Genomic DNA, 72,089 nt, shown 5'->3' on the forward strand with positions numbered 1-72,089 from the left:
AGCACTCTAGTCGGAAAGGCGATTCCATCACACTGACACACTCTTCTGACCTCATTAGGGGCGTGGCTTAGTTAATGTGCCAGAACATTAGACAGCCAAAATCACAATCCTATCTTAACAAAAATAGTTTCCTAGTTCTTCATATTGTATTAGCATCATACTGGATGGAAACTTTGGAGCTAGAATGTATTTCCTTAATGACATCACAAAATGAAAAGCAATATGGCAGCATTATTCTTTAGATCCCCACAGACCATTCTTAACATTCCTATCTTATAAATATTGTTCCCATATTCACTTTTTGGACAAAAAGTTTTTGGGAGGCAAAATGTCTCTGTAACAAAACCATTCCAATCTTGCTACTAGAGAGCCAGAGGGAGAGTTCTCTCTCCCTTCATTTATGACAGGGTGGGATAGTGTCATAAAACTGGCCAAGACCCACCCCCCCCCTTCTCCTCTCCTGTGGGAGAGAAAGGGTTCTGTCAGCCATTTGCCAAGCTGATCTGAAGCCTTGGATCCTCACCCAGGAGAGTCATGACAAAGCCAGCCCGACAACAACAGTGCAGCCAGACCAGTGACTGCCAGTGCTCAAGTCTGTCCAGGAACAGCTACCAAGTCCCAAGCCATTCCAGCAGCCAGCAGAGCTCCACTCCACACCCCGCGAGCAGCACTTGAGCCAGACAAACCGTTGCCAACAGACAAGCCTGCCCTGCGACCAACAGAGCTACGGCAGGCCGAGACGTCAACAGAGCAGCAGCCACACCAGCAACAGCCAGCATTCCATGCTCAGCCTGCAGACGGCCAGCCAAGCCTGCAGCCACAGCAGGTGCCTGAGCTGGCTACCTAACCGACGCAGCCTGTGTCTCTCCTTGTTGACATGTTGTCTCCAGACTTGTCCACCTTCCTGGTCCCAGTGTCCACTGCCGTCCTCGAGAACCAGTCCAGCACTGACCTGGGTCCATCTCCAGACCCAGCACCAGCTCTGGGCTGGTGCTTACCATCTGCTCAAGAAAAGAAATTGTCTGAATCTAGTTGATGATCCCTGCTGTATAACATATGGTTGAAAAATGGCTGAAACATTTCATTTTGAAACTCATTCTCTTGAAATGTGTTTTTAAGAATGAAAGTAGTACTAACATTTTGTGGGTTGTGTCATGACGTTGCCCTCTTTGGGTTTTCTATGCACCATCCCCCTACCTCCCCCTACCCAGGCTCTGTGAGAGTGGTCGTAAATTCCTACAAGAATGTCCTACCTCATGGCCACAGTTTTGAGACAGCGTGGGTTTCATAGAAAGAACCCAGGAATTCTTCCACCTCACAGGACTGGAGAACCGAACGACATTTATGTTCTGGAGAAGGTATAAAAGACCGGTGAAGAATCCAGCTACGAACTGGTGCGTTTGGTACAATTTTGTGAAACTCATGAGAGACAATACGGCCACATTACCATGGCGCTGTTTATATAATAGCCTCAGTTGTGAGACTTACATCTAATGGTTGTATACAATGAATGAATAAGGATAAAGCTATTTGGAATATATTGGGATGCTTGTAAGATGTTAATGTGAGAGAATTGTATTTCTGTTTAAAGTTTCACCAAGTCATCGGCACGCCCCCCATGAACAGACGGGACCTGGCGTCATGAGACAGCCTTTTCTATGTTCCGAATATAACCCCCACCCAGATTTTCTATCACGAGACCGAGCTGACCTCCATTACGAGTTGGCTGAAGGTTTGACCATGCATTCCTCGTTCTGAACTTTAACCAAACCACGTGGTTAAACTCTTAGACTATTGATACCGACAGAATAATAACAAGTCTTTGATATTAATTACTAGTCTGCAGCTAGGAATTCGGTATCATTGAACGCGAAGACCGACGTAACATCTGTCCTATAACGACATTAATGAATGTCACTTTGAATTATCCATTCTAACCGAGAGAGCGAGAGAGAGAGAGAGAGAGAGAGAGAGAGAGAACGCGAGGACAACCTCTCCAACAAAACAAACTTTTCAACAAAGATTCCGACGACACACTGAGCGTAAATATATATGTTGATTGCAATTGTTCCCGAATGAGTGAGCGTTCATGTGCAAAGGTTTAGCATATCAATTGTTGTAATTATCAACTCTTTTGTCTAACAAGCCGCCATGCCTGTTTAGCCCACTAAGGCACATTCTCCTATCATTTCCTTGTAACCATATCTGTTTGTTATGCATTTCTGTGAATTACTTAGTTAGTAAATAAATGATTTTAAGACAATTGATGTATGGATGACTCATAGTGAAGACTGGGTTCGTGCAGATAACCAACAATTTACGACGTTTGGAATGAGACTGACGAGGTAAAGAATACATCGTTAATCCGAAGACTAATAGATCAGATATTATGATATCTGAAAGTTATATTAGGAAAATTATAACTTTGTCATCTGAATATTTTCCTTGGTGCCCCGACCTCCTAGTTAATTACAGTTACACAATTAATCAGTTTAATCGCGTAATAATAATTACAGAGAGTTATTTGATAAACATGTCTTCCGTTTTAATGATGCCAAAACACAACAGTTGTCTGTAATTCACTACCCATGCTATTAAGTATTAGAAGAATACATTTTACCAGAATGCATTACATCAAGCATTCCAGAGTTGAAGGGAACAGACTATAATCCCACATTTTCTAAACCCAGAGGCACAACATTGCGGGACTTCCGGGCACGCTTGTGAAACAGAACATACAGACCAGGCCAGGGTTTGGAGATTGAGAAGTCAATGAAAGAAGTGAGCTCCGGCAGGCCGAGGAAAATTCTTCCTCAGTTGTTAATTTTCTCTAAATCTAAAAGCACAACCTCGAGCCAATGCCTTAAGTAGTTGAACATGTTATTACTCCAACCTCATGAAAGTGACAAACTGACATGTTTCTGTTTTCATAAAAAACAACATTATATCAAAGGAGTGCCTTTGATTTGATGGCCTGCACATGCACAGCTCGACTCAAGATGACCGTTAGACCTGGTGACGTGTTTTCTACACCTGAGCTTTGCTAGCCAACGTCAAATCAAATCAAATTTATTTATAAAGCCCTTCTTACATCAGCTGATATCTCAAAGTGCTGGACAGAAACCCAGCCTAAAACCCCAAACAGCAAGCAATGCAGGTGTAGAAGCATAGTGGCTAGGACAAACTCCCTAGAAAGGCCAGAACATAGGAAGAAACCTAGAGAGGAACCAGGCTATGAGAGGTGGCCAGTCCTCTTCTGGCTGTGCCGGGTGGAGATTATAACAGAACATGGCCAAGATGTTCAAATGTTCATAGGTGACCAGCAGGGTCAAATAATAATAAACACAGTGGATGTTGAGGGTGCAACAGGTCAGCACCCCAGGAGTAAATATCAGTTGGCTTTTCATAGCCGATCATTCAGAGTATCTCTACCGCTCCTGTTGTCTCTAGAGAGTTGAAAACAGCAGGTCTGGGACAGGTAGCACGTCCAGTGAACAGGTCAGGATTCCATAGCCGCAGGCAGAACAGTTGAAACTGGAGCAGCAGCACGGCCAGGTGGACTGGGGACAGCAAAGAGTCATCAGGCCAGGTTGTCCTGAGGCATGGTCCTATCGCCATGACATCGCCTACAAGTGCAATTGGGGATTTCTATTGGAGAAGCAGTTTTTGCCTATCTTCATACTTTCTGGCTTTGCTATAATATCGTTGGAACAACCTACCATCTCATTGCATGTTTGCAGTGAGAAATGGAAGATGGTTCTGGTAAATAAAGTGCCTTTGGAAAGTATTCAGACCCCTTGACTTTAAAAAAATAAAAATACGATACAGCCTTATTCTAAAACGGATTAAATTTAAAAAAAATCTGTAATCTACACACAATACCCCATAATGACAAAGTGAAAACCGGTTTGTAGAAATCTTTGCAAAACAAAATGAACATAAAAAATAAATACCTTATTTACATAAGTATTCAGAGCCCTTGTTTTGAGACTCAAAATTGAGCTCAGGTGCATCCTCTTTCCATTGATCATCCATGAGATGTTTCTACAACTTGATTGGAGTCCACTTGTGGTAAATTCAATTGATTGGACATGATTTGGAAAGGCACACCCCTGTCTATATATGGCCCCACAGTTAACAGTGCATGAAAGAGTAAAAACCAAGCCATGAGGTCAAAGGAATTTCCCGTACAGCTCCAAGACAAGATTGTGTCAAGGCACAGATCTGGGGATGGGTACCAAAACTTTTCTGCAGCATTGAAGGTCCCCAAGAACACAGTAGCCTCCATCATTCATAATATATCTACCATAAGCTGCCTCCAAAGTCGATTTAGAGAATTCGGCAGTACGTCCAACTAGCCACACAACCACAGATCACGTGTTATGGTATTTTATTGATGGCAATTTTAATGAACATTAATACCGCAACAAGATCCTAAGGCCCATTGTCTGGCCATTCATCAGCCGCCATCGCCTCATGTTTCAGCATGACAATGCTCGGCACCATGTCGCAAGGATCTGTACATAATTCCTGGAAGCAGAAAATGTCCCAGTTCTTCCACGTCCTGCATCCTCACCAGACATGTCACCCACTGAGCATGTTTGGGATGCTCTGGATCGACATGTACAACAGCGTGTTCCAGTTCCTGCCAATATCCAGAAACTTCGCACAGCCATTGAACAACATTCCACAGGCCACAATCAACAGACTGATCAACTCTATGCAAAGGAGATGAGCTGCATGAGGCAAATTATGGTCACACCAGATACTGACTGCTTTTTTGATCCACTTCCCTACCTTTTTTTTAAAGGCATCATATCTGTATGACAGGAAGTAGAATTTAATTAACAAACCAATCCAACGATTTTCAACTGAGACATAAAATATGAACTTCTCATTACTTTGGCACATACGGTACAGTGCCTTCGAAAAATATTCAGACCCCTTGACTTTTTCCACATTTTGTTAGCTTACAGACTTATTCTAAAATTGATTAAATAGTTTTTTCCCCTCATCAATCTACACACAATACCGCATAACGACAAAGCAAAAACTGGTTTTTAGACATTTTTGCAAATGTATTAAAAATAAAAAACTGAAATATCACATTTACATATGTATTCAGACCCTTTACTCAGTACTTTGGTGAAGAACCTTTGGCAGCGATTACAGCCTCGAGTCTTCTTGGGTGTGACACCACAAGCTTGGCACACCTGTATTTGGGGAGTTTCTCCCATTCTTCTCTGTAGATCCTCTTAAGCTCTGTCAGGTTGGATTGGGAGCGTTGCTGCACAGCTATTTTCAGGTCTCTCCAGAGATGTTCGATCGGGTTCAAGTCCAGGCTCTGGCTGGGCTACTCAAGGACATTCAGAAACTTGTTCCAAAGTCACTCCTGCGTTGTCTTGGCTGTGTGCTTGGGGTCGTTGTCCTGTTGGAAGGTAAAACTTGTGCTCTGATGCAGGTTTTCAATGAGGATCTCTCTGTACTTTGCGCCTTCATCTTTCCATCGATCCTGAAGGTTAGTGTCTTTTCTGTAGGGAAGCTAATTATCCGTCATTTATGACATTCCTGGGAGTGTGTAAACTAATTTTTTATTACCATATAATTTTTGTATGTTCTCTATAGTTATGTACTTGAAAATGTATCAATTGACCAATTCAGCACATTTGGGCAGACTTGATACAACATTTTGAACAGTAATGCAATGGTTCCTTGGATCAGTCTAAAACTTTGCTGCCATCTAGTGGCTAAAATCTAAATTGCGCCTAGAGTCCTAAGTCATATAATGGTCTTTCTCTTGCATTTCAAAGATGATGGAGAGAAAAAAAATTAAAACCCATGTTTTTGTCTGTATTATCTTTTACCAGATCTAATGTGTTATATTCTCCTACATTAATTTCACATTTCCACAAACTTTAAAGTGTTTCCTTTCAAATGGTATCAAGAATAGGCTACCTGGGGCAGCAGGTACCCTAGTGGTTAGAGCACTGGACTAGTAACCGAAAGGTTGCAAGATGAAATCCCTGAGCTGACAAGGTAAAAATATATTATTCTGCCCCTGAACAAGGCAGTTAACCCACTGTTCCTAGGCCATCATTGACAATAAGAATTTGTTCTTAACTGACTTGCCTAGTTAAATAAAGGAAAATTGTAAAAAATATCCTTGCTTCAGGTCCTGAGCTACAGGCAGTTAGATTTGGGTAGGTCATTTTAGGTGAAAATTGAAAAAAGGGTCAGATCCTTAACATTCAATTATCTGGCAACAGCTCTGGTGGACATTTCTGCAGTCATCATGCCAATTGCACACTCCATCAAAACGTGAGACATCTGTGGTATTGTGTTGTGTGACAAAACGGCTAATTTTAGAGTGGCCTGTTATTGTCCCCAGCACAAGGTGCACCTATATAATGAACATACTGTTTAATCAGCTTCCTGATATGCCACACCTCTCCTTAACAAAGGAGAAATGACACCAAGGATGTAAACAAATGTGTGCACAAAATTTGAGAGAAATACGTTTTTTTTGTGAGTATTTCAGCTCATGAAACGTGGGACCAGCACTTTACATGTTGCTTTTATATTTTTGTTGAGCATAAATTCAGAAATTGTAAATTGAGCACAACCCTGGGGAAAGGCCAGGGTCTTAGTTGAAGATCACATTTGTTAATGAATCTCCATTAAGAGAATCAAACCAACCTACCCACTGGGCACAGACGTCAACGTCTATTCTATGTTGTTCAACGTAATTTCATTGAACTGACGTGGAAACAACGTTGATTCAATCAGTGCATATGCCCTTTCAAAACAAAGGAATGTTGATGCATGGGGGGGTGTTCATGAGAGAATAGAACAAGCCTGCCATCCAACTGTCTGCTATGGTTCAACCCCAGATACTCATTAGCTCATTGACCTGTGCTGAAGATCTCTAATTTAATAAGTGAGATGAATTGATACAGGAAAGAGAGAGTGAGAGAGAGAGAGAGAGAGAGAGAGAGGAAGAAAGAGTGACTGAGAGAAGGAAAGAAGTTTGAGAAAGCGAGAGAGGGAAAGAGGTAGAGAGACAGAGAGAGACAGAGAGAGAGTGAGAGTTAGAGACTAGATAGTGTGTTACAGAAATTGAGATGAAAAAGAGATGCATCTGTGACTGATCCCCTGTGAGATGACTTCTGCTGCTGTAGTCTCTAATAACCATTCAGTATAACATCATTACCTAGTCCTAGACCAACAGGCATCCATCCACCCAACACAGATAGCATCATAATGCCAATATCTATCATTTATCATCATTGAGGAAGACCAATCCTAACATGCAGGCCTGTCGGAAACTTGTCCTCACTTCAACTTTGTGGCCGTGGATAGAAATAATTACTGTGCTCCTCTGCAAACCTTTTCTTCTCAACCTCTGATTTCCAGGGAAAGAAATTTGAGGTGATTAACACACGCCTCATTTTAAATTCCACCTGTCACAGGATAGGACAGATAGACAGCAGTTTATTGGATTTATTCAGATGATGAACACCAACAGAGAGAGGACAGTGAGTGTATATGCATTTAGATGTATCTCTCTCTCTGTGTCATAACAGCCTTTGAACATCCAAGGCTGTGGTTTAATCAGTCTGCCTCGCAGGGTGGTCGTTTTCCGAAAAACAATCTGTTGCTCCTCTGAGTGTCCCAGTCCTACCTTTGTCCCAAATGACACCCTATTCCCTACATAGTGCACTACATTGACCAGAGCAGTGCACTATGTAGAGGACAGGGTTTCATTTGGGATGCATCCCTTGTGTCTGAGCACTAGATAGCCCCCTGTTGGACTGAAAGGCCAATCCAGCGGTCTTGTTTCTTATAATATATAACAATATTCCATTTAGCAGATGCTTTTAACCAACGTGACTGACAGTCATGTGTGCATTCATCTTATCACTCTCACTCACATCATCTGTACTCAACCTCAAAGGAACACACACACAAAACAACTCTCTGTCCACGTGTCCATACTAACTTTAAAGGCAGATCTGTAGGGAACGTAGTAGCAGATGGCCCTCATAGCCGAAAGCTGTGTGATGGCCCTCATAGTCAAATGCTGTGTGATGGCCCTCATAGCCGAAAGATGTGTGATGGCCCTCATAGCCGAAAGCTGTGTGATGGCCCTCATAGCCGAAAGCTGTGTGATGGCCCTCATAGCCGAATGCTGTGTGATGGCCCTCATAGCCGAATGCTGTGCGATGGCCCTCATAGCCAAATGCTGTGTGATGGCCCTCATAGCCAAATGCCCTCATAGCCAAATGCTGTGTGATGGCCCTCATAGCCGAAAGCTGTGTGATGGCCCTCATAGCCGAATGCTGTGTGATGGCCCTCATAGCCGAATGCTGTGCTATGGCCCTCATAGCCAAATGCTGTGTGATGGCCCTCATAGCCAAATGCCCTCATAGCCGAATGCTGTGTGATGGCCCTCATAGCCGAAAGCTGTGTGATGGCCCTCATAGCCGAATGCTGTGTGATGGCCCTCATAGCTGAATGCTGTGTGATGGCCCTCATAGCCGAATGCTGTGTGATGGCCCTCATAGCCAAATGCTGTGTGATGGCCCTCATAGCCAAATGCTGTGTGATGGCCCTCAGCCAAATGCTGTGTGATGGCCCTCATAGCCAAATGCTGTGTGATGGCCCTCATAGCCAAATGCGGTGTGACTTTTTAGTGGTAACTTCTATACGACACAAACACATGACCAGCAAAGGAATAACACCCATTTAGAGACACACGACATCTGATTGCATAAGGAACGTGTGGGGATGTATGGTCAGTTATACGCAGAGCTTGACATTAAGGTGTGAAAGGCCAGGAGTATGTCATGAATGCCCGAAGATTATAGACACTTGTGAAAAAAGCTGTTTACACACAAACGTCATAACTTGTTTAAGTGAAAGACTGACACTTGGGAGGAACCAGAAAGATCAGGCTACAGGCTGTGGTTGGTTGTTTTCAGTGAAAAATGTCACCTGCCTAATGGGACAACCACAGATCAGCCTGAACTTGCCCAGTTCACTTGCCCAGGGCAATAAAGTAACCCCTACTAAGTATTTGGTGCATAACAAGTTCTCTCATTATATTCCATGCCAACCTCTAAAATCAGTTGAATATGCTGAATACAGTACTTGCTGAGAACTATAATGTCCTTGTTAAGTTTACATAGAACAGACAGTGAGGCAGGATGTTAGTGAGAGCTCTTTATTTGGACTAATACAATAAATACAACTAGAGGAGCACACCGTCAATTTCCTCCTCCTTTTTACTGCAGCCAATCACAGGGCTCAACACAGTCACCTGACTCTTCATAGACCTGATTAGAAGTCTCAGAAGTCAGGTCAGTGTGTTGCATTCTGGGATTGGACCCAAGATCTTAGAGGACCTTTAGGGGACAGCAAAGATCATGGGAGTCAAAAACAGATAGAGGTATAAAGTTGCCTGGTAACCACAGATCTACAATAGGATCAGATTACCCTCCCAACAGTCCTAACGGGAGGACAGTAAAATATCTGTTTCTGGACTAGTGGTTAGGGGTCAATTCTACCTACTCCTCAACAAGGCCCGTTCTTCAGATCAATGATTCCACATTACAAACAAAATGGAAGCTTGGACAAACTACTACTCTTTCAGTGAGACAGTCAAATCTGGTCATGTTCAGTGGGCACCAAACATGAACGCTCATCTTCAGTTGCAAAGCATTTTGCTACGTTGTGCCCTAGTGAACACGACCACAGGTTTAGCAGGACATCACTTGTATGGCACTACCCAAATACTGGACTATTGCTCAATTTCCTTTCAAATAAGTGACAAAGAGTTTTGAAGCATTGCATGTTGACAGCAGCAATATTCAAATATTTAAAATGAGTCGTGTAACAATATTTCAGGAATGTTGGAAAATGTCTTCCCATTTAAGGAAAAGACAACAATGATAATTTAGTAACCCATTGTGGTCACATAGAACATCATACATTTTTAAACAGCAGCAACTTAAATGACTTTTTTTCTTTAAAAAAAACCCAACATCATAGAAACGTGAACTGTAGATATCTAATCAGTCCTCTTAAAAAGGTGTACTCACACAGAAAAGACAACACACACAGATCTCAACCCAGAAGAATACTGTTGTTTTCAAAAGGTTCAGTTCTTAACTGGAAAGACATGGAGTCTAGGAAACAGCTAGGTAATAAAGTCATTAACTTGATCAAATATGGCATCAGTCAAACACTTTATCCATTTCCTTGTAGCGACAGTAACACCTTTAGTTCTCAAGTTGAGGAGTCTTATGCATGTCACTGTGTGAACCTACCTTAAGTAGACCAGTGTAACAATACTACAACAGTCACCATCTCTGCAAGGCAACAAAACACATCAAAATCTACTAAAATAGGGATCATAAAAGGGTCCACCCACACAGCTTTATCATCAAGGTAACAACACACCGTTTAGCAGTTTCATAACACATCAGCTAGGTAGGTTATCTAGTCACTAGTCAGTTGGCAACACAGCCAGGCTCACACGCTAGGCTAGCAATTGGGTTGAGCCAGCGTGTTTCCAGTTGTAGCAGGATTATCAGTATGGACATTTATTCTACCATTCCAAACATGATAAAGAGACAGGATAAAAAAAGAGAGGACCTTATTGGTAGCATAACATACAGCACGTTTTGTTCCCATGGGAACATACCCTGTGGCAGCGAGACAAGCTTTAATTGGTGGGGGATTGCGTCCATTATATGTAATGATCAATGGGGTTTAGATTTGATGATAGGAGAAGTTGATGCTATTGGGGGAGAGGGCTGGAAATGGGCGGGACTGGTCTAACCCTCTCGGGCACTGATGCGTGGCTCGGCCAATGAGCTGTGGATGATGCTGCTGATAGACTCAACCCCCTCTCCTTCCAGGAAGCTGCGGTGGTCTCCCTCGATGACGTGAACCGACACCTTACCATCACACACCTGGGGAGAAACAAAACCAGTTATTATAGTAGTGTGTGTGTGTGTGTGTGTGTGTGTGTGTGTGTGTGTGTGCAATCACCTCATTCAGTTTGTAGTCGGCCCCCAGGTTGTCTCCGTAGTCGCTGCTGGCCTTGGCGCGGAGCAGGGTGACGTTGCCATGGTATTTGGTTGCCGGGACGTAACTGTCGGCAGCCTTGAGTTTGTAGTAGAATGTGGCGGCGGCGAATCGCAGGGAGTCTTTACTGACGTTCTTATGGCTGGAGGTGATGAGGTCCACCGCCATGTTGACACGGGCCTTCAGATCAGACAGAGGGAGGAGGGTCTCCAACAACTGGACAGAGAGATTTATCATTAACAGCAGACTTGTACATTTACTCAGTGAAAACAATGTACTGAGCAAATATCAAATTGGCTTTTTACCAAATTACTGGACGACAGACCACGTATTCACCATGCACACCCTAAGTGACAAACAAACAACCCGAAACAAAGGCTTTGTTGATTTAAAAAAAAACTTGACTCAATTTGGCACGAGGGTCTGGTATACAAATTGATGGAAAGTGGTGTTAGATTTTATAATGTTGTATGTTTTTCATCCATGTAAACAAACAACAAGTGTGGGGTTAAAATTGTCAAAAAAACACATTTCCACAGGGCCATGGGGTGAGACAGGGATGCAGCTTAAGCCCTGCCCTCTTAAACATATATATCAACGAATTGGCGACGACACTAGAACAGTCTGCAGCACCCGGCCTCACCCTACTAGAATCTGAAGTCAAATGTCTAAAGTTTGGGCCGATAACCAGCTAATCAAAATCCAGAAAAGAGACGTTAAATTCTACAACCACCTGAAAGGAAGTGAATCCCAAACCTTCCATAACAAAGCCATCACCTACAGAGAGATGAACCTGGAGAAGAGTCCCCTAAGCAAGCTGGTCCTGGGGCTCTGTTCACAAACACAAACAGACCCCACAGCTCCAGCACAGCAACACAATTAGACCCAACCAAATCATGAGAATACAAAAAGATAATTACTTGATACATTAGAAAGTAGTAACAAAGAAACAGAGCAAACTAGAATGATCTTTGGCCCTAAACAGATAGTACACAGTGGCAGAATATGACTGACCAAAAATTAAGAAAATCTTTGACTATGTACAGACTCAGTGATTATAGCCTTGCTATTGAGAAAGGCCGCCGTAGGCAGAACTGGCTCTCAAGAGAAGACAGGCTATGTGCACACTGCCCACAAAATGAGGTGGAAACTGAGCTGCACTTCCTAACCTCCTGCCAAATGTATGACAATATTAGAGACACATATTTCCCTCAGATTACACAGATCCACAAAGAATTTGAAAACAAATCCAATTTTGATGAATCTATTGGGTGAAATACCACAGTGTGCAATCACAACAGCAAGATGTGTGACCTGTTGCCACAAGAAAAGGGCAACAAGTGAAGAACAAACACCATTGTAAATACAACCCATATTTATGTAAATGTATTTTCCCTTTTGTTCTTGAACTATTTGCACATATTGACAATTGAAATGTCTTTATTCTTTTGGAACATGTGAATGTAATGTTTATTGTTAATTTTATATTATTTATTTAACTTTTGCTTATTATCCATTTCACTTGCTTTGGCAATGTAAACATATGTTTCACAAGGGGGAGACAGAGAGAGACAGAGAGGGAGGTACACAGAGAGAGAGAGAGAGAGCGGGGTACAGAGAGAGGTACACAGAGAGAGAAAGAGGTACAGAGAGAGGGGGGGAGAGAGAGGGGGGGTGCAGTGTACCTTGCTGTACTCGATGCCAGTAAACTGCTGGATGAAGGCACACATAGCTTCAGTCTCTGCCTCTGACTCTTTACCAGGGGTCAGCTTGGATTTGTAGCTCTGAAAGGAAAATAACTTAATGTTGGTATTCCAACTCCACATAACACTACACTGTGGTCCATGTTGGTATTCTAACTCTACACTACACTGTGGTCCATGTTGGTATTCTAACTCTACACTACACTGTGGTCAATGTTGGTATTCTAACTCTACACTACACTGTGGTCCATGTTGGTATTCTAACTCTACACTACACTGTGGTCCATGTTGGTATTCTAACTCTACACTACACTGTGGTCCATGTTGGTATTCTAACTCTACACTACACTGTGGTCCATGTTGGTATTCTAACTCTACACTACACTGTGGTCCATGTTGGTATTCTAACTCTACACTACACTGTGGTCCATGTTGGTATTCTAACTCTACACTACACTGTGGTCCATGTTGGTATTCTAACTCTACACTACACTGTGGTCCATGTTGGTATTCTAACTCTACACTACACTGTGGTCCATGTTGGTATTCTAACTCTACACTACACTGTGGTCCATGTTGGTATTCTAACTCTACACTACACTGTGGTCCATGTTGGTATTCTAACTCTACACTACACTGTGGTTCATGTTGGTATTCTAACTCTACACTACACTGTGGTCCATGTTGGTATTCTAACTCTACACTACACTGTGGTAATGTTGGTATTCTAACTCTACACTACACTGTGGTCCATGTTGGTATTCTAACTCTACACTACACTGTGGTCCATGTTGGTATTCTAACTCTACACTACACTGTGGTTCATGTTGGTATTCTAACTCTACACTACACTGTGGTCCATGTTGGTATTCTAACTCTACACTACACTGTGGTCCATGTTGGTATTCTAACTCTACACTACACTGTGGTTCATGTTGGTATTCTAACTCTACACTACACTGTGGTTCATGTTGGTATTCTAACTCTACACTACACTGTGGTCAATGTTGGTATTCTAACTCTACACTACACTGTGGTTCATGTTGGTATTCTAACTCTACACTACACTGTGGTTCATGTTGGTATTCTAACGTCACATAACACTACACTGTGGTCCATGTTGGTATTCTAACTCTACACTACACTGTGGTCCATGTTGGTATTCTAACTCTACACTACACTGTGGTCAATGTTGGTATTCTAACTCTACACTACACTGTGGTTCATGTTGGTATTCTAACTCTACACTACACTGTGGTTCATGTTGGTATTCTAACTCTACACTACACTGTGGTCCATGTTGGTATTCTAACTCTACACTACACTGTGGTCCATGTTGGTATTCTAACTCTACACTACACTGTGGTTCATGTTGGTATTCTAACTCTACACTACACTGTGGTTCATAACTCTACACTACACTGTGGTCCATGTTGGTATTCTAACTCTACACTGTGGTTAATCATGAGGTTAGGAGTGTTGCAGTAGAGTTCACTTTGAGGTAACTGAGTATGAATGTGCCTGAGGGCCTCTGTGTACATGTGCATCCTGTTAACATGTCATCTGTGTGTCAGTATGTAGACACATGTATCACCGATGTGTCTGTGTATCCATGTGGTCCGTGTGTGTACCCATGTGTCTGTGTGTGTCTGTGTGTGTGTGTCTGTATCCGTGTGTATATCCATGCGTCTGTCTGTATGCATGTGTGTGTGTGTGTATCCGCGTCCGTGTGTGTATCCGTGTCCGTCTGTTATCCGCGTGTGTATCCGCGTCCGTCTGTGTCTGCCCGTGTCCGTCCGTGTCCGTCCGTCCGTGTCCGTCCGTCCGTGTCCGTCCGTGTATCCACGTGTCCGTAAGCGCTCACCTGTGTGTAAGCGGCGACGTAGGAGTGTGATCCGTCGAAGAGGAAGAGGTACTCTACGGTTCTACCCTGTGCCTGCAGCTGAGAACACATCTCAAACGCCACACAGGCTCCAAAGGAGTATCCGGCGATTCGGTACGGACCCTCTGATTGCACCTTTACACAAAAAAATCAGAGACAGTTATTTATAAATCACAAATTATCTATAATTTATCTAAATGTACATTACAAAGTTGTGGTTAGTATATTACGTACCTGACATATACACTCCACATAGTATGCAGCCAGCGACTGGATACTGTCCAAAGGAGCAGCTAGAGAGATGGATGGTCATTTAGATCAAGGTTAAATCAAACTTTAGTTGTCCCATGCGCCGAAAACAACAGTGAAATGCTTACTTACAAGCCCTTAACCAACAATACTGTTCAAAAAATAGAGTTAAGAATTGTTTTACTTTTAGTTTATTCAGTAAATATTAACACAATAAAATAACAATAACGAAACTATATACAGGGGATACCAGTACCGAGTCAGTGTGCAGGGGTACAGGTTAGTCAAGATCATTTGTAATGTAGGTAGTGGTGAAGTCATGATGCATAGATAATAAACAGTGAGTAGCAGCAGCTTAAAAAGAAAGGGGGGGGGGGCAATGTAAATAGTCCAGGTGGCGACTTGATTAATTGTTTACAACTTTAGAGCGAGAGTGTGTGGCGTAACTGTATCAGTATGAGAATGAGAGAGAGAGAGGAGGGAGTTTGTGTGACTATGAATAAAGTGGTTTGCGAAAGTATTCAACCCCCCTTGGCATTGTTCCTATTTTGTTGCCTTACAACCAGGAATTAAAATAGATTTTTGGGAGGGGGGGTTGTATCATTTGATTTACACAACATGCCTACCACTTTGAAGATGCAAAATATTTCTTCTTGTGAAATAAGAAATAAGACAAAAAAAACTGAACTTGAGCGTGCATAACTAACTATTCAACCCCCCAAAGTCCATACTTTGTAGAGCCACCTTTTGTAGCAATTACAGCTGCAAGTCTCTTGGGGTATGTCTCTATAAGCTTGGCACATCTAGCCACTGGAATTTTTGCCCATTCTTCAAGGCAAAACTGCTCCAGCTCCTTCAAGTTGGATGGGTTCCACTGGTGTACAGCAATCTTTAAGTCATACCATATATTATCAATTGGATTGAGGTCTGGGCTTTGACTAGGCCATTCTAAGACATTTACATGTTTTCCCTTAAACCACTTGAGTGTTGCTTTAGCAGTATGCTTAGGGTCATTGTCCTGCTGGAAGGTGAACCTCTGTCCCAGTGTCAAATCTCTGGAAGACTGAAACAGGATCCCCTCAAGAATTTCCCTGTATTTAGCGCCATCCATTATTCCTTCAATTCTGACCAGTGTCCCAGTCCCTGCCGATGAAAAACATCCCCACAGCATGATGCTGCCACCACCATGCTTCACTGTGGGGATGGTGTTCTCGGGTGATGAGAGGTGTTGGGATTGCACCAGACATAGCGTTTTTCTTGATGGCCAAAAAGCTCAATTTTAGTCTCATCTGACCAGAGTACCTTCTTCCATATGTTTGGGGAGTCTCCCACAAGCCTTTTGGTGAACACCAACCATGTTTGCTTATTTTCTTCTGGACACTCTTCCGTAAAGCCCAGCTCTGTGGAGTGTACGGCTTAAAGCGGTCGCCTGAACAGATACTCCAATCTCCGCTGTGGATTTTTGTAGCTCCTTCAGGGTTATCTTTGGTCTCTTTGTTGCCTCTCTGATTAATGCCCTCCTTGCATGGTCCGTGAGTTTTGGTGGGTGGCCCTCTCTCGGCAGGTTTATTGTGGTGCTATATTCTTTACATTTTTTAATAATGGATTTAAAAAGGGTCCTCTGTGGGATGTTCAAAGTTTTGGATATTTTTTTTTATAACCCAACCCTGTTCTGTACTTCTCCACAACTTTGTCCCTGACCTGTTTGGAGAGCTCCTTGGTCTTCATGGTGCCACTTGCTTGGTGGTGCCCCTTGCTTAGTGGTGTTGCAGGATCTGGGGCCTTTCAGAACAGGTGTATATATACTGAGATCATATGCCACTTAAATAAAGTCCACCTGTGTGCAATCTAACTAATTATGTGACTTCTGAAGGTAACTGGTTGCACCAGATCTTATTTTTGGAGCGTCATAGCAAAGGGGGTGAATACATATGCACACACCACTTTTCCGTTTAGAATTTTTTTAAACAAGTTATTTTTTTCATTTCACTTCACCAATTTGGACTATTTTGTGTATGTCCATTACATGAAACACAAATAAAAATCCATTTAAATTACAGGTTGTAATGCAACAAAATAGGAAACACGCCAAGGGGATGAATACTTTTGCAAGGCACTGTACTTGTGCGTACATGTGTGTGTATGTCTTCATGTGTACCTTTGGTGCACTGCAGGCCGTAGCAGGGAACACTGAGCTTGGCGGTGAGCGTGCGGAAGGCAGCGATGGAGCCCTCTATAGGGTGGACCAGGAACAGCGGGCGCTCAACACTCTGCACCTCGTTGAGACGTGAGACCGTGGGGCTGTCTGGGTTGACCAGCATCAAACTGAGGTCCGACTCCAACAGAGAACGCACTCCTCCCTTCTTCACTGGAGACTGACGGGACTCTAGAGTGAGAGTGAGAAAGAGAGCGAGAGACATGAGCCCAAGAAACACACACACAACACACACAACACCCACACACCTGTCGTTCCTGCCGGTTGGCTGGACAGCTCTCTGAGCTTGTTGATGGTGAGCTGTCGGATCTCCCTCATCGCCATGACAATGTCGTAGTCGCGCTCCAGTGTCTGACGCACTTCCACGCCCATCAGAGAGTCCAGACCCAGATCAGCCAATGAGGCGTCAGCGTTCAGGCTGCTGACATCACGTACACCTGAGAGAGGGAGGGAGGGTGAGAAGTTACACATCATGAATACATACCAAATTAGGGATGCAAAATACTGGCCACTTTCCCAAAATTCTCAGAAATCCCAGTTGGAAGATTCCCAAAATCAGATGGCAATAAGCATGACTTCTGGAATACCAGAATGGAACCTCTCTTACCCAGTATATGAGCAACAGCATCCACCAGGTCTCTCTGTCCTGTTCCTTCGCTCTTCACCACGCTCCTCTCTGCCAGCACGAAGCTCGACATCACCGGACGACGCTCGCACAGGAAGCGGTCCAGCACCTCCAAACAGGAAGTGATGCGCTGCGGGAGAGTCCCACCCACCACCACGTCATTACCGCCCATGGTCTCCAGGACAACGCCCACGTCACCAATGGCGCCCCACTGGACAGCCAATCCAGGCAGGCCGTCGTGAAGCCGCTGCTCACACACGCGCTCCATGGCAGAGTTGGCGTAACCATAGTTACTTTGGCCGGCGTTGCCGCGGCCGCAGCTCACAGAGGAGAAGGCTACGAAGTAACTGAGGTCTGGACACATCATTCTGGTCATACTGAGGACAAAAAATAAGCATATGAGACATTCATTTTGTCTCCAAAATTTGATAATGTGGGTTTCAAATGTGAGTCTCAAATATTTGTTGCTCTAAAATCTATACTATTTTTGTTTTTCAACCATTGTCTTGGATTTCACCTTAAATTCAAACCAAACTAATTTGACTTTCTTCCGAGGCAAGCGAGGCAGAGCCAAGGTTGAGGATAACACTATATTAGGCTGGAGAATGTCATCTCACTTGTCTAGGTGGAGGGTGCCGTTGTATTTGGGTTTGTTGACATCCAGGAACAGCTGAGGAGTCAGATTCTCTAGCATACCATCCTTCAGCACCTGGTACACACAGACAGGAGAGAGACAGACAGGTTAGAGAGAGAGATGTTAAGACAGGTGAAACAGGGACAGGTGAAGGAGACAGGTGAAACAGGGACAGGTGAAGGAGACAGGTGAAGGAGACAGGTTAAGACAGGTGAAGGAGACAGGTGAAGGAGACAGGTGAAGACAGGTGAAGGAGACAGGTGAAGACAGGTGAAGGAGACAGGTGAAGGAGACAGGTGAAGACAGGTGAAGGAGACAGGTGAAGGAGACAGGTGAAACAGGGACAGGTGAAGACAGGTGAAACAGGGACAGGTGAAGACAGGTGAAACAGGGACAGGTGAAGACAGGTGAAGGAGACAGGTTAAGACAGGTGAAGGAGACAGGTTAAGACAGGTGAAGGAGACAGGTTAAGACAGGTGAAACAGGGACAGGTGAAGGAGACAGGTTAAGACAGGTGAAACAGGGACAGGTGAAGGAGACAGGTTAAGACAGGTGAAGGAGACAGGTTAAGACAGGTGAAACAGGGACAGGTGAAGGAGACAGGTTAAGACAGGTGAAGGAGACAGGTGAAACAGGGACAGGTGAAGGAGACAGGTTAAGACAGGTGAAGGAGACAGGTGAAACAGGGACAGGTGAAGACAGGTGAAGGAGACAGGTTAAGACAGGTGAAACAGGGACAGGTGAAGGAGACAGGTGAAGACAGGTGAAGGAGACAGGTTAAGACAGGTGAAACAGGGACAGGTGAAGGAGACAGGTTAAGACAGGTGAAGAAGACAGTGAAAAGGACAGGGACAGGTGAAGGAGACAGGTTAAGACAGGTGAAACAGGGACAGGTGAAGGAGACAGGTGAAGACAGGTGAAGGAGACAGGTTAAGACAGGTGAAACAGGGACAGGTGAAGGAGACAGGTTAAGACAGGTGAAGGAGACAGGTTAAGACAGGTGAAGGAGACAGGTTAAGACAGGTGAAACAGGGACAGGTAAAGGAGACAGGTTACGACAGGTGAGAGAGACAGGTGAGAACAGTGTACATGTAGGAGGGGGTCGTTACCATGGCAAGGTGAAAGACTCCTCCCACAGGCCCCAACCTGCAGGCCTCATTAATGAGTTGCTCCGCCCCCTCCTGGGTGCTGACGTCACTGGTCGACACCAGCACCTGCACGCCCATCCCCTGCCACTCACGCACGCGCTTCGCCTGGTAACCTAGCAACATGAACCGACAATGACAAAGGTGACTGAACTGTCACTAACAAATCAGCAGTGTGTAGCTAATGGGTGGCAGTTAGCCTAGTGGTTAGAGCATTGGACCAGTAACCAAAAGGTTGCTAGGTTGAATCCCCGAGCTGACAAGGTAAAAATCTGTTGTTCTGCCCCTGAACAAGGCAGCTAACCCACTGTTCTCTGGTAGGCTGTCATTGTAAAATAAGAATTTGTTCTTAACTGACTTGCCTAGCACAATGGCTTGGCTTTACAGAACAACACACATGTAAAAATGGAAGAGTACTAACCTAGTTAGTGGTAAAAGTTATTGTCTCTCTCTTACCGTTGCGGATGCCCGATCTGGAGGTGAGCACCAGTTTGCGGGCGCCCCTCTCCGTCAGCCAATGGGCGAGTTCCAGCCCGAAGCCACCCAGTCCCCCGGTGATGATGTAAGAGTGGGAGGCGGGGCAGAAGGTACGGCAGATGGCAGGGAGGGGTGAGCCCACCGCCTGGATACCATTACCCATCTCCTCAGAACGCACCTAGAGAAAGACATCAGATACAACACAGATATCTGACTAGAATTCAAAAGTGATGTGATTAGTAGGAATAACTGTTACAACAGCATCATAAAAGTGTAATATGTCTGTGTTGAGAGGAAAAAGAAGGCGAAAAGGGAAAAAAACAAGTGATGGAAAGGTTTAAAAAGCAAAGTGAGGAAATGGAAACATCATTTTTTGTGAGGGAGAAAAAGCAGCTAAGGAAAGAGTACAAATGGTTCAGTCACTGACCTGCAGCTGTACTTTGCCGATGTGTTTTCCCTGGGCCATGTATCTGAAGGCCTCCTCCACCTGGTCTCTCTCAAACACTGTAGTCCTCAGGGGCTTGACTACACCTCCCACAATGCCCTCCTTCAGCAGCTGGGACACCTCCTCCCACTCCCTGTTCCCCTCCTCAAACAGGGCGTCCAGTAGGATTCCGTGGAACGCCACATTCTTCAGGAAGAGAGCCATTCCTGAGGGAAATAGGAACGCAGGTCAGAAAGCTCAGCTGCAGTGGCACAGCGAGTCGGGGACAAAATGGCTGCCATGGAGAGAGCAGTTGCAGTGCACTGACCCAGAGGGGAGTTGTTGGACAGGTCGTATTTGCCGATCTCCAGGAAGCGTCCGTGTCGGGCCAGACAGCGAAGACTGGCCTGTAGTTTCTCCTCAGCCAGGGAGTTCAACACCATGTTCACTCCTAAACACAGAGACATCCAGGATACACAATACCATGTTCACTAAACACAGAGACATCCAGGATACACAACACCATGTTCACTCCTAAACACAGAGACATCCAGGATACACAATACCATGTTCACTAAACACAGAGACATCCAGGATACACAACACCATGTTCACTCCTAAACACAGAGACATCCAGGATACACAACACCATGTTCACTCCTAAACACAGAGACATCCAGGATACACAACACCATGTTCACTCCTAAACACAGAGACATCCAGGATACACAACACCATGTTCACTCCTAAACACAGAGACATCCAGGATACACAACACCATGTTCACTCCTAAACACAGAGACATCCAGGATACACAACACCATGTTCACTCCTAAACACTGAGACATCCAGGATACACAACACCATGTTCACTCCTAAACACTGAGACATCCAGGATACACAACACCATGTTCACTCCTAAACACAGAGACATCCAGGATACACAACACCATGTTCACTCCTAAACACAGAGACATCCAGGATACACAACACCATGTTCACTCCTAAACACAGAGACATCCAGGATACACAACACCATGTTCACTCCTAAACACAGAGACATCCAGGATACACAACACCATGTTCACTCCTAAACACAGAGGCATCCAGGATACACAACACCATGTTCACTAAACATAGAGACATCCAGGATACACAACACCATGTTCACTCCTAAACACAGAGGCATCCAGGATACACAACACCATGTTCACTAAACATAGAGACATCCAGGATACACAACACCATGTTCACTCCTAAACACAGAGACATCCAGGATACACAACACCATGTTCACTCCTAAACACAGAGGCATCCAGGATACACAACACCATGTTCACTCCTAAACATAGAGACATCCAGGATACACAACACCATGTTCACTAAACATAGAGACATCCAGGATACACAACACCATGTTCACTAAACATAGAGACATCCAGGATACACAACACCATGTTCACTCCTAAACATAGAGACATCCAGGATACACAATACCATGTTCACTAAACAGAGACATTCAGGATAAATAAGACCACATTTAAGTGGTCCTTTGTGGCTCAGTTGGTAGAGCATGGAGCTTGCAACGCCAAGGGACATGGGTTCAATTCCCACTGGGGCCACCAATATGTAAAACGTATGCACGCATGACTAAGTCACTTTGGATAAAAGCATTTGCTAAATGGCACATGAGTGGTTGTGAGGAAGGGAGGCTGGATTTGATGGCTTAACATAGGGTACGTGTGCAAGGTATGACTGCATATTTTGATAGTTCAGTGACATGTTGGGTGTGTATAGTTTTGTGTGAGGCAAGTTTGGATAGGAGCGGATACTTAAAGTGTGTCTGACCTTTTCCCTGTGTGTGTAGCAGGACGTGCTGTTCGAAGGTGGCGTCTCTAGAGTTGCCGAAGGACTCAGCGGTGAGCTGGGGGAAACGCTCCTGTAGGTAGGCACGCTTCTCTGCTGAACCTGAGACAGAACAAACACAGGTTACAGACACACATCTGTGGCTAAATGCACTGACAATCCTGACACTAACAGGCTGAGGGTGTGGTCTCTGGTACTCACCAACAGTAGTGAAAACCCTACAGCGCTGACTGAGTGCGATGGCGATGGCAGCCTGGCCGACGCCCCCTGACCCTGAGTGGATGAGAACACTCTCGCCTGGGCGGAGCCTGCCTCGCACCACCAGCGAGTAGTAGGCTGTAGCATAGACCACTGGAACCGACGCAGCCTGCTCCAGGGTCCTAGAGAGAGAAACCTTAAGTTACTAACCATAACTTAGTCATTAGGCTAGACATCACCAGTAAATAGGTAGTCCATTCCCAGAACATCAGATTTTCTGTATTCCCAAATTATAGGAGTGCTGATCTAGGATTAGTTTCCCACTCTTAGTTATTATGATTTAAAATAGTCCTTTTTTTAACTAGGCAAGAAACAGTGGGTTAACTGCCTTGTTCAGGGGCAGAATGACAGATTTTTACCTTGTCAGCTCGGGGATTCGATCTTGCAACCTTTCGTTTACTAGTCCAACGCTCTAACCACTAGGCTACGCTGCCTCCCCCATCCAAGATCAGCACTCCTACTCAAGTGCACTGCATAGGGAATAGGGTGTCATTTGGTATCATCCCAGTGCCTCACCAGCTGTCTGGGACGTCCCAGAGGAAGCGTGTGTCAGCGTCGACGCAGGTGGCCAGGCCTTTAGCAGGTAACAGCCCCATCACACGCCTACCGCTGGGGTCACGACCTGAGAACTCCATACCCAACATGCACTGCTGCAGGGCCAGGTCACCTACAGAGAGAGAGAGGGGAGGGTAGTCAGGTTGTTGTGTGTGTATGTGTGAGTAAATCTGGCTGTGCGGGAGTTTCCCTGTGCGTTTGTCTCCAAAGTGATGTGTGTACCTGGGATGGCGTCCGGTGGCAGTTTCCCGGTAGCCAGCATGATGTCTCTGAAGTTCAGGGAGCTGTAGTAGACGCGACACAGCTGCACGTGGGGGCTGCTCGCAACAAAATGGCGGAGGGGCGAGGCGATCCAACGCAGGGAGGAGAGGTCACCGCGGGTCAACACGTTAACGTACGCTTGCTCTGTCAACTCCTCACTCAGATCTGAGATGAAAGATGTTCAGCTTGGTATTCTTGAGCCTAGGGCTAGTCTGACATCAACTGTTCTAGTATTTATCATTAGGGAAGAATTATATCATCAAGCTCCTATGCAATGACTGAATGTGTGAATTCTCTCTCTCGATATCTCAGCGGTGCAACCTTTGAGATCTTGCTAGAGCAAGAGAGAAGGCAGATGGCAGCGTGGTTGTCGTACCCTGAGAGATGAGCTGGTGTCTGAACATTCCCCAGTGTCCATCCCTGAACACGTTCATACACAAGTCTCCCTCCAGCACAGACCTCATGGAACTATGGGTAGGCTGCAGGGTGGGCGCCATAGTGGACTCACACAGGTTGGACACAAATGCACACCTGTGGGGAGAGAGAGAGCGAGAGGAGAGGTACAGCTTTAGTCTGTGATAAACAGCCAAGCTACTACCTTTCTAATATACACATCTGTGCTGCTAATACCAATTCAATCCTTTCAGATCAACAGTCTAGGGTAAGGGGCGAGGGCTTGTTTCAAACCAGGCTTTATCTCACCGTATGCGGTTGCCACCAGGCTCCTGGCGTAGACAGTTGACCATGCCCACCACCCCAGAGTGGCCCTGGGTAGCAGTCAGCCAGACCGGAGAGTCCGAGGGTTCAGCCAGCATCGCCTGGGGGGGGAGAGACAGTTATAAAGGCTTATAAGCACTTAAAAAGGAGTTAACACAGACACAGAGCCACACGTTTCCCTCACCTTGAGTGTGTCCACCCACTGGTAGTCCATGCTGTCCACAGGCAGGAAGATGGGCTGTTTGCTGGGTAACCGACGGCGACACAGGAATAGGGCAGAGCCATAGAAGGACTTCCTAACAGCCACCAATTTGAGAGACGCATCAGAGAACGCCTTCTCCCACTCAGCCTAGAGAATAGGAGGACAATAACAGCTGCAGGATTAGACATAACAGGTCATCACTGAGAGAACGGTCACAGATGAGACTGTATGTATGGTCAGTTTATGGATCCTCACTAAATACTGCCTGAAGCTGATAGATCCCTGCTATAATACTTGAAGAGTTGCTAAGGGCTAAGAATAGTTCTGGGCTTCCGTTGTCCACTTCAGTACGACTGACCTGCGAGAACAGTCTCTGACGGTTGGCCTTGCTGTCCTTGGAGGTGAGGAAGGCCACCGTCTCCGACAGCGTCTCTCCCTTCAGTAGGGTGTGGAGCATCACAAAGCCCCCTTCTTTGGCCCCCGAGGCCAGGTTCTCCACCACCACCTCTGCCCCGGCCCCCAGTGGCCCCCAGGCATGGTTACACACCACCAGGTCAGCCCCTCCGACTGCTCCCCCAGGCACGGGGCCCTGGTGGGGGTCCCACTGCGCCGCTGTGACACCCAGGGCGTCCAGGGTGGTCTGATGGGGGGTCAGGAGGTCGAGGGTCATTGCCGTGGCAACGTAGTCAAGGCGGAGCATGGGCTGGATGTTGAGGAGGGGCACGGCGCGGGAGAAGAGACGACCGTCGCTGGAGAGAGCCTGAGGCGGGAGAGACAGAGCTGGGTTAGAGAGGAGAGTCTGATGGCCTAGGAGAAGTAATAAAGAATCATTCAAATAGGTTTGCTTTGTCACTTTCTTCTTGTTAAATCTCTTTATCGTGTCCCCAAACAAAGGCTTTGGAAGTCTAGCTCACCTCCAGGACTTTGATCTTCCCGGGGGTAGAGTTCTCCAGGGCTGTGTCCAGGCAGTGTCTGAGGGCTGGGCCGTCCAGCAGGCCTTGTAGCAGGGTGTCCTGGAGGAAACAACCCCTCTCCTTCTCAACAGTCTGCTCCAGCTCTGACCGCAGGTTACCGTTCAGCTCCAGACCGCACAGCAGGGACAGCAGCCGCAGCAAGCCAGGCTCAGAGGGCTCTGGGCTGGGTACAGCAGGGTCAGACACCCCCTCTAGACCAGGGATGAAGAGCTTGACGCCCTGAGGAGCCAGCTTCTTCTGCAGCTTGTAGATCAGACCTGGAGAGATGCATGAAACACAGAACATGTATTTTAAAAAGGAATCCAATTAGATCTACAGTATTTAACCCTTTGTGATTCTTTTTAGTATTATTTGCATAGGTAAGGGCTGCATAGGTACGGGCTGCATAGGTACGGGCTGCATAGGTACGGGCTGCATAGGTATTTTAAAACAGTGAAGCTGAAAGCCAAATTATTTTCTCACTGTTGGGATTATAAAGGCAACAGGAAGTAGACATCTAACCTTTGCAGTTCTTTAGTTGGTCTCCTAGTTTGTCATTGGCTGACAGGCATTCTGTCTCCAGGTAGGGAACGAACACAAATTCCTCCAGCGTGGGCGGGCTCTGTTGCTGCTGACGACGTGGCGCTACCGTGGCGTGCAGGCCGCAGATCTGGACTCCGCCCGCCACAATGTTGTCAAGGCAACGGCTGACGTGTACATCCACAGCTGGATGATGGAGAGGGAACAGTCAGAGGAAATAATAAACATACTTAATATTGAGTCGAGTGTGTGTTTTTACACACCTTTCTTCCCCTCTGCATAGTCAGTGACCCTCTCCTGGTGGATGTTGGGGTCCACACACACAGAGCGGATCCGCGTGGGCAGGCGAAGGCTGCGTCCTGATAGGCCAACCACGATCATCTGCAGCATGGTGTCCAGGAAGGTCACCCAGTTATCGGTCCACTGTAGCTTCCCACTGTCACCTACATCCAATCACAGACAGGGAGAGGGCAAGATCAGAGGGAATCAACCAATGACTGAGGAAAACAACTTCTAGTACTTACTACAACAAATGACCCATCTTAGTAGCCACCCAGTAGTAAGTAAGCCTTCATAAAGAGGTTCACAAAGTCTAAACTTTTCCTCTGACAGACACACACCTGCATTGTTGGACTCCAGGATGCCCTGGAAGGTCTTGCCGTAGTCGTAACCGCGGAGACGGAGCTCCTTGTAGATGTCATGGGCTGTCAGGCGCAGTTTGGGGTCACCGTCATCCCCGGCGACAGGTTTACTGATCTGAGAGTGAAATGAGTCCAGAGCAGAGTCCTCCAGAATGCTCACCTTGCCTGCACAGACAGCGAGGGGCATAAGGTGAGAGACCGTGTGGAGGACCATGGAGAAGGTGTGTATGTAGAGTTCATAGTGACTCTGTGTATACACTGGTTATTACCATGTAACAGAGCATGTAGAAACCCTCCTGATTTACATATCAAACATTTATCTTGGATGCTTATAGGAGAGTAGAGTATACACACCACTGACAGCCAGGTTGCCGTTCTCAGAGACCTCAAACCGACTGGTGGCAGGCATGAGACGCACCTCCAACTGGACTGAACCTGACAGAGAGAAGACGGAGTAAGAGAGATGAGAAGGGAGAGAGAGGAAGCAAGAGAGCGAGGGGGCGTGGGGGAGAGAGAGCGAGAGCGGGTGAGCACACATTGAAGGTTAGAAATGAACCACAGCAAAAGATTGACAACCCAAACAGACAACCCGTGATCGAACTCCTCCCCTGCCTTCATCCATCCTTTCTCCATCCCTCTCTCACCAGTCTTGGGTAAGATGGTGGCCCTGTGGATGGTGACGTCCTCGAAGGTGACAGGGGTGGTTTCCATGACAACTCCCAGGCTCCTCACCAGGGTCCTCCATGCTAGCACCAGGTAACCCGTGGCCGGGTACAAGACACGCCCATCAATGCAGTGGCCAATCATATAGTAGTCTGGAGACTCTGGGTTCATGTCTAGGGGGAGAGGAGATCAACTCTGTTATTGTCTGATGGTGTGTGTGTGTGTACGTACAAGTTGGTATGTGTGTATTCTGTGTATGCATGTCTCTCACCAATGTTATAGATGGTAGCTGAGGTGGACCCTCCAGAACCAGCAGGGAAGTCCTCAGCCTTGGGTACGTCCCAGGTCTGGGCGTGGTCCCACTGCACCAGGGGGGAGATCAGAGGGGTGCCCGCTGGCACCGGGTACTCCACGGGCGGGTACAGCTGCTTACTGTCCACGTTGATCCTGGACACAAAGGAGAGATGCTTGGTATTGAGACATCAGACCCAAGTATAGCTTTCTAGAACTCAAAACTAAACATTTTACATGCATGTTTTGGCTTGTCTATGGGCCATCAGAGATTATAAGAGACAAATGATGTCAAAGCAAGGTCAGAAGGCCATCTTGCAGTATTGGGAAATAGGTGGTGTCTTTATTAAAACAACAACACCAGATAAATCGGAATTAGGTTGAGAATAGAATAGCATCAGTTGCATAATGATGACATCAGAGGCATGGCATGTCAGCAGCAGGTACGGACCCGTTCATGTAGACCTTGCCGATGTGAGAGAGGAAGAACTCCAGGTTGTTGGCATGGCCTCTCCTCATCAGGGGCAGGATGGAACATGTGGGCTTCAGGCTGCGCTTCAGGATCGCCTGCAGGGGGAGACAGAGCACAGTTTCACACAGAGTAATGACCACAACAGCTAAAGTTGAAGTCGGAAGTTAACACACACACCTTAGCCAAATACATTTAAAACTCAGTTTTTCACAATTCCTGAAATTTAATCCTAGTAAAAATTCCCTGTCTTAGGTCAGTTAGGATCACCACTTTATTTTAAGAATGTGAAATGTCAGGATAATAGAGAGAATTATTTATTTCAGCTTTTATTTATTTCGTCACATTCCCAGTGGGTCAGAAGTTTACATACACTCAATTAGTATTTGGTAGCATTGCCTTTAAATTGTTTTACCTGGGTCAAACGTTCGGGTAGCCTTACACAAGCTTCCCACAATAAGTTGGGTGAATTTTGGCCCATTCCTCCTGACAGAGCTGGTGTAACTGAGTCAGGTTTGCAGGCCTCCTTGCTCACACATGCTTTTTCAGTTCTGCCCACAAATTTTCTATAGGATTGAAGTCAGGGCTTTGTGATGGCCACTCCAATACCTTGACTTTGTTGTCCTCAAACCATTTTGCCACAACTTTGGAAGTATGCTTGGGGTCATTATCCATTTGGAAGACCCATTTGCGACCAAGCTTTAACTTCCTGACTGATGTCTTGAGATTTTGCTTCAATATATCCACATCATTTTCCTGCCTCATGATTCCATCTATTTTGTGAAGCGCACCAGTACCTCCTGCAGCAAAGCACCCCCACAACATGATGCTGCCACCCCCATGTTTCACGGTTGGGATGGTGTTCTTCGGCTCCTCAAGCATCCCCCTTTTTTCCTCCAAACATAACGATGGTCATTATGGCCAAACAGTTCTATCTTTGTTTCATCAAACCAGAGAACATTTCTCCAAAAAGTACAATCTTTGTCCCCATGTGCAGTTGCCAACCGTAGTCTGGCTTTTTTATAGCGGTTTTGGAGCAGTGGCTTCTTCCTTGCTGAGCGGCCTTTCAGGTTACGTCGGTATAGGACTAGTTTTACTGTGGATATAGATACTTTTGTACCTGTTTCCTCCAGCATCTTCACAAGGTCCTTTGCTGTTGTTCTGTGATTGATTTGCACTTTTCGCACCAAAGTACGTCCATCTCTAGGAGACAGAATGCGTCTCCTTCCTGAGTGGTATGATGGCTGCGTGGTCCCATGGTGTTTATACTTGCATACTATTGTTTGTACAGATAAACGTGGTACCTTCAGGCATTTGGAAATTGCTCCCATGGATGAACCAGACTTGTGGAGGTCTACAAATTGTTTTCTGAGGTCTTGGCTGATTTATTTTGATTATCCCATGAAGTCAAGCAAAGAGGCACTGAGTTTGAAGGTAGGCCTTGAAATACATCCACAAGTACACCTCCAATTGACTCAAATGATGACAATTAGCCTATCAGAAACTTCTAAAGCCATGACATCATTTTCTGGAATTTTCTAAGCTGTTTAAAGGCAGAGTCAACTTACTGTATTTAAACTTCTGACCCACTGGAATTGTGATACAGTGAATTATAAGTGAAATAATAACAATTGTTGGAAAAATGATTTGTGTCATGCACAAAGTAGATGTCCCAAACTATAGTTTGTTAACAAGAAATGTGTGAAGTGGTTGAAAAATGAGTTTTAATGACTCCAACCTAAGTGTATGTAAACTTCCGACTTCAACTGTATGTGCATACATTTTTGTCAGGTGTGTGTGTGTGTGTGTGTGTGTGTGTGTGTGTGTGTGTGTGTGTGTGTGTGTGTGTGTTTCTGAGAGGAGAAAACGGTCACATTGGCAGCAGTAGTGAATGAATGGAGCCATCTCCTCCTGTGTGTCTATATAGTGTGTAGTCTAACCTGCAGCAGAGCATGTGGTGCTGTCTATATAGTGTGTAGTCTAACCTGCAGCAGAGCGTGTGGTGCCGTCTATATAGTGTGTAGTCTAACCTGCAGCAGAGCGTGTGGTGCCGTCTATATAGTGTGTAGTCTAACCTGCAGCAGAGCGTGTGGTGCCGTCTATATAGTGTGTAGTCTAACCTGCAGCAGAGCGTGTGGTGCCGTCTATATAGTGTGTAGTCTAACCTGCAGCAGAGCATGTGGTGCTATCTCCACGACAACAGCGTTATCAGGCACCAGGCTCAGGCCCTCCTGGAAGAGGACAGGGCTGACCAGGTTATTACAATGGTACTCTGCTGAGGAGTACAGAGCCAGCGGGCTGTCCCAGTCCTTCTGGGGGATAGATGTGCTGATCCACCTGGCAGACCTCTGCTTCGGCTCCTTGATCACCTACAAAGGGGGAGGAGAGAGAGAGAGCGAAAATGGAGTTCATTTGGCAGATGACTTGAAATTAGATGATTTTCTAGTGTATAGGAATTTTTCAGTTCCTGAAGGTAGTTTAAATTCTCCTCCTGAAATGACAGTTAAAACCCCAAACCGTTTGACACACATCGTCTTACCCTCTTGAGAGCAGCCAGCAGGGCCGGAGCGATGGAGGCCATGTAGTAAGAATGGAAGGCTACACCAGCACTACGAACCTCCTTGGCAAACACACCACTCTCCTTCAGCTCTGATACAAACCTACTCACTGCCTCCTGCATACAGAAAACAGGTACACAGTGCCAGTTTCAGGCAGATGGTTTTCACAGACAAAAATGTAGGTTACAGACAGAATTGGTCTCAACAGTATAGGATCTTTGACATAATGTATAACGCTAATGACAGATACAACTGCAGGGATTTGGACCAAAATGTGTTACCGCAGGGCCAGAGATGGTGACGGTGTCTTCAGCGTTGTGACAGGCTGGAACCACACCCTGGGGACATTGTGCCTTACATTCTGCCCAGGTCAGACCTGAAAAAGAGAGAGCGAGTTAGGGGCAACCCAACTGAACTCAATTCACAACACATATGCACGAGCACTCACACACACACACACACACACACACACACACACACACACACACACACAGGTCCTTACCGACTGCAGCCATGCCACCAGGGGGCAGGTTAGCCTCATTAATGGACCTCCCTCTCCAGTATGCTGCCAGGATAGCCTCACTGTGACTGAGGGATCCATCTGCATAGCCACAGGCCAGCTCTCCCACACTGTGGCCCACAATGCCGTCTGGCTGCAGACCCAGCTTCTGGAGCAGGTCAATCTGGGCGATCTGAGAGGTGGGACAGACAGACAGGGGTTATCTATAGGAACCCAGTACAACACCTTGATATGTCAGAGGTATTGTGTGGTCTTTGGAGGACAATACAGTCCTATGTCCATAGCCTTTTGGTTTCAGTGCCATTTCCCCCCTCCTCTTAGTTAAAATGGTGCCTCTCCCTCTGTAAAAATGGTGATCTGCTCTTAGTTAAGACGGCTGCACCAGCGTACCTGTATGGCAGCGAGACCTACGAAGGCTTGGACAGTGTCATCGAAGGTGCTCTCATCAGCCTCCATGAGCAGACTGGACACGCACATCCCCGTGTCCTTCAATGCTATGTCCGAACGCAAGATGGACTCCCGGAAGTCTGGCAGCTGCATCAGACTGCGGCCCATCCCACCCCACTGGGTGCCCATACCTGAGATATACACAACACACACAGCTCCCTCTTAAACCTCTTTGCTTTCATCACTCGAGGTAGAAGTTGCCCTTAACCACAGATCCAGGAACACATTACCCTGCCCCCAACACTAACATCAAACAGTAGGCTGGGGATTGAAGAAATGCTACATCTGACCCTGTAGCAGTGGTTAGAGGTAACTTCTCATTTCCTCTCCTACCGAGTCCTCTCTCTTACCTGAGCAGACGTACCACAGTGGTCTGGGCGTGGCCTCAGTCTTCTGCACCTCTGTGACATCATCCTTGGAGCCAATCAGAGCGTAGCCCCTGTAGGGCATCCCCGCTGTGGGCACCCCAGACACCTCGTTCAGCAGACACAGGAAGTTGTCATTGCCCGAGTGTTCCTTCCCCTTGCTGAGGAGGGTGGAGACAGCCTCCTCTGTGCGCCCGCAGGCCTGGAGGAGCCTGGGTACTGGAAAGGACTCAGAGGGGATCTTGGGGGGCGGTTTGACTTTTTTGGGGGTGTCAAAACCAGGGGGGCGGAGGATCACATGAACGTTGGAGCCTCCAAATCCGAAGGAGTTGATCCCAACGATGCCGCCGCGGACTGGTATGGGCTCGTTGACGACGCGGAGGCGGCCGTCACTAAGGGCAGGGATGTCGGTGTTGGGGCTGTTGTAGTGGATGTTGGGAGCCCACACACCTCGCTCCAGAGACAACACGACCTGGAGGGAGAGAGCGAGACAAGTCTTAGTGCTGGGCTTGGCCAAAAGCCTGCACATATTGTGATTTTGTACACAACAACAGGTGTTCTGGAGGTCAACACAGAGCAGTTCTCACCTTGGCCAGAGCAGACAGGCCAGAGGCGGGCTCTGGGTGGCCCATATTGGACTTGGTGGACCCAATGAGCAGTGGGTCACGCTTTGATTGACAGAACACACTGACAATCCCATTCACTTCCTGTGGGTCGCCGACCTGGAAGGAGAATGGACTGAGGTCACCAGGGGAACCAGATGTATCAGGGGGGAGGAATGGGACAGAACACCGTCCACAGAACATTCTGGGAAATTATGTTATTGGTGTGGTGGTGACATGATCCAACAACAATGAATCAAGTGTGTGTTCACCTTGGTCCCGGTGCCGTGGGCCTCGATGTACTCCACCTGGTCAGGTGTGATGTTGACTTCCTGGTAGAGAGAACGTACCAGCCGCTGCTGCATCTCACCTGAAGGGAACGTCACACCTGGGACAAACACGTCAATCAATGAATTGGTCTTTTCTGTAGCCATTCATAGAGAATTGTTATGTAATGTTGTATAACAAATGTCACCCACATGGCTAACAGCGGTGTAGGGACAGGTTGCCCCTGATCTCGGGTCAGTTTTGCATTTTCCTCACTAATGGTAAAGGCTTGAGGGAGGGGGAGCTGATCCTAGATCTGTACCTGGGGGAAACATCACCCCGGAGGAGCTAAGAACTGAGGCACTTCATGGGGCCGGTCTGGCCTTCAAAATACGGCAGGCCGGTATGTTGTGACTGGATCACCAGTCTGGGAGTGTGTTTACTGTTGTGTGTGACAGGCAGACAGACTTGGCAGAGCAGAGGAAAGGGGGCATGGGGGTGAAGTGTGGTATGGAACATCTTAAAAAAACTGACCAGCCACTAGTGGTATCCAGAAGCTATCAGGTGTGTGTTCCTGTGTCACATGCCAGAGAATGTGTCCCCCTCTTCAGCCAGCAGCACTAAGGCCAGCAACGCTAAGTGTGTGAGGAATGACTGGGAATCTCTTTTACACTCCCCACATCAGTCCATCTGTACTTCAAAGAGTTGGACCTGGCACTTCCTGGGTGCTAACTAGATTACACCACAGATAACAGGGGAGTTACACTGTTTTCCTGATGCCCCAGTGTGTGGGTCAGTGAGGCCTCACAACCCACTGGACAATAGACCAAAAGGGATTATGGGAAATGCAACAGAGGCCAAGGGAATTGTGTTTCTCCACAAAAATAATGTTTCTACTGGGTTACTGCTTGGCATTTACAGTACAGGGCACATACGTAAGGCAGGCCACACGTTGGTGAGAAAATTGTTGTGAAAAATATATATGTAACCTACCAGAGAGTGAGGCAGAAACATGACAATATTGCTTACAATATTAAAACCCTTTTAGATCTGGGAGAAGTTTTAAGAGAGGTGCTAGAGGTGCATATAAGACAGAAACCATGCTAGGTTTGAGAGTTCTTCCTCTCAGTGCCTTGGGGATAGTGGCTAGGCCCAGGGTTTCATTCCAGACTGGGTAGGTACCCTCAGTGGTGTGTTATAATGAGGCGTTCTCTCACCCTGCTCCTTGTATCCGTCAGTGTTGTTACCAGCGTTGAGTACCGTGGCGTATACCCTCTTAGCCATGGAGCGTCTGGTCAAAAGCACCGCCACCGCAGCCTCTGAACGACAGTACCCGTTTCCTGGGGGAACACATAGAGGAGCGCACCAGGAAGTAATGTTAGTGTGCTTTCAGGGCCAAACCAGGAAATAGTGCTGCTGTATGTGGGTGTGCTTTCAGCATGAGAAGCATTTTATCTCCAACATTTAATGCTGCACATTACTCCATTCTGAACACAACCCAGGTCTCTCCCCCTCTTACCTGAGGAGTCGAAGGACTTGCAGGTTCCGTCCGGACTGAGCATGCCCAGCTTCATGAACTGCACCGAGGTGTTTGGCTTGAGCAGCAGGTTGACACCTCCCACCAGGGCGGAGTCACAGTGTCCGTGGCGAATGGCGTTGAAGGCGTTCTCCAAAGCCAATAGGCTGGAGGAGCAGGCAGTGTCGATTGCTGTGCTAGGGCCTGGAGGGACAGAGAGATGGTGAGAGAGAGGAGGGACAGAGAGATGGTGAGAGAGAGGAGGGACAGAGAGATGGTGAGAGAGAGGAGGGACAGAGAGATGGTGAGAGAGAGGAGGGACAGAGAGATGGTGAGAGAGAGGAGGGACAGAGAGATGGTGAGAGAGAGGAGGGACAGAGAGATGGTGAGAGAGAGGAGGGACAGAGAGATGGTGAGAGAGAGGAGGGACAGAGAGATGGTGAGAGAGAGGAGGGACAGAGAGATGGTAAGAGAGAGAGAGAGAGGAAGGACAGAGATGGTGAGAGAGAGAGATGAGGGACAGAGAGATGGTGAGAGAGGAGGGACAGAGAGATGGTGAGAGAGGAGGGACAGAGAGACAGAGAGATGTGAGAGAGGATAGATGGTGAGAGAGGAGAGATGGTGAGAGAGAGGAGGGACAGAGAGATTGTAAGAGAGGAGGAGAGAGAGGAGGGACAGAGAGATGAGGGACAGAGAGATGGTAAGAGAGGAGAGAGATGAGGAGAGAGAGAGATGAGGAGAGAGAGAGACGAGGAGAGAGAGAGACGAGGAGAGAGAGAGACGAGGAGAGAGAGAGACGAGAGAGAGAGACGAGGGACAGAGAGAGAGAGATGAGGGACAGAGAGAGAGAGATGAGGGACAGAGAGAGAGAGATGAGGGACAGAGAGAGAGAGATGAGGGACAGAGAGAGAGAGATGAGGGACAGAGAGAGATGAGGGACAGAGAGAGATGAGGGACAGAGAGAGATGAGGGACAGAGAGAGATGAGGGACAGAGAGAGATGAGACAAACACAGGAGAACGTTCAGATTATCTTTGATGACAGCTGATACCATAAGAGCTTAAAGAGAAGCCACTGCCGTGCTAGATGAGGTCATACCGTTGAAGTCAAAGAAGTAGGAGAGACGGTTGGCAAACATGGCACGCTGGCAGCCCGTCATGCTGTATCCTAGCAACTCCTCGGGGTCTCTGCTGAAGGCCTCGCCCGCCTCCGAGCCGCTCACCCCGATGTAAACACCTGTCCTGCTGCCACGCAGCTCTGTGGGGTTCAGACCTGTACACACACACATTAAACAAACTAATCTCACACGCAGGTCTATGAACGTTTAAACATTCACCTTTTGACATGTGGATAATGTAATCTATGGACGACAGGAAGAGCAGCTGTTGTGATAGCTGTTACTAACAGGGATCCAAATAAACAAATACAATTTATTTGGAAAACTTTGTAAAGAGACACAGTAAAATGTATATCTATACACATCTACTCATCCCTCTCCACTCCTCACCTCCGTCTACAATGGCTTCGTAAGCAATCTCCAGCATGAGGCGAAGCTGAGGGTCCATGGTGTGGGCCTGTTTGGGATGGACCCCGAAGAACGCAGCATCGAACCGGCTGATATCCTTTAGCTTGCCGTTCCTCTTGGGAAGACCGTACAGACCTAGGAATGAATGGGAATGGCACGTGGAGCATTGAGGGATAAATAACCGGATCACTGGGTGTCCCAGTCAGCATGTTCTACCTGTAGTCACTGACTGGATCATCTGAACAGATTCATGGGACATGAATGTAATAGCGAATGAATGAATGAATGAATGAATGTCATAGTTTCACACACATCTAAAGCAGGACCGTTCATTCTTCTCAGTATTTCTATGCGGACAGCATACAAGGCCCTTTCCTCCCTTCTTTCCCTCCTCTCCTGTGGTGTGCGGTCTTAGGGCTGAGGTGCCATCAGCCCAAGGCCTTTTTTGCACATGAATGCGAGCTTTAGCTGGTTGCCAGGCACTACTGATGAGAGGTGCTATTCACAGAGAGGAAAGAGAGGAGGAGAGAGACAGCGATCAAGCAAGCGATGGAGTGTGAGAGAGAGAGAGAGAGAGAGAGAGCTACGGAGGTGAGACGGGGCTAAGAAGAAAAAGATGGGGAGAAAGGCAGAACAAGAGAGAGGAAATAAAGAGGGAGTGAATTAGGCAGAGAAATAGAGAGAAAGAGAATCTAAGCAGCAGTGCCAACAGCCCAGCACCCCAGCCAGGTGGTGAAAAACAACTCCTTCAGAGACTACAGAGTAACTCTCTCACAGTGTCACACATCAAAGGCTCATCTTACAGCTAATGGCCACCAGCGCTAGCCAGGGTTGATTTGTGTTCATGTGGGTTACTTCATGTGGGTAGTGGGTGCTGGGCACTGACTGAATGGGCCAGTGAAGACTGTGCAGGAAGCATTCAGCATTCTACTCATTGAGCTGCCGACATTGATGGTGATGCAAAGTACAACTAACCAGGTCTGTGATCAGAATGTTCTTCTAGGGAAGGGAAGTATTTCTTGTCACGTGGTTGATGCAACATTCATGACTAGGCAGTAGACCCACATCCTGATACAACAAGCTACTCATCAGTTTACGGAGTAGAACACCGGGATGCAAGGTAGCTTGTGTGTCAGTCTGAGGTTTTCAAAGCTTGTTGGGAGTCGTTTCAGAGTTCAAAGGCTTTTCAAATAAACAACAGAAACAAGTCTGATGTTTGTCGGTCATAATAGTCCGGGTCATGGAAAGGTCACAGGGGCTCACCTGGCTTCCACCGTCGGTCATCCTCTGTTACCATGTCAACCCCATTGAAGAGGTTCTCCCAGAATTCTTCCAGGTTGTCCGACTCAGGAAGCCGGCCCGATATCCCTGCTACAACAATCTCCTCCATCCTGGGAAGGAAGGGTTACTGTGGGCGAGAAAGAGAGCGCGAGTTAGAAGTAAGGTCGACAAGGTACCAGTATCACAATAATCAGAAGCAGGGATTGACATTAAGAGTTGCCTTATTGCCTGGGGCAAGTGAACAGAGCTGTCGAACAAGTTGATCCTACCTCCAGTAACCTAAAACTGATCTTTCGGGTTCCTCCCGTTTAAAGTGAAGACAGGCAAGTTGAGCCTGCTCTGAGAATGTATTTTACTGATGACAACCAAAATAGAAATAATTCCAATAGTGATCTTTCTGATTCCTTGTCTAAGTGAAACGCAGGCAATACATGCCACTTCTGCAGGTAAATATCTAATTAACACTAAGGCAACCAAAAACAAAAAAATGCTCCTGACTTGTCCAATGGGTAAGTGCTTTTCAGACTTTCAGACTCCCGAGTGGCGCTACAGTCTAAGGCACTGCATCTCAGTCCTAGAGGCGTCACTACAGACCCTGGTTCGATTAGAGTCCCATAGGGCGGCGCACAATTGGCCCAGCGTCGTCCGGGTTAGGGTTTGGCCGTCATCGTAAATAAGAATATGTTCTTAACCGACTTGCGTAGTTAAATAACAACATGTAAATCACAGCTTAGAAACATGAAGCGGATGACTTAAGAACATGTATTTAATTAAGCTATAGCACATGATACCCTATTTGACAAAAGGACCAAAGAGTTGTCTGCTTCTTTCCTTTTTTTTGCCATGGAAAAAATCAGGTAAACTAGTATCGTCACAATCCTAGTTAGAGGATCCTTTCATTTAACCTGTATTTATCCACATTACTGTAGTTTCATTGACACACAATCTATTACACAAGAACTGGTGCAAGATGGCAGCAGCGCCACAAATAATCAGAAAACTACAGCATGAGATCTCTGAGTAGGGAAGAGGAGACCGAGAGAATTTAAAGAAATGAAGAAAGAGAGAGGGAGACATAAAAGTCTAGACAAAAAACGACCCTATGTGAGCGTTCCCATTCCCCACAGAAACATTTCAGTGCTTGCAGACAGACAGTAGCTGGCGGCTATAAACTCCCTCACCCCCTGCAAGGCATCTTATTAGACTGACAATAGATTCTCTGTAACTGCTTGACCAGGCAGCACGGAGGGTCTGCATTACCTTGTGGGAACGAGCCATGAAAGCCTCTATAGCACAAGGTCATGTTCAGCCCAGCATTATAAACCAGCTAGTTCATCGCAGGCGACAGCACCGGGCTGGGCTGGGAAACACTCACTGAGACAGAGGGGTCGATGTCTGCATCTGTTTAAGAAGAGAAGTAGAGATGGTAGGCTACTCTGTGTGAGCAGTTGAGGGCAAGTGAACAGTAGAGTGAACTCATCATCCACCTCAGAAACTTTGTTCCTGGTTTCCATGCAGGCCAGCCAACCAATGAGACGGCAGGGGGGGCCAACCAGTGAATCCTAGTTGACTGAGACAGTGAAGCGCTCTGCTCCTAGCTGTAGTCCAACACACAGAAGACTACTGTTGGCCCTCTCACACAGGGCAGGGGCACCAACCGTAGCCACCCATACAGCTAGTAGAACTCAGCCCCTACAGTACCCCTGAACTCTTTTAGAAGAGTGTTACAGCAGTGCTCTTTAATCCTAGAGAGCTACGGTAAAGAAAGTGCAGGCTTTTGTTCCAGCCCACCCAGCTCATTCAACTTATCAAGGTTTTCATGTAGGCTACAGGTGAGTTACTGGGCTAGAACAAAAGCCTGCACTGTGCACACCCTGTGGGTCACCAGCACCAGAATTGAAAAACACTGCTTTACGCAGTTAACCTAGTTAGCCCGTCGGGCAGTGAGAGTTATCCTGGTTAACCAATCAAGAGTGGCGATGATGTACGGTACAGAGACACTGAGGCAAGGACAGCACGCTCGGTTTCTCTTTATTAATAACACCAGATGATAGGCTGCTGTGAATGCAGCATTCTGATAACAACAATGCTCCTTATAGAACACATCACTGCACTTCCCAGTCGCAAGACCCACTGGTTGATGCTTATTTCTAAAACTCTTAGGCCTCACTCCCCCCTATCTGAGATATCTACTGCAGCCCTCATCCTCCACAGACAACACCCGTTCTGCCAGTAACATTCTGTTAAAGGTCCCCAAAGCACACACATCCCTGGGTCGCTCCTCTTTTCAGTTCGCTGCAGCTAGCGACTGGAACGAGCTGCAACAAACACTCAAACTGGACAGTTTTATATCCATCTCTTCATTCAAAGACTCAATCATGGACACTAACTGACAGTTGTGGCTGCTTCACGTGATGTATTGTTGTCTCTACCTTCTTGCCATTTGTGCTGTTGTCTGTGCCCAATAATGTTTGTTCCATGTTTTGTGCTGCTACCATGTTGTGTTGCTACCATGTTGTTGTCGTCATGTTGCTGCCATGCTATGTTGTCTTCTTAGGTCTCTATGTAGTGTTGTCTCTCTTGTCATGATGTGTGTTTTGTCCAATATTTATATTTTATTTATTTTGTTATTTTTAATCCCAGCCCCCGTCCCCGCAGGAGGCCTTCTGGTAAGGCCATCTGGTAGGCCGTCATTGTAAATAAAAATGTGTTCTTAACTGACCTGCCTAGTTAAATAAAAGTTGAATAAAAAAAAAAATGGCTGCTGAGAATGCAGTATCTTATCATAACACCAGATGATTGGCTGCTATGTGTGTGTGTAACATCTGAATAGCAAGAGCCCTGTGAGTTCGCCTGCCAGTGTGTGTGTGTCAGTCCACTGATGCATATCTACCTTCCCCTGATAACTCTACAAAATCAAATGGAAGAGTCCCCTTTCACGTAACGGTCGATTCCACGCCAGCGGGAACGTAAAATATTTTTGGTATCGCAGATTGTTCCGGCAATTCTCATATAGGAACTTCATTTGGGAGGAAGAATGTTTAACATGCTTTCTACATTTGCATCACAAACCATTTGACAAAATCCATGACGAAAGTGGTCATTTTAGACCTATACATGTGTCCTGTAAGACCCTATGAACCGTACATGGCACAGACACCATCTTGATGTCATTATACTCCTTATAGTGGGCTCTAACATATGGAGTAAGTCTTGATTCTGAAATATAAATTGATGTGAAATTGTTCAACATTAAGAGATATTAACAGAGGTGTCACGCTCATAGGGGGCACAAGCCCCTCAGATTTGCCCTGTTTTTTAAAAGAATTACTAAACTTCATTTTGTAAGCCCACGTTTGATCATAATCATTTATAAAATGATCTGTCAGCGGTATTTTGCAGAGGGGGCACAATGACTGGACCAGGCAAAGAGTCCCCCCCAGTAAGTGAGTTCTTCTCTCTATCTAGTGGTTCCTTCCAAGGTGCTCCATGGACCAAAGGTATGCTTGGCAGGACACTAGATACTCTAGTGCATGCAGACAGTATCATCAGTGGGGGGGAGGAGAGAAAGAGAGCGAGAGAGTGTAAAGTGACACACACACACAGAGTTTGATTTGATTTTAGCTGCTGGTGATGGACAGGACTCGTATGTAAATTAATTTGATCTATGTAACCTATTGATTCCTTTTTGATAAATAAATGTTTGTCTGTAATACTAGCCACCATTGCAATTTTATGAAGTTGGCTTTGGCTAGCCAGCTAGAAAGTTATGAGGTTGGGAGACGGGAACCTAACTACCAAGCTATTTCAGGCTGTCAATCAAGTTAGAGTAGCTTGTCTAACTATCTTAGCTGGCATACCTGCTGGCAAGGTTGCTAGACTTCAGAATAGCAAGAAATGACTAAATGTACTGAATAAGACTCACATCCTTTCCAGCTTTTACACAGATGTTAGCAGAGATGCAGATTTAGTTTGTTTAATAAAAGAACCACCAGTCAGAGGACAGACAGCTCAAAAGGTGCTTAAGACACACAGAAATATACTTGGTTTATGTTATCTGGCACCTTATGATAACATCATGATATTTGTGTGTATTAATTATGATGCTGTGATATGTGCCTGTCGAGATGTGTGTTATGATCCCATGTACTGGGTTGGAATTTGGATGTAATATCCTAGGCATGTTGCTGCAGTATATTGAAATGCGTGATTTACAACAGTCAGAATGACACCCTCATTAAAATGACAATTGAACAGTTAAAGAGGTATTTACATAGAATTAGGCATGTTTATGGCTCTAGATTGTAGAAAAAAAGCTGTTTACGGTGTTAAAAAAATGCTAAATTCTCCAACTTCTGGAGGGTGCCCCCCCATCCTCACATACTTCTTTCCCCACTCTAAAATAATGGGATATTAATATCTAAAAAAATACAGTTTTTGATTTTGTTCCTTTTAAAGACATTGTTTGGCACAATATACTCTACAAGTAGGCACTCTGCTAATTCTGAAGGTATGATACATTTTATGAGCACCACCAACACATTGAATGGAAAATTGATTCCAAGTGAACTTCCTCTGCTGGTGATTTGCTGAATGTACAATCCTAAAGGAGGACTGTGATTGGTTAATGACCTATAAATGTACATTTCTATATATAAAATGGGTCATATCATTAAAAGTACCACAGAGCCACTCTGGAAATTTGACGTGTTTAGAGAGTAGATTGTTAAACATTGTCTAAAAACAAGCTAAATCTAAAAAGGATACTTTTGAGACATTAATAATAGTAAATAAATGTGACTTTATTTAAGAATCTACAGATACTGCATATTTGAGAGCACAGTAGGGAGTATAATGACAATAACGATGATAATGACCCCTCCTGTCTCAGCCTCCAGTATTTATGCTGCAGTAGTTTGTGTCAGGGGGCTTGGGTCAGTCTGTTATATCTGGAGTATTTCTCCTGTCTTATCCGGTGTCCTGTGTGAATTTAAGTATACTCTCTAATTCTCTCTTTCGGAGGAGCTGAGCCCTAGGACCATGCCTCAGGACTACCTGGCATGATGACTCCTTGTTGTCCCCAGTCCACCTGGCCGTGCTGCTGCTCCAGTTTCAACTGTTCTGCCTGCGGCTATGGAACCCTGACCTGTTCACTGTGATTACTATCATTTGACCATGCTGGTCATTTATGAACATTTGAACATCTTGGCCATGTTCTGTTATAATCTCCACCTGGCACAGCCAGAAGAGGACTGGCCACCCCTCATAGCCTGGTTCCTCTCTAGGTTTCGGCCGAGGTTGTGGCCTTTCTAGGGAGTTTTTCCTAGCCACCGTGCTTCTACACCTGCATTGCTTGCTGTTTTTTATTTTTATTTATACATCTTTTGTCCATTAAAATAACATCACATTTATCAGAAATACTGTGTAGACATTGTTAATGTTCTAAATGACTATTGTAGCTGGAAACGGCAGATTTTTTATGGAATATCTACATAGACGAACAGAGGCCCATTAACAGCAACCATCACTCCTGTGTTCCAATGGCACGTTGTGTTAGCTAATCCAAGTTTTTAATTTTAAAAGGCTAATTGATCATTAGAAAACCCTTTTGCAATTATGTTAGCACAGCGGAAAACTGCCGTGCTGCTTAAAGAAGCAATAAAACTGGCCTTTAGACTAGTTGAGCATCTGGAGCATCAGCATTTCTGGGTTCGATAACAGGCTCAAAATGGCCAGAAACAAAGAACTTTCTTCTGAAACTCGTCAGTCTATTCTTGTTCTGAGAAATGAAGGCTATTCCATGTGAGAAATTGCCAAGAAACTGAAGATCTTGTACAATGATGTGTACAACTCCCTTCATAGAACAGCGCAAACTGGCTCTAACCAAAATAGAAAGAGGAGTGGGAGGCCCCGGTGCACAACTGAGCAAGAGGACAAGTACATTAGAGTGTCTAGTTTGAGAAACAGATGCCTCACAAGTCCTCAACTGGCAGCTCATTAAATAGTACCCGCAAAACACCAGTCTCAACGTCAACAGTTAAGAAGCAACTCCAGGATGCTGGCCTTCTAGGCAGAGTTGCAAAGAAAAAGCCATATCTCAGACTGGCCAATAAAAAGAAAAGATTAAGACGGGCAAAAGAAGACAGACACTGGACAGAGGAACTATATAAACTCAGCAAAAAAAAGAAACGTCCCTTTCTCAGGACCCTGTTTTTCAAAGATAATTCGTAAAATTCAAATAACTTCACAGATCTTCATTGTAAAGGGTTTAAACACTGTTTCCCATGCTTGTTCAATTAACCATAAACAATTAATGAACATGCACCTGTGGAACGGTCGTTAAGACACTTACAGACAGCAGGCAATTAAGGTCACAGTTCTGAAAACATAGGACACTAAAGAGGCCTTTCTACTGACTCTGAAAAACACCCCAAAAAAAGATGCCCAGGGTCCCTGCTCATCTGTGTGAATGTGCCTTAGGCATGCTGCAAGGAGGCATGAGGACTGCAGATGTGCCCAGGGCAATAAATTGCAATGCCGGAATGTGAGACGCCTAAGTCAGTGCTACAGGGAGACAGGACAGACAGCTGATCGTCCTCGCAGTGGCAGACGACGTGTAACACCTGCACAGGATCGGTACATCCGAACATCACACCTGCGGGACAGGTACAGGATGGCAACAACAACTGCCAGGGTAACACCAGGAACGCACAATCCCTCCATCAGTGCTCAGATTGTCCACAATAGGCTGAGAGAGGCTGGACTGAGGGCTTGTAGGCCTGTTGTAAGGCAGGTCCTCACCAGACATCACCGGCAACAAAGCCGCCTATGGGCACAAACCCACCATCACTGGACTACACAGGACTGGCAAAAAGTGCTCTTCACTTACGAGTTGTGGTTTTGTCTCACCAGGGGTGATGGTCGGATTTGCGTTTATCGTCGAAGGAATGAGCGTTACACCGAGGCCTGTACTCTGGAGCCGGATCGATTTGGAGGTGGAGGGTCCGTCATGGTCTGGGGCAGTGTCACAGCATCATCGGACTGAGCTTGTTGTCATTGCAGGCAATCTCAATGCAGTGCATTACAGGGAAGACAACCTCCTCCCTCATGTGGTACCCTTCCTGCAGGCTCATCCTAACATGACCCTCCAGAATGACAATGCCACCAGCCATACTGCTCGTTCTGATTTCCTGCAGGACAGGAACGTCAGTGTTCTGCCATGGCCAGCGAAGAGCCCGGATCTCAATCCCATTGAGCATGTTTGGGACCTGTTGGATCGGACGGTGAGGGCTAGGGCCATTCCCCCAAAAAATGTCAGGGAACTTGCAGGTGCCTTGGTGGAAGAATGGGGTAACATCTCACAGCAAGAACTGGCAAATCTGGTGCAGTCCATGAGGAGGAGATGCACTGCAGTACTTAATGCAGCTGGTGGCCACACCAGATACTGACTGTTACTTTTATTTTTGACCCCCCCTTTGTTCAGGGACACATTCAATTTCTGTTAGTCACATGTCTGTGGAACTTGTTCAGTTTGTCTCAGTTGTTGAATCTTGCATGTTCATACAAATACTTACACATGTTAAGTTTGCTGAAAAGAAATGCAGTTGACAGTGAGAGGACATTTCTTTTTTTGCTGAGAGAGAGAGAGATATATATATATATTTTAGAGGTCGACCGATTAGGATTTTTTTTTTTTCACCGCCGATACCGATTATTGGGGGACCAAAAAAAAGCCGATACCGATTAATCTGCCGATTTTAAAATGGTTTGAATTTATTTGTAATAATGACACTTACAACAATACTGAATGAACACTTATTTTAACTTAATATAATACATCAATAAAATCAATTTAGCCTCAAATAAATAATGAAACATGTTCAATTTGGTTTAAATAATGCAAAACAAAGTGTTGGAGAAGAAAGTAAAAGTGCAATATGTGCCATGTAAGAAAGCTAACGTTTAAATGCCTTGCTCAGAACATGGGAATATATGAAAGCTGGTGGTTCCTTTTAACATGAGTCTTCAATATTCCCAGGTAAGAAGTTTTAGGTTGTAGTTATTATAGGAATATTTCTCTCGATACGATTTGTATTTCATATGCCTTTGACTATTGGATGTTCTTATAGGCACTTTAGTATTGCCAGTGTAACAGTATAGCTTCCGTCCCTCTCCTCGCTCCTACCTGGGCTCGAACCAGGAACACATCGACAACAGCCACCCTCGAAGCAGCGTTACCCATGTAGAGCAAGGGGAACAACTACTCCAAGTCTCAGAGCAAGTGACGTTTGATACGCTATTAGCGCGCACCCGGCTAAATTGCTAGCCATTTCATATCGGTTACACCAGCCTAATCTTGGGAGTTGATAGGCTTGAAGGAGTGGGTATAATTTGTAGAACGTTCCAACAGGAATCTGTTACAAAAAACGTAAAGTAAAAGGTTGCCAACTAACAACGCATACAAAGTAGCAACACATACAAACCTAGCCAACTAGCTGCCGAATAGGCATCAACCACGTAGCTTATTCTTAATGTTTGTCCATAGGCAACCAGAGTGAGGACAGACATTTTTCGGAATAAACGTGATGAATGAAAAACGCAATGAAATAGACCACTCCCTACCCGGTATCTTATTCTGCCGCTATACAACTTTGTATGCGTTGTTTTTTGGCAACCTTGTTATTTCCGAAGTTTTTGGAATAGATTCCTGTTGGAACGTTCCACAAATTATATCCACCCGGCTTGAAGTCATAAACAGCTTGAAGCACAGCGAAGAGCTGCTGGCAAAACGCACGAAAGTGCTGTTTGAATGAATGCTTACGAGCGTGCTGGTGGCTACCACCGCTCAGTCAGACTGCTCTATCAAATATCAAATAATAGACTTAATTATAACATAATAACACACAGAAATACGAGCCTTAGGTCATTAATATGGTCGAATCCGGAAACTATCATCTCGAAAACAATTTTTTTTTCTTTCAGTGAAATACGGAACCGTTCGTATTTTATCTAACGGGTGGCATCCCTAAGTCTAAATATTCCTGTTACATTGCACAACCTTCAATGTTATGTCATAATTACTTAAAATTCTGGAAAATTAGTTCGCAATGAGCCAGGCGGCACAAACGGTTGCATATACCCTGACTGCGTGCAATGAACGCAAGATAAGTGACACAATTTCATCTTAGCAGGCAATATTAACTAAATATGCAGGTTTAAAAATATATACTTGTGTATTGGTTTTAAAGAAAGGCATTGATGTTTATGGTTAGGTACATTGGTGCAACGAGTGCTTTTTTCGCAAATGCGCTTGTTAAATCAACACCCGTTTGTCGAAGTAGGCTGCGATTCAATGAGAAATTAACAGGCCGACCACATCGATTATATGCAACGCAGGACACGTTAGATAAACTAGTAATATCATCAACCATGTGTAGTTAACTAGTGATTATGTTAAGATTGATAGTTTTTTATACGATACGTTTAATGCTAGCTAGCAACTTACCTTGGCTTCTTGCTGTCCTCGCGTAACAGGTAGTCAGCCTGCCATGCATGCTCCTCGTGGAGTGCAATGTAAGGCAGGTGGTTAAAGCGTTGGACTAGTAACCGGAAGGTTGCAAAAATGAATCCCAGAATCCCCCCTGAACAAGGCAGTTAACCCCCGTTCCTAGGCCGTCATTGAAAATAAGAACGTGTTCTTAATCTGACTTGCCTAGTTAAATAAAGGTGTAAAAAAATATATATATACAAAAAAAAAATATTATTAAAGTTCGGCAAATCGGTGGCCAAAAATACCGATTACCGATTGTTATGAAAACTTGAAATCAACCCAAAAGTATGTGGACACCCTTTCAAATTAGTGGATTTGGGGGGGGGCAACTCCATATTAATGCCAATGATTTTGAAATGAGATGATCGACGGGCAGGTGTCCACATACTTTTAGTCATGTAGTGTATTATCCACTCCTAATGGCGTGGAAACGGCCAACAGTACAAAGCGGTGCTGTCATTCAAATGTAATGTGGCTAGGCCTACATTCTGCTAGAAGCCTAGGGCACATGGTCACGTAAAAACAGAGCTAGGAGAAGATTAATAGGAACCAGTCAAACTCATACAGATAGAGGTTAGGGCTACTATATATAGTCATTTCAGGGTTATAAATAGAGCAGCTGTGTTACAGCTGACCCTCGGACAAATGCCTGCATATCTCACACATCTGCACATCTCACGCTGTTATTGGCTGAAGTCAGCTTCCTGTGAGCTGTGGTCATGTATCAGTAAGAGTATCAGGATGACATAGCAATCAGCCAATAGCCGTGCGAGATGCAGTGCGATATGAATGTACTCTGAGTGTACAAAACATTAAGAACACCTTCCTAATATTGAGTTGCGCATACCCCCCCACCCATTGTGCCCTCAGAGCAGCCTCAATTTGTCAGGGCATGGACTCTACAAGGTGTTGAAAGCCTTCCACAGGGATACTGGCCCATGTTCCTTCCCACAGTTGTGTCAAGTTGGCTGGATGTCCTTTGGTGGACCAGTCTTGATAGACACAGGAAACTGTTGTGCATGAAAAACCAAGCAGCGTTGCAGTTCTTGGCAAATAACGGTGCTCCTGGTACCTACTACCATACCCCGTTCAAAGGCAATTTAATATTTTGTCTTGCCCCGTCACCCTCTGAATGGCACACATACACAATCCATGTCTCAATTGTCTCAATTGTCTCTAGTGGTTAGAGCGTTGGACGAGTAACTGGAAGGTTGCAAGATCAAATCCCCGAGCTGACAAGGTAAAAATCTGTCGTTCTGCCCCTGAACAAGGCAGTTAACCCGTTGTTCCTAGGCCGTCAGTGAAAACAAGAATTTGTTCTTAAACTGACTTGCCTAGTTAAAAAAAGGCTTAAAAACCTCTCTCATCTACACTGATTGAAGTGGATTTAAGTGACATCAATAAGGGATCATAGCTTTCATCTGGTCAGTCTGCCATAGACAGTTTTGTGTAGACTCTGTATAGTGTAATACAGGCGTATAGTGTAATTGTTGTTTATAGAGGTGTTGTTTAATGATTCGTTGGACAGGTCGTCAATGTAAATAAGAATTTGTTCTTAACTGATTTGCCTGTAAAAAAAAATAAAAGGTGAAATTAACTTTAAAAAATAACTTGTTTAGGAGGATTCAAATGAAATGAACTAGGCCTAAGCTAGTCTCTTTAGAAAATAGTTGACCGGCTTTCAAAGGGCTAATAGCAGCCAAAATGGACACACATTCCTACACACAGGTCTGAGAACTGCATTGCATGGGAACCTATTCAACTCTTGCCAAGGCACTGGGTCCCCTTACTCTCACACCTCAGAGAGAACGAGACGGAGAGAGACAGAGAGGCGAGCAAGCAAGAGAAAATAGGGGATCATTAGAAGGGGATGAGTGAAAGATGGAATGGTTTTTTCCACTCCTTTGTTACTATGTATAGCAGGGTTTTTTTTTATTATTGGACATAAAGGACTAAAAACAGCAGGAAGTCAGCTCCAGGTGATTTTAACTTTGGAAATCATTTCCCAATTATTCCTCCGCATAATAGAGAGAGACACAAATCGTATACTAATGTAAGCAAGGTTTGAAATTATTGTTTAAGTCAAACATGATCTGTTTGTAGACTGCAAATTGACTGTAAGAAGCCGAAATTATTTGTAATTATGTTCCAGCCCCCCAACCATTCCCTCAAGAAAAAAATTGGCCTGCGGGCAAATCTAGTTGATGATCCCTGATGTATAGGCTGTGTGTGTGTGTGTGTGTGTGTGTGCGCCCCTTAGCTCCATGCTAACAGCTCAGTAAAGACCACTGCTGTATTAGCCGATTACCTGTCTATCACAATAGACAGACAAGTAGGCTAATCAAGATCCAACGGACGAGAGAAGGCTAAACAAGAAGCTGTAGGTGAACAGTTGCTTGAAGAAGAGGCCTTGAGCTTGAAGAAAAGAGGCCTGTTGAACACATCTTTCCCATTTCGTTCAGAGAACCAACCTTCTCACTAATAATAGGCTACACTCTAAACAGCAGTCACAGTGACAATAGAGTACAAACACCTCCTCCTGATCACCCTTCCTGCCAGAGGGATGGGTAGGAGCAGGTTTGGAAATAGTTTACAGGGATTAAGGTGGATTATCATCTACCTGACCTGGATCACATCACTGTGAGGCAGGGCCTTGATTGATGACATGTGTTGGATATAGGCCTAGCTGAGGCAACACAATAACAACTACAGTGGCACCATGCCATAGATAACACCGCACACAGCTTTCCCGTGTGGGTGTGTTTCTCTCTCTGTCCCTTGGTGCTTCCGTCTCTTTCTCCCTCCGTCTCGGGCTCCCTTCTTTCCCCTCTCTCGTTCGTTTTCTCTGTCTGCCGCAGTCTCACTCCGTCCTCCACAGCCATGTTGTTTAATTTAATAACTCAATTGATGAGGGAGTGACATGCTACAGACCAACATCTGTACAGGAAAATAATATTGGTGTTCTTGTACGGATGACAATGAATTTGTATTGATGACAATCTATCAAAAATACAATGTGTTCAAATCTAGGCCATATACCTTGTGTAATAGTTTCACCTGTCTCAAATAGGCTGCTTTGCATGATGTATTGTGGTCTCTACCTTCTTGCCCTTTGTGCTGTTGTCTGTGCCCAATAATGTTTGTTCCATGTTTTGTGCTGCTACCATGTTGTGTTGCTACCATGTTGTTGTCGTCATGTTGCTGCCTTGCTATGTTGTTGTCTTAGGTCTCCCTTTATGTAATGTTGTCCCTTGTCGTAGTGTGTTTTGTCCTATATTTATATGTTATTCAAATTTTTAAAATCCCAGCCCCCAGTCTTTTGCCTTTTGGTAGGCCGTCATTGTAAATAAGAATATGCTCTTAACCGACTTCCCTAGTTAAATAGGTTAAATAAAAATAGCAGTACACGACTTGACTCAACTTGTCACTTAAGCTATATATTAAAACACCTGAAAAACACTGGGAGGGTAATACAGAGCAACATGACCAATTCCACTATAGATATAGACTACATCTCTCAAAGCCAGGACATTACATCCTGTGCCTAGAATACCGGTCTCAACGGGAGGGTTAAAGACCACTGCATGCCATCCGTCTGCAAATGCCAGGTAATGTAACATGAACATCTTGAGAAACACCCAACATATCGGCTGGTAGGATAGAGCTCTGTTGGTGATTTGTCCAGCTAGGTCACATGTGGAAAGGTTGCTTGACACACACTTGCAGCATGGTGAATTCCACACCTAGGCTTTAGAATGGGCCTTCTCTTGCCTCTCACCAGTCCAGCTCCTTCACTCATTGAGAGTATAGAGAGCGAGGGTACTGGGATGGGTAGGCTCACCAAACATTGGTATCCATTTCTGATATTTGTCTGTGTATTGCTCTGTATTCGTCTGCAGTTAGATTTGGCCATCTTTTTTCAATGGCTTAGGCACAAAACTCAGATTCATACTAGACCCTTGGGGACTTATTAAGTAAAGTTCAGAAGGTGACAGGGGTGGAAGTTGACAGTGAAAGTGATTGTGTTCAGAGACACGGATAGCTACGCTGAGTTTTACAATATGACTCATCGCGTGATTACAGTAAGAGGGTGAGAAAACTCTATCATGCTCAGCTCCCACCAGACTAGATGTCAAACAAATTGAACCAAAATTGGATCAGAAAGGCTAGCATCAGCAAAAGGTCTCTCACAAGGTAGGCAATAGGACATCCAACTCAATACCATCACAGGCAGCACCACAGCTGGAGAAAAAAAACGAAAGACATTTTCTTGAATTATTAATGACCCTTTTATGTACAGTAGGCCTAGACAGTCACTGGGCCTTAGCGCTCCTCCGCGACTACTCAGACAAGACCTGTAGTGTTAACTACGCAGCCTGTTACTGTATCTCGTGCTGCTACCAAATTCAGACCAGGGCCAGACATGCAAACAACCCTCTAGCAAGCAGAAAAACCAGGGCATCAGTGAATAGTAATTGATTACAACGTGCTAACTTGGCATCCAGGCAGTGATGACTACATATTTTATTATTGAGCAAGAGTGACAACTGCTAGCCTAGCCCTAGCAGAGGTTGCCGCATCACTTGGAGTCATATTGGCTTTAACTTGAGATAGTAATCCTCGCTAAAACGTCGCCATTTCTGGGAATTAGTCAGCTAGCTATGATAACTCTAAAATGCATGAACATTGTAGCGAGGAAGTGTGTAGCTGATAACCAGCTAAGTGAAATCGAGGAAATCCAGTTCGAGTTCGTTGATGTTTATTTCTACTATGCCGGTCATCATGGGCATCTCACCGGCTATCGTGATGAAGAAGCTAGAGCAAGCTAACATCGGTAAAGTATTGATATTCTCGCAATATCAGAACAACTTACCTGTAGTTAGGTGTTTTAATATCCGTAGAAAACACCAAAGGGATTGCGAAATGTTAGTGAGGAAACGGTTAGCAAAATGTTCCTCGAAAACCCCTTATCTTCCGTCGGTGAGAGTGCGCTTGCCTGTGTCGGTGTGTGTTCCTGCTTCCGTCCCCTGCCAAGCCCTTCTAATTTCTCTCGCTTCTATGAATCCCTTTCTCTATTTCATTTAAATGTCTGACATGCTCTCCCCGGCCACGCCACATGGGCTGACAGCTTCTCTGGGCTGTTCAGTCCAATGAGAAACGAGGCAGGACTGCCAGTCTCAGCCAGTGATGGGGTGATTCGCTGAACGCCTCTGTGGATTCGGGAGAAAAAAACGGAAGAAACAGGATGGCAAGGTTACTGTAGTTCATTCGGGTAGCACTGGATGGATCATCTGAGTACACCGGTAACCTAGCTCAGTTTTCCCCGCCCTTTTATATTGGTAAAACCCAAAACCAAGTTCAAGTTCATCACTCAAATTCAAAGCGTAGAACCATCACTTACCTGAGTTGTGTTCAGATTTCCCTCTGATTGAACAATAACTCATTTCGAAATCTTGCAGAAAGGAGGACACATGCGGTTGCAATAGTCCATGGACTTTGGGAAACACATATTTGACCATCTTGATCAATTAGATTTTCCCCCCTTTTTATTCAGAATGTGTATGATTTTTTTGCAATGCAATTTATTGGAGATGGATATACCATTAAAGAATGGTGGATTTAGCCTAGACCAGGTAAATATTGTTCCCCTAACCTATTAATCATGAATGAGCAAATGAATGTATTCTTTACAGTATATGTAATGTATTTGGAAATCTACTAGCGCAGATTAGGCCAATACTATGTTTAATATCATTAGTAAGAATTGTATGGTCACCTGTGGTTGACGTACAAATTATATATCAACGCATGTGTTCGGTCACCTGGTCGAATTTAGGGAGTCATATATATATATATATATATCAAATATATAACATTTCACTTTTTAATCATTGAAACATTGTATTCCCATTGTTTCTCGTGAACAGAGGGATAATAATTCATTTTTATGGAAGCAAAGTATTCAGAGGCTTTTGTATTGTTTAACAAGATGTTTGGTAACTATCTATAATGGCTTTCATGAATAATCCATTATAAAATGTTTATAATTGCTTATAATGCTTTATACATTAAAATTTAAATGTTCATGAATTGTAATGCTTATAATAGGAGGAGTAAAAATTGTAATGAATAACTGAATACGTATTTATTTTATAGTTTATAAAATAGTTTATTAATGCTTATTCATGTACGTTTTCATATAGTGTTACTGGAAGTTTTAACCAAAGTCAGTAGGCCACTGACATTCTGTAGGTTGAACTTGTGGAGCAACCACATCAACACACCTGAAACGCGTTATTGTGGTGAATGTACAGTTAGCGCTGACGCACGTGGTAGTCAGTTCACACCCAAACCCTGACAGCTGTGATCATAGGGTGCGTTTGTAAATTCACTCTGGCGATCTACTCCGGTTTCAAAACACTCTCGTCTGGGTGTGCCAGATCGCATAATAACTGATTCATTTACGAACGCTCAACACCCGTTGAATATGGCCGGTGTCAGTAAACGTCGGCAATAAAATGCGTAATTAAATTGTTGCCAGCAGCACAGTTGCAGTCACCAACGCTCTGGATAACATTAAAACAGCATAATCAGCTCTGCTAGGGCGAGTAATGGTCAGAGTGAGGTGACCTTTCATTTGTGTCTGGAAGTAGCTAGCAAGCTAGCCAACGTTAGCCAGGGTGCTTGACTGCTGTTGTGTGGTCAGAACGCTCGGATCAACCCTACTCCTCGGCCAGAGCGGCCAGTGTGCCCTCTGAACGCTCTGAATTTACGAAATCCCTCTGGCACACCAGAGTAAAATTGACGAATGCACCCAATAGTTAGTTGTGATATTTTATAGATGTTAAAATGAACCAATCACAGAGCAGGGGTGTGTGGGTGTGAGGGAATTGCTAGGAGATAGGGTGATGTGATGACAGTGAGGGGAGGAGCTTGTTGCCAGGGCAGCAAGGATGGTGATGTAATCAGAAACGTTGCCTGACTGTTGGGGTTACTAGAGTTCAATGGTGAAAATGGCATGTGAAGGATGGTATGATGTCGGGGAAAACTGTACTAGTCTTTTTTTTAACGTATTTATTGACCTAAATACTAACCAAGATAACCTGAAGACAACATGTAGAAAAATGCACATAATGTGTTAACATATTCATATTTCATAAGGTACCTTTTTATGTCAAAATTGTATAAATTCTGGTTGTGTCACACCTTCTCAATAAAGGAAACATTTCAGAAAATGTAAAAATTGTATTAATGTTTTATTGGAAAAAAATCACTACTTCATGATTTGTTATGAAATCAACACAGATATCAACACCTGTTCAGGACCTGTACAACAAGACCACAAAACACTAGATTTGTCATAATGGGAGAAAAACATGAAAAAGGCACACAAAATAGTGCTTTTCAATGTGAGCATCAGGGACAGGAAATACAATATAATCTTCAATGAATCCTCTACTTCCTGAGGTGTAAGGCCAGGTGGACCCCTGGCCTAAGCAGTGAGCGGGTAGTAACTGTATGTACCTAACCTGGGTGACAGACTGGTTCTGCTGTCAGAAACACTCCCCTGGTGGCCTTGCCAAGACATTACCTTCTGCACCAGCCTCTGATATTACTTTAGCACTCTAGCTTACAGTACAGAAATCACTAGGTATTTACATGTCATTTCTACCTACTAAGTACGTTGGTATTCATTCAATCAAGCACCACTAGGCATCATTTGGTAACAGGTACCAACAGTTACTGATTGTGTTGAATTCTGTTAGCCTACCAGAATGGATCCATCAGTCTTTTATATTGTATCGGGCAGCACTGAAAACATCTGTGGGGATGAGGCCTAAGTGACTGCCACTGACAATGGCCGCAGTGCAGAGAGCCTACATGGCTGGGTAGAGACAGAGCTGACATTGTGCCTGTCTGAATGTCTCTCGACAGCACAGAGGCAGAGGCTTATCACACCATCGTCTCCATTATCTTTATACTACTGTACAACACCTTTGTTAGCAATCTCTTCTCCTGACAGTACTACATACTTTCCAGGGCCACCCATACGTAAAATGTATGCATGCATGACTAAGTTGCTTTGGATAAAAGCGTCTGCTAAATGGCACATATTCATTAGTAAGTAAGTGTTAGTAACAATCTCATTCAACTCTCAACTTTATGAACGTTACTTATCTATATTGACACTTTGACAATCCATCAAACAAGCAAAGCGTCAATACAGGATTAAGATTGAATCCTACTACACAGGCTCTGACGTTCGTTGGATGTGGCAGGGCTTGAAAACTATTACGGACTACAAAGGGAAACTCAAACGTGAGTTGCACAGTGACGTGAGCCTACCAGAAGAGCTAAATGCCTTTTATGCTCGCTTTGAGGCAAGCAACACTGAAGCATGCACGAGAGCACCAGCTGTTCTGGATGACTGAGTGATAACGCTCTCGGTAGCCGATGTGTAACGTTCGTCGTTCAAGGTAGACCAAGGCGCAGCGTGAGTTAAGTCATCATCTTTTATTTTAAAGGTGAACCAGCAAAAAAACAAACAACACAACGAACGAAAAGATCGTAGTGCAAAATACATGCAACCAAACAAAGACAAGATGCCACAACTGACTGTGGGAAAAAGGGCTGCCTAAGTATGATTCCCAATCAGAGACAACGATAGACAGCTGCCTCTGATTGGAAACCATACTAGGCCAATCCAAGGAAAAACCAACATAGAATTACAACACATAGAATGCCCACCCCATGTCACACCCTGACCTAACCAAACAGAGAAAAAACGTCTCTCTCAGGTCAGGGCGTGACACGATGTGAGCAAGACCTTTAAACAGATCAACATTCACAAAGCCACAGGCCAGATGGAGTACCAGGACGTGTACTCAAAGCATGCGCGGACCAACTGGCAAGTGTCTTCACTGACATTTTCAACCTCGCCCTGACAATGCCCAAGGAAGAGAAGGTAACCTGCCTAAATGATTACCGCCCTGTAGCACTCACGTCGGTAGCCATGAAGTGCTTTGAAAGGCTGGTCATGGCTCACATCAACAGCATCCTCCCGAATACCCTAGACCCACTCCAATTCGCATACCGCCCTAACAGATCCACAGATGACGCAATCTCAATCGCAGTCCACACTGCCCTTTCCCACCTGGACAAAAGGAACACCTATGTGAGAATGCTGTTCATTGACTACAGCTCATCGTTCAACACCCTAGTGCCCACAAAGCTCATCACTAAGCTAAGAACCCTGGGACAAAACACCTACCTCTGGATCCTGGACTTCCTGACGGGATGCCCCCAGGTGGCAAGGGTAGGCAACAACATGCCTGCCATGCTGATCCTTAACATTGGGGCCCCTCAGGGGTGTGTACTTAGTCCCCTCCTGTACTCCCTGTTCACCCATGGTTGCGTGGCCAAACACGACTCCAACACCATCATTAAGTTTGCTGACAACACAACAATGGTAGGCCTGATTACTGACAACGATGAGCCAGCCTATAGGGAGGAGGTCAGAGAACTGGCAGTGTGGTGCCAGGACAACGACCTCTCTCTCAATGTAAGCAAGAAAAAGGAGCTTATCGTGGACTACAGGAAAAGGCGGGCCAAACAGGCCCCCATTAACATCAACGGGACTGTAGTGGAGCGGGTCGAGAGTTTCAAGTTCCTTGGTGTCCACATCACCAGTGATCTATCATGGTCCAAACACACCAAGACAGTCGTGAAGAGGGCACGACAAAACCTTTTCCCTCTCAGGAGACTGAAAAGATTTGGCATGGGTTCCCAAATCCTCAAAAAGTTCTTCAGCTGCACCATCGAGAGCATCTTGACCGGTTGCGTCACCGCCTGGTATGGCAACTGCTCTGCATTTGACCTTAAGGCGCTACAGAGGGTACTGTGTATGGCCCAGCACATCACTGGGGCCAAACTTCCTGCAATCCAGGACCTATATAATAGGCAGTGTCAGAGAAAAGCCCATAAAATTGTCAGAGACTCCAGTCACCCAAGTCATAGACTGTTTTCTCTGCTACCGCATGGCAAGCAGTACCGGAGCGCCAAGTCTAGGACCAAAAGGCTCTTTAACAGCTTCTACCCCCAAACCATGAGACTGCTGAACAATTAATCAAATGGCCACCGGACTATTACATTGACCCCCCCCATTTGTTTTGTACACTGCTTCTACTCGCTGTTTATTATCTATGCATAGTCACTTCACCCCAACCTACATGTACAAATTACCTCTAACCTGTACCCCCGCACACTGACTCGGTACCCCCTGTATATAGCCTCGTTATTGTTATGATATTGTGTTACTTTTTGTTATTTTTTATTTTCGTTTATTTGGTCAATATTTTCTTAACGCTTCTTGAACTGCACTGTTGGTTAAGGGCTTGTAAGTAAGCATTTCACGGTAAGGTCTACACTTGTATTCGGCGCATGTGACAAATAAAGTTTGATTTGATTAATCTATAACAACGCTTCTAAAGATTAGTTGAAGTCTATGATGGTATACTTTGTGTTGCATGCCTCCCCCAACCCCAATTCTCTCCAGCCCCATCCTCCCTTAGCCCCATCCCCCCTAGCCCCATCCTCCCCTAGCCCCATCCCCCCTAGCCCCATCCCACCTAGCCCCATCCTCCCCTAGCCCCATCCTCCCCTAGCCCCATCCCCCCTAGCCCCATCCTCCCCTAGCCCCATCCTCCCCTAGCCCTATCCTCCCCTAGCACCATCCTCCCCTAGCCCCATCCTCCCCTAGCCCCATCCCCACTAGCCCCATCCTCCCCTAGCCCCATCCTCCCCTAGCCCCATCCTCCCCTAGCCCCATCCCCACTAGCCCCATCCTCCCCTAGCCCCATCCTCCCCAGCCCCAGAGTATCTTCTTCTCAACGTTTACTCAGCATAATGTGGAAACTCTTGGCAGTCTACTGCTGGGCTAACTGTGAAGCAATGTCTCTGATCTGAAAGATGGACACACTGTGTTGGATGACCTTCACTACTGTCTGTGACCTGTTGCAGTGGCTGTTGCTGAGGCATTAGAGCCAGGCTATCAGTCAGCACTTCTTCCAGCAGGCAGTAGCTGTGTGTGCCACCCAGGCCTGACCAATGCCCTGAGCTCTGCAAACAACACCAGTGTCAACAGAGCCAGTCCTAAACCATGAGTGGCTCCACTGTCCACTGATTGAGAAACTGTTCCCAGTGCAGAACAGTCCCTGGTCAGAGCCTTCACCCTGTCACCTCTGTGATCTGGCCCCAGACACAAGGTTATGTTCCAAATGGCACCCTATTCCCCATGTATTGCACTCATTTTGTCCAGGGCCCATATGACTCTGGTCAAAAGTAGTGCACTATATATTGAAAAGGGTGCCATTTTGGATAGACACAAGGCCACCAGTTGGGCAACCTGCCTCCTCCTCTGTGGCCAGACTGCCACGCTGTCTTTACTTATACCTCAGCTATGTGAAATTATAAACACTATTATTATCTCATACAAAGAGCCTTACGGTCTGTGGTCTTGTTAATACGTACTGATGTACATGGCAGATGTCACTAACCTTGGTGTGTGTGTGTGTATGGGTGTGTGTGTGTGTTGTGACGGAGTAATAATAGACTTCCTGTGGTAGATAATCTGCTAAGTGCTAAATGCCCAATAGAATGCAGACACACAAGTTGTTTTATAATGGTGTGACTCACAGAGTACCCCCCAGAGAGAGAAAAAGAGAGCGATAGAGATGGAAAGAAAGAAAGAGAGAGAGGGCAGGGATGGATATAAAAGGTTACTCTATTGCCTGGGCCAAGTGAGATTGCCCCAAAGGGCAGGTGATTTTCTTTTTTTAAGTCAAGAATTCCAGGAGCCTAAATCATATCTTTCTGGTTCTGAACTTACTGGTTCCTCCCCATTGTAAAAGTGAAAGACAGACAATTAATGGAATTCATGGTTGTCGGTCAAGTTGAGCCTGCTCTGGGAATTTATTTTACTGATAACAACCAATATACTAAGAATTCCAGTAGTGATCTTTCTGATTCCACCCCTATATGTAGGCACTTCTGCTTGTAAATAGCTAATTAAGATTTTTGGGCAAGTGATAATAATCTTTGGGCAAACAAAAAAATACTCCTGACTTGCCCAATGGGCAAATGCTTTTCAGACTTTAATGTCAATCCATGAAAGAAAGAAAGAAAGAAAGAAAGGAAGAGTTAAAGAAAGAAAGTGAGAGAGATCTCACCTCTCTCAGAGCAGCTCTCCCGGGGTGTGAGTATGGAGGGGCTGAGGTCTCAATCCAGTATCTGCCACATCTCCCTCAGTGACCTCTCCGTAGCCACTGACGACAGCAGCAGAGGACCCGATGGGTTGGAAGGGGGTCATGACCCGAGGTCCTGCCGCAGGGAACTCTGTGATTGGCTGAGAGAAGGAGGACGGGTGTTCTCCTTAGTGCTAGGACACTGAGGAAGAGAGGAGAGAAAGAAGTGAAGATAAAGTGTTGAGAAAACATTTTGCCCAGAATGTTGAAGCTGAGTATGATTTCAGAGCCATGTTTCCTCTATTGCTAAAGTTAATAAGCCTTTATAGCCCAGACATCAACTCTGTATATTCATCAAGTGAGCTGAGAGGCCTAGCTCTTGCATCATTGGTGCTCAAGTCAGGTGGTAGGTGGTATCAGACAGTGTAGACAAATATTACTATTGTTACCTCGTCTGTCTTTTTCCTTGTGCTGCTGGCCCTAGGGGTTGATGACCCTGTCTCTGTCTCCGCTGTCACTCTCTGAGAAGAGAGTCCTCACCAATTTAGGATCCCCCTTTCTCTGCTTTCTGTGGGCATACTGCAGTTCCTGTAAAGAAACTCGGCTTACTGCAGTTCCCGGAGAGAAACGCGGCTTACTGCAGTTCCAGGAGAGAAAAGTCGCTTACTGCAGTTCCTAGAGAAAAACGTGGCTTACTACAGTTCCTGGAGAGAAACGTGGCTTATTGCAGTTCCTGGAGAGAAACGTGGCTTATTGCAGTTCCTGGAGAGAAACGTGGCTTATTGCAGTTCCTGGAGAGAAACGTGGCTTATTGCAGTTCCTGGAGAGAAACGTGGCTTATTGCAGTTCCTGGAGAGAAACGTGGCTTATTGCAGTTCCTGGAGAGAAACGTGGCTTATTGCAGTTCCTGGAGAGAAATGTGGCTTACTACAGTTCCTGGAGAGAAATGTGGCTTACTACAGTTCTTAGAGAGAAACGTGGCTTGCTGCAGTTCCTGGAGAGAAACGTGGCTTATTGCAGTTCCTGGAGAGAAACGTGGCTTATTGCAGTTCCTGGAGAGAAATGTGGCTTACTGCAGTTCTTGGAGAGAAAAGTGGCTTGCTGCAGTTCCTGGAGAGAAACGTGGCTTACTGCAGTACCTGGAGAGAAACGTGGCTTGCTGCAGTTCCTGGAGAGAAACGTGGCTTACTGCAGTTCCTGGAGAGAAACGTGGCTTGCTGCAGTTCCTGGAGAGAAATGTGGCTTACTACATTTCCTGGAGAGAAATGTGGCTTACTGCAGTTCCTGGAGAGAAACGTGGCTTGCTGCAGTTCTTGGAGAGAAATGTGGCTTACTACAGTTCCTGGAGAGAAACGTGGCTTACTGCAGTACCTGGAGAGAAACGTGGCTTGCTGCAGTTCCTGGAGAGAAATGTGGCTTACTACAGTTCCTGGAGAGAAACGTGGCTTGCTGCAGTTCCTGGAGAGAAACGTGGCTTATTGCAGTTCCTGGAGAGAAATGTGGCTTACTACAGTTCCTGGAGAGAAATGTGGCTTACTACAGTTCCTGGAGAGAAATGTGGCTTACTACAGTTCCTGGAGAGAAATGTGGCTTACTACAGTTCTTGGAGAGAAATGTGGCTTACTACAATTCCTGGAGAGAAATGTGGCTTACTACAGTTATTGGAGAGAAACGTGGCTTGCTGCAGTTCCTGGAGAGAAACGTGGCTTACTGCAGTACCTGGAGAGAAACGTGGCTTGCTGCAGTTCCTGGAGAGAAACGTGGCTTGCTGCAGTTCCTGGAGAGAAACGTGGCTTGCTGCAGTTCCTGGAGAGAAATGTGGCTTATTGCCATTCCTGGAGAGAAATGTGGCTTACTACAGTTCCTGGAGAGAAATGTGGCTTACTACAGTTCCTGGAGAGAAATGTGGCTTACTACAGTTCTTGGAGAGAAACGTGGCTTACTGCAGTTCCTGGAGAGAAACGTGGCTTACTGCAGTTCCTGGAGAGAAACGTGGCTTACTGCAGTTCCTGGAGAGAAATGTGGCTTGCTGCAGTTCCTGGAGAGAAACGTGGCTTACTGCAGTTCCTGGAGAGAAACGTGGCTTACTGCAGTTCCTGGAGAGAAACGATCCCTCTGATGGTCACACAGAGTACTGCACTACATTATGAGTCCTAACTTGAGATATGACAATGTCACTTTCTCACTGCTGTCTCATTGACATCAAGGGGTAAGAGGTCAAAGGTTAGGGGTCAGAGGTGAGAGGTCAGACTTGTGTGTTGAGCTGGTACTGCAGTTGTTCCAGGAAAGAGAGTCAATCTTTCTGGTGCTGGGTGTCTCTGGATGGGTCTCTCTCTGGCTCCATAGACACTGGGGCCAGGGAGGGGTTGGGAGCAGACTGGAGAACAGAGAGAGAGCGAGAGAGAGAGATAAAAGTGTGAGAAAATAGAATGGAGAGGTGTGTGTGTGTGTGTGTGTGTGTCGAGGTGTGTGTGTGTGTGTGCGCATGTGTGAGTGTGTGTGTGTGTGTTGGGGTGTGTGTGTGCGCATGTGTGAGAGGAGGCATCCAGGGTGTTTGTATCTTTCCCCCGGCTCCTGGGGCTGCGTGTGATCTTTGCTGAATCCCCCATAATCCCGCAGAGCAGCGGGGACCAGGGTGCCCGGCGGGGTGGTAGAACAATACAGGGGAGAATACTTCCTGTCCTAACTGTCAACACTACCACACTACCCCATCAATCACAACACAGCTGGACCACCTCACCCGACCAATCCCAACACAGCTGGACCACACCACCCAACCAATCACAACACAGCTTTTTAAAATTAGCTAACACAACATGACATTGGAACACAGGAGTGATGGTTGCTGATAATGTGCCTATGTAGATATTCCATAAAAAATCTGCTGTTTCCAGCTATAATAGTCATTTACAACATTAAAAATGTCTGTACTGTATTTCTGATCAATTGATGATATTTTAATGGACAAAAAATCGTACTTTTCTTTAATAAACAAGGAAATTTCTAAGTGACCCCAAACTTTTGAACGGTAGTATATACTGGGAGTGGGATAGAAACGTCGGACCCCTTGCTTCAGACCCTGCACAGGTCTGAGAGGACCAGCAGGCCTCCAGAAAGATTGAATATTCAGTGGTGATGTTTAATGGACCAAAGACTGACTCATTGAGCTGTTGGGGTTTGTTTTGATATTTTCACTATTGACTATTTTGAAACAGGGATGAATTGGTATTTGTGAATTGACATTGCTTGTTGATGAAATGTGTGTTATATATATATATACTGCTCAAAAAAATAAAGGGAACACTTAAACAACACATCCTAGAACTGAATGAAAGTTATAATCTTATTAAATACTTTTTTCTTTACATAGTTGAATGTGCTGACAACAAAATCACACAAAAATAATCAATTGAAATCCAATTTATCAACCCATGGAGGTCTGGATTTGCAGTCACACTCAAAATTAAAGTGGAAAACCACACTACAGGCTGATCCAACTTTGATGTAAAGTCCTTAAAACAAGTCAAAATGAGGCTCAGTAGTGTGTGTGGCCTCCACGTGCCTGTATGCCCTCCCTACAATGCCTGGGCATGCTCCTGATGAGGTGGCGGATGGTCTCCTGAGGGATCTCCTCCCAGACCTGGACTAAAGCATCCACCAACTCCTGGACAGTCTGTGGTGCAACGTGGCGTTGGTGGATGGAGCGAGACATGATGTCCCAGATGTGCTCAATTGGATTCAGGTCTGGGGAACGGGCGGGCCAGTCCATAGCATCAATGCCTTCCTCTTGCAGGAACTGCTGACACACTCCAGCCACATGAGGTCTAGCATTGTCTTGCATTAGGAGGAACCCAGGGCCAACCGCACCAGCATATGGTCTCACAAGGGGTCTGAGGATCTCATCTCGGTACCTAATGGCAGTCAGGCTACCTCTGGCAAGCACATGGAGGGCTGTGCGGCCCCCCAAAGAAATGCCACCCCACACCATGACTGACCCACCGCCAAACCGGTCATGCTGGAGGATGTTGCAGGCAGCAGAACGTTCTCCACGGTGTCTCCAGACTCTGTCACATCTGTCACATGTGCTCAGTGTGAACCTGCTTTCATCTGTGAAGAGCACAGGGCGCCAGTGGCGAATTTGCCAATCTTGGTGTTCTCTGGCAAATGCCAAACGTCCTGCACGGTGTTGGGCTGTAAGCACAACCTCCACCTGTGGACGTCGGGGCCTCATACCACCCTCATGGAGTCTGTTTCTGACCGTTTGAGCAGACACATGCACATTTGTGGCCTGCTGGAGGTCATTTTGCAGGGCTCTGGCAGTGTTTCTCCTGCTCCTCCTTGCACAAAGGCGGAGGTAGCGGTCCTGCTGCTGGGTTGTTGCCCTCCTACGGCCTCCTCCACGTCTCCTGATGTACTGGCCTGTCTCCTGGTAGCGCCTCCATGCTCTGGACACTACGCTGACAGACACAGCAAACCTTCTTGCCACAGCTCGCATTGATGTGCCATCCTGGATGAGCTGCACTACCTGAGCTACTTGTGTGGGTTGTAGACTCCGTCTCATGCTACCACTAGAGTGAAAGCACCGCCAGCATTCAAAAGTGACCAAAACATCAGCCAGGAAGCATAGGAACTGAGAAGTGGTCTGTGGTCCCCACTTGCAGAACCACTCCTTTATTGGGGGTGTCTTGCTAATTGCCTATAATTTCCACCTGTTGTCTATTCCATTTGCACAACAGCATGTGAAATTTATATATATTATATATATATATTATTTTTACAAACACACATTTCAATAACAAGCAATGTCAATTCACAATTGCCTTTTTTAAGAGTCTCTTCACGATTTTCGCACCTTTTTCAGCTGTTCCGTTACTTTTATGATATAGCGGACTAGAGGTTATATGTATGTTTGTAATATACAGTTGAAGTCGGAAGTTTACATACACCTTAGCCAACTACATTTCAACTCAGTTTTTCACAATTCCTGACATTTAATCCTAGTAAAAATCCCCTGTTTTAAGTCAGTTAGGATCACCACTTTATTTTAAGAATGTGAAATGATAGAATAATAGTATAACGAATGATTTATTTCAGCTTTTATTTCTTTCATCACATTCCCAGTGGGTCAGAAGTTTACATACACTCAATTAGTATTTGGTAGCGTTGCCTTTAAATTGTTTAACTTGGGTCAAACGTTTCAGGTAGCCTTCCACAAGCTTCACACAATAAGTTGGGTGAATTTTGGTCCATTCCTCCTGACAGAGCTGGTGTAACTAAGTCAGGTTTGTAGGCCTCCTTGCTCGCACATGCTTTTTCAGTTCTGCCCACAAATTTTCTATAGGATTGAGGTCAGGGCTTTGTGATGGCCACTCCAATACCTGGACTTTGTTGTCCTTAAGCCATTTTGCCACAACTTTGGAAGTATGCTTGGGGTCATTGTCCATTTGCAAGACCCATTTTCAACCAAGCTTTAACTTCTTGACTGATGTCTTGAAATGCTGCTTCAATATATCCACATAATTTTCCTCCCTTATGATGCCATCTATTTTGTGAAGTGCATCAGTCCCACCTGCAGCAAAGCACCCCCACAACATGATACTGCCACCCCCGTGCTTCACAGTTGGGATGGTGTTCTTCGGCTTGCAAGCCTCCCCCTTTTTCCTCCAAACATAACGATGGTCATTATGGCCCAACAGTTCTATTTTTGTTTCATCAGACCAGAGGACATTTCTCAAAAAAGTACAATCTTTGTCCCAATGTGCAGTTGCAAACCGTAGTCTGGCTTTTTTATGGCGGTTTTGGAGTAGTGGCTTCTTCCTTGCTGAGCGGCCTTTCAGGTTATGTCGGTATAGGACTAGTTTTACTGTGGATATAGATACTTTTGTACCTGTTTCCTCCAGCATCTTCACAAGGTCATTTGCTGTTGTTCTAGGATTGATTTGCACTTTTCACAACAAAGTACGTTCATCTCTAGGAGACAGAACGCGTCTCCTTCTTGAGCAGTATGACGGCTGCGTGGTCCCATGGTTTAAACTTGTGTACTATTGTTTGTACAGATGAATGTGGTACCTTCAGGCATTTGGAAATTGCTCCCAAGGATGAACCAGACTTGTGGAGGTCTACAATTTTTTTCTGAGGTCTTGGCTGATTTCTTTAGATTTTCCCATGATGTCAAGCAAAGAGGCGCTGAGTTTGAAGGTAGGACTTGAAATACATCCACAGGTACACCTCCAATTGACTCAAATTATGTCAATTAGCCTATCAGAAGCTTCTAAAGCCATGACACAATTGTCTGGAATTTTCCAAGCTGTTTAAAGGCACAGTCAACTTAGTGTATGCAAACTTCTGTCCCACTGGAATTGTGATACAGTGAATTATAAGTGAAATAATCTGTCTGTAAACAATTGTTGGAAAAATGACTTGTGTCATGCACAAAGTAGATGTCCTAGCCGACTTGCCAACACTATAGTTTGTTAACAATAAGTGTGTGGAGTGGTTGAAAAATGAGTTTTAATGATTCCAACCTAAGTGTACGTAAATTTCGGACCTCAACTGTTTATATATTTTAAAAACATACAAATTTCATCAATAAGCAATGTCAATTCACAAATACCAATTCATCCCTGTTTCAAAATAGTCAATAGTGAAAATATCAAAACAAACCCCAACAGCTCAATGAGTCAGTCTTTGGTCCATTAAACATCACCACTGAATATTCAATCTTTCTGGAGGCCTGCTGGCCCTCTCAGACCTGTGCAGGGTCTGAGGCAAGGGGTCCGACGTTTCTGTCCCACTCCCAGTACCTTCTGCCACATCCCCACTTGTTCTTGTTTCTTTTTTCTGTGTGTCCAGTGGCAGTATGTCTCTGTCCTGAGCATCCTCAAACATCTCCTGTGTTCTCAAAAGGTTGTGTCTATTGCGCTGATACACAGCCCCATCTTATTTACATTTACGTCATTTAACAGACGCTCTTATCCAGAGCGACTTACAAATTGGTGCATTCACCTTATGATATCCAGTGGAACAACCACTTTACAATAGTACATCTATATATTTTTTTTTGGGGGGGGTTTAGAAGGATTACTTTATCCTATCCCAGGTATTCCTTAAAGAGGTGGGGTTTCAGGTGTCTCCGGAAGGTGGTGATTGACTCCACTGTCCTTGCGTCGTGAGGGAGCTTGTTCCACCATTGGGGTGCCAGAACAGTGAACAGTTTTGACTGGGCTGAGCGGGAACTGTGCTTCCGCAGAGGTAGGGGGGCCAGTAGGCCAGAGGTGGATGAACGCAGTGCCCTTGTTTGGGTGTAGGGCCTGATCAGAGCCTGAAGGTACGGAGGTGCCGTGGCAAGCACCATGGTCTTGTAGAAAATGCGAGCTTCAACTGGAAGCCAGTGGAGTGTGCGGAGGAGCGGGGTAACGTGAGAGAACTTGGGAAGGTTGAACACCAGACGGGCTGCAGCGTTCTGGATGAGTGGTAGGGGTTTAATGGCACAGGCAGGGAGCCCCGCCAACAGCGAGTTGCAGTAATCCAGATGGGAGATGACAAGTGCCTGGATTAGGACCTGCGCCGCTTCCTGTGTAAGGCAGGGTCGTACTCTGCAAATGTTATAGAGCATGAACCTACAGGATCGGGTCACCGCCTTGATGTTAGCGGAGAACGACAGGATGTTGTCCGGGGTCACGCCAAGGCTCTTAGCACTCTGGGAGAAGGACACAATGGAGTTGTCCACCGTGATGGCGAGATCATGGAAAGGGCAGTCCTTCCCCGGGAGGAAGAGCAGCTCCGTCTTGCCGAGGTTCAGCTTGAGGTGGTGATCCGTCATCCACACTGATAGGTCTGCCAGACACGCAGAGATGCGATTCGCCACCTGGTTATCAGAAGGGGGAAAGGAGAAGATTAATTGTGTGTCGCCTGCATAGCAATGATAGGAGAGACCATGTGAGGATATGACAGAGCCAAGTGACTTGGTGTATAGCGAGAATAGGAGAGGGCCTAGAACTGAGCCCTGGGGGACACCAGTGGTGAGAGCACGTGGTGCGGATGTCCTGAATGTGTCCTGAATGTATATGATCGAGGCGGACCCTCCTCCCATACAGTAGCCTTTCTATCCCATGAATCCAGACCCCGAATTCAAACCACATCCTGAGCTGCTAACGGTGACAACACTCTATCAGTTTTGTCATAGAGTTTTTGTCTTGCCTTCAGCTGTAGGGCTCTGTTCTTCACAGCTAATGGGCAGTCATTCAGGCAGAAACTGGGCAACCTGGAACGTAACTTGTGTCCCATTAAGATTTCTGCAGGTGACCTGCCACATTCCAAGGGCGCTGCTCTGTAAGACAATAAAGCCAAGTATGGATCAGTCCCACTGTGTTGCCTTTTAGAATTTTTATTAGCTTGTTTATTAACACTCTTCAGAGGACAAATATCATCTTTTTTTACAGCTTTTTTGCTACATATACATACATTTTACATATCCATTTGACATACATGGTACTTTTATATAAAGCAGTCACATAACAATAATAGATTACCAAACATTAGCTCTTTAATCTCAACCCTCAACCACTCTCAGCCCATCCCACCTATCACTTTAAAACACCCTCGTTTGATGTCCATGTGCCACACACTTTTGTGCTGTGATGTTTTACAAAATGTTTGAATCTTTCTAATCATATAGTATCCACAGAATGTGAGCTAAAGATGAAAACCTTTCCTACTAGTATTATTATATTATTTATTGACCGACTATGGCTTTCCAAATCGCCCAACACTGCTATTTGTAAGGTACATTTTAGGTGCATGTTGTGATTTTTTAACCATTCCTGAACCTGTGACCAGAAACAAGCTACAAAGGGGCAATACCAGAATAAATGATCTGTTGATTCTGTCTCTTCGCAGCGAAATCTACAGAGCTGAGATTGTTGTACGCCCCATATATCGTTCTGTTGGTGGCAAGAATGTTATACAATAATTAAATTGAAAGACTCTAAGTGTTGAGTGAAGTGTAGTTTTTTGTACCAGTTCATAAACCATGTGCCATGTAATTATTGCCTTTTTAAGAGTCTCTTCACGATTTGCACACCTTTTTCAGTCTTTGTGTTACTTGTAGGATATACAGGACTAGAGGTTATATGTCTGAACTCATAATGCTCTGCAAACATCTCAAACCCACTGCAAGCAAACTGAGGTGCACTATCAGAAACCACCACTAGGGGAATCCCATGCCTAGCAAAACATGATTTCAAGTGCAAAATGACAGTCTTTGCTGTTGTGCTGGACAAGAGTGCAATTTCAGGGTAATTTGACAAGTAGTCGATAGTCAACAAATAGTCCTTACCATTGCAGTGAAACAAGTCGACTCCAACCTTCTTCCAGGCTGTGGTGGGTACCTCTCCCATAGCCATGAGCTCCTTGGGCTGTCTATAATGACATTTGAGACATGTATCACAATTTCCCACCATTTTCTCAATGTCAGAATTTATATTTTGTCAATCAGCTCCCAGATGTCCTTCATGCACACTCTGTAGCATCTCCTGATGCATTGAAGTAGGTATCACCATTCTCTTGTTCTTCAACATCACTCCATTGACCACTGACAGCTCTGCCCTTAGTGGGAAGTACTGCTTACAAGAGCCTTTTGCCAGCCATTTTCCAGATTCTGGATCACTTTGCAAAGAATGGGATCTGTTGTGGTCTCTTAAGCTATTTTCCTTAGCTGCTGCTCAGAAACAGGAAGTGACTCCCTGACCATATTCACATGCAAGACAACCTCCTCCTCCACTGGTGGAGCCCTTGAGAGGGCATCTGCTACCACTAAAGTTGACCCAGGCACATAAATTAGAACAAAATCATTCAAATTTCATGTCATTCAGATTTTTTAGAGAGATTGGAATACGGGGTTCATGGTCTGTTTCTAGAATCACCTTTGGAAAGCCATAAATGTAACAGTGAAACTTCTCACAATCAATCCTAGGCACTCCTTTTCTATTTGAGCATAACGCTTCTCAGCATCAGTCAAAGGAAGGGCCGCATAATCCACAGGCTTCCACATACCTTGATGCTCCTGAAACAGCACTGGTCCAATGCCATCTTTGGAGGCGTCCGTGGACAGTAGACCTGTCAGGTTCTAAAAAAGTTAGCACTGGCTCTTCAGCCAAAATGTTCTTTACGTTGTTCCACTCTCTTTCATGTTCTCTGTTCCATGAGAACTCTGTCTTGTCCTGAAGAAGTGTCCTTAAGTTCACTGTTTTAGCTGACAGGTTTGATACAAACTTCCCCAAATAATTAACCATACCCAAAACACACTGAATACATTTCCTATCTGTAGGATTAGCCATCTCCCTCACCGCTTTGACCTTGGCATGATCAGGCTGCACACCCTCCGAGGACAGTTTATCCCCAAGAAATGTGATTTCCTTCACACAAAACTGACATTTAGCCCGATTTAGCATCAAACCATGCTTCTGTACCCTCTGCAGAGTCTTTTCCAGGCGCTCATTGTGTTCCTGAATAGTGGACCCCCAGACCACACAATCCTCCACATACACTCAAACTAACTCTAACCACTCAATGACCCTTTCCATGGCCTTGGGAAAGAGCTCAGGGGCAGATCTTATGCCAAACGGTAACCTCTTAAAGGAATATCTTCCAAAGGGGGTATTGACTCTACAAAGCTTGGTGCTGGCTGCATCCAACTTGGAGAAATAGTGTGCACCAGCCATTTCACACACTATCTCCTCCCTCTTGGGAATCTGAAAATGCTCCCTTTTGATACATTTATTAAGGTCCTTGGGGTCCATACAGACTGTCAGAACTCCATTCCTTTTCCAAACACACACCATGGAATTGACCCTTGGCTCCTCTGTTTTCACGATCACATTGAGTTTCACCATTCTTCTGAACTCCTTCTGTAGTGGCACCGGAACTCTGGGTGGTGCATGAATCACTGGCTTGGCATTCTCTGTGAGAGTAATAGAGTGAACGAGAGACACTCCTCTAAATCCTGTGAACACATCTGAATGTCTCTGAGCAATCTCCTCACCATTTTGATTACTTGTCAACCGTTTAACACTGTGCAGCCAGTCCAAGTCATTAATGGTGTACACTTGCTTAACAAGTCCCAACAACTCACATGCTGTTTCCCCCAAAAGAGAATCATGCCCCTCTGGTACTATGACAAACATAAGTGTGTGGCTTCTTGTTTTCCACTTTACAGTTAGTGAACACCAACCTTTAGTCTCAATTGCTTGGCCATTGTATGCTTTGAGAGCCACAGCCCTTGCATGATGAATGGTTTGTGCTTTAGCTCATGAAAATCCATCATATTGAGTAGGTTGGCTTTAGCACCTGTATCCAGCTTGAAGGTCAAACTTGTACCACTGTCCACGAATGGTACAACCCAGTGGTCACTAGCTACAGTATGGACCTGTGATGGTTCTTGCCTGTCCTCCATGCAATCCACAGTGCCCACAAACAAATCACTTTGTTCATTCTCCTCCATTTCAATGGTGTGAACATTTTGTCTCCACTACTTGTCCTATGCTAAACAATTTTTTTCAAAATGATCTTTCCCCTTGTACTTGTACCTGGTGCCACACCTGTTACAATCATATTGCTTGTGGCAATATGCTCATAGCGCCTCCTTGTGTCGTAGTCTACAAAAGCAACTGCTGCACTTTCCACCTCCCTAGCAGTGTTTACTGGTGTGGAGCTAAGGGTTTTAATATGCAATTGTGCCAGCTCATTCGCCTGACATATTTTTACTGCAGTGTTCAAATTTAACTCACTTTCCTGCAGCAATCTTTCTCTAACTCTGGAGACACTTATACCAAACACAAATTGATCTCGAAGCATAGATGAGGTTAGGTCTACAAAATTACACGTCTGTGCTTTTAATTTCAAATCTGTAAGAAAGACGTCAAACATTTCACCTTGCTGTTGAATACAACAGCGAAACAAATAATGTAAAAAAAAAAAGGAAGCTGCCCTGTGGCTCAGTCGGTAGAGCATGGTGTTTGCAACGCCAGCATGGTGTGTGCAATGCCAGGGTTGTGGGTTCAATTCCCATGGGGGGCAAGTATGAAAAAAAATAATGAAATGTATGCAGTCGCTCTGGATAAGAGTGTCTGCTAAACGACTAAAATGTAAATGTGGTTCTGAGTGATGGTTTACGACACTCTTTTACGGTATATACAGTTCAAGTCGGAAGTTTACATACACTTAGGTTGGAGTCATTTAAACTTGTTTTTCAACCACTCCACACAGTTCTTGATAACAAACTTTTGGCAAGTCAGTTAGGACATCTACTTTGTGCATGGCACAAGTCATTTTTCCAACAATTGATTACAGACAGGTTATTTCACTTATAATTCACTGTATCACAATTCCAGCGGGTCAGAAGTTTACAAACACTAAGTTGACTCTTTAAACTGCTTGGAAAATTCCAGAGAATGATGTCATGGCTTTAGAAGCTTCTGATAGGTTAATTGACATCATTTGAGTCAATTGGAGGTGTACCTGTGGATGTATTTCAAGGCCTAGCTTCAAACTCAGAGCCTCCTTGCTTGACATCATGGGAAAATCAAAAGAAATCAGCCAAGACCTCAGATTTATTTTTTAGACCTCCACAAGTCTAGTTCATCCTTGGGAGCAATTTCCAAACGCCCGAAGGTACCACGTTCATCTTACAGACAATAGTACACAAGTTTAAACACAATGGGACCACGCAGCCGTCATACCACTCAGGAAGGAGACACGTTCTGTGTCCTAGAGATGAACGTACTTTGGTGTAAAAAGTGCAAATCAATCCCAGAACAACAGCAAAGGACTTTGTGAAGATGCTGGAGGAAACAGGTACACAAGTATCTATATCCACAGTAAAACGTGTCCTATATCGACATAACCTGAAAGGCCGCTCAGCAAGGAAGAAGCCACTGCTCCAAAACCGCCATAAAAAAGCCAGACTATGGTTTGCAATTACACATTGGGACAAAGACTGTACTTTTTGAGAAATGTCCTCTGGTCTGATGAAACAAAAACAGAACTGTTGGGCCATAATGACCATCATTATGTTTGGAGGAAAAAGGGGGAGGCTTGCAAGCCAAAGAACACCATCCCAACCGTGAAGCACGGGGGTGGCAGCTTCATGTTGTGGGGGTGCTTTGCTGCAGGTGGGACTGGTGCACTTCACAAAATAGATGGCATCATAAGGGAGGAAAATTATGTGGATATATTGAAGCAACATTTCAGGACATCAGTCAGGAAGTTAAAGCTTGGTCGCAAATGGGTCTTCCAAATGGACAATGAACCCAAGCATACTTCCAAAGTTGTGGCAAAATGGCTTAAGGACAACAAAGT

At 45.2% G+C, this 72,089-nt stretch overlaps 1 protein-coding gene across 1 annotated transcript; it reads right to left on the reverse strand.

Annotated features, from left to right (window-relative positions):
* Nucleotides 1-9,207: 9,207 nt before the first annotated feature.
* LOC106610271 (fatty acid synthase) lies at nt 9,208-51,649 on the reverse strand. Its single transcript, XM_014209529.2, has 43 exons — nt 51,365-51,649; nt 36,924-37,068; nt 35,643-35,795; nt 35,234-35,407; nt 34,140-34,340; nt 33,838-33,960; nt 32,626-32,741; nt 32,339-32,473; nt 31,737-32,223; nt 31,330-31,517; nt 30,922-31,111; nt 30,701-30,795; nt 30,401-30,535; nt 30,027-30,230; nt 27,844-27,959; nt 27,373-27,548; nt 27,083-27,274; nt 26,793-26,873; nt 26,418-26,603; nt 26,061-26,240; nt 25,780-25,983; nt 25,219-25,535; nt 24,663-25,064; nt 24,287-24,451; nt 24,088-24,203; nt 23,762-23,916; nt 23,347-23,550; nt 23,086-23,236; nt 22,513-22,691; nt 22,294-22,413; nt 20,774-20,896; nt 20,449-20,672; nt 20,001-20,199; nt 19,509-19,660; nt 18,383-18,474; nt 17,748-18,142; nt 17,389-17,577; nt 17,084-17,311; nt 14,911-14,969; nt 14,659-14,811; nt 12,777-12,875; nt 11,056-11,307; nt 9,208-10,976 (listed from the first exon to the last, which is right to left on the reverse strand). The coding sequence occupies exons 2-43, from the start codon at nt 37,048-37,050 to the stop codon at nt 10,839-10,841; spliced, it is 7,575 nt and encodes a 2,524-aa protein (XP_014065004.2). The 5' UTR covers nt 37,051-37,068; nt 51,365-51,649; the 3' UTR covers nt 9,208-10,838.
* Nucleotides 51,650-72,089: the final 20,440 nt, after the last annotated feature.

Source organism: Salmo salar, chromosome ssa01 (assembly GCF_905237065.1).
Source record: "Salmo salar chromosome ssa01, Ssal_v3.1, whole genome shotgun sequence".
Lineage (NCBI taxonomy): Eukaryota > Metazoa > Chordata > Actinopteri > Salmoniformes > Salmonidae > Salmo > Salmo salar.

Coding starts and splice junctions, on each gene's coding strand:
- LOC106610271 (XM_014209529.2), bottom strand. CDS start 37,050: ATGGAGGAGATTGTTGTAGCAGGGATATCGGGCCGGCTTCCTGAGTCG. Junction 19,661..20,000: donor CAGATCGGGCATCCGCAACG/GTAAGAGAGAGA, acceptor TCATGTTGCTAG/GTTACCAGGCGAAGCGCGTG. Junction 18,475..19,508: donor GAGTCTTTCACCTTGCCATG/GTAACGACCCCC, acceptor TGTGTGTACCAG/GTGCTGAAGGATGGTATGCT.